Source organism: Trichosurus vulpecula, chromosome 5, assembly GCF_011100635.1.
Source record: "Trichosurus vulpecula isolate mTriVul1 chromosome 5, mTriVul1.pri, whole genome shotgun sequence".
NCBI classification, from domain to species: Eukaryota; Metazoa; Chordata; class Mammalia; order Diprotodontia; family Phalangeridae; genus Trichosurus; species Trichosurus vulpecula.
Window position 1 is genome coordinate 10,921,514 of NC_050577.1, and position 72,089 is coordinate 10,993,602.

A 72,089-nucleotide genomic window follows, 5' to 3' on the forward strand; every position below is an offset into this window, starting at 1 on the left:
AATGCTCCTCCATGCTTTTCAGTTCCATCTTGGTGGCCCAACAGATGCAACATTGGCCTTGGAGTCAGGAAAACCTGAGTTCTAATCCAACCCCAGATACTTACTGGTTGTGCAGCTTTGAGCAAAACCCTTAACTTATGTCGGCCTCAGTTTCCGCATCTGTAAAATTGGTGTGATAATAATAGTACCTACCTCCCAGGGTTGTTGTGAGGATTAAATGAGATAATATTTGTCAAGTGCTTTACAAACCTCGAAGTTCTAGTCACCACCATCATCACTATCTCACTATGGACTCCACCTAGCTTTGGGGGATTAGGAAAATGGCACAGGGAAGTAAGTTGTTCTGGAAGGATTTCCACAAAAGAGCTATATATGGTTTTGTGGCAGAGATGGTAGCATATTTTAGGAATGTCCTTTTTAACTTTTGTTTTTGCTAACATAGCCCTTCTCTGTGCATTACATATTGTAAATAGCTAATAGACTATTTTCATCTAACACTTTTTTTAAAAAAAATCTTTCAAAAACTTTTTAAAAACTCACCATAAAACAGTGGATACAATAAATATTATGTCTGTTATGAGATCATTAGTATTAGGACAGGAATCACGGGATTAATGAAAAATTTGAGAAGAAACTGAGTAGGTATCAATATCATTGTAACCAGTGGCTGGGCTGGGGCACAACCTCATTGACTTTGAATTTCTGCTACTGGCACCTTCATCTGGTTGAAGCAGTGTCTAGTCCTCTGAGAAATTCAAATAAAAATCAGTTCTGAGATGTCATGTTTATACCTTCTGTTTATACTTTCGTGCCTCCAGGGATTTGGGTTATAGGGAAACTCTTTAAAAGAAAAAAAATGGACCTAGATTAATCTTTTCCCCTAGATATTTCTCTGTTCCAAATGGCTTGCTTTCAAAAGTAAGTTGTGATTTGTTTTTCAGGTCCAGTTTCCCTCCAATCATTGGGGAATCTGTTCCATGGTAACTGACTACATCCTTAGCCCTTTGTGCCAGAGCGTCTGGTTGACCTAGAATCACCAGTAATACCTTATCAGCTAAAAGCGCATGTTGACTGATACACTATTGAAAGCACCTTAATATCAACGTAAGGACATCGTTCAGCAAACATGGAGTCCCCTCTTTGTGTAAAGTACTGTGTGAGGGCCCTGAAAACAAATCAAGTTTGGATAAGTACAAAGTCCCTTCCCTTGTGAGGCTCACAGATCAGTGCAGGGCTAAGAAACACCCAGAGATGACCACAATGCTCAATATAACACAAGTATGTTGGAGGAGTGCAAAATAAAGCACCCTGTGAGGTGGGAAGACTTGTTCCTGAGAGGGAGGGGAGCATTCAAAGGAGACTTTCTGTAGGAAATGACGTTTGGGAAGAAGCTAATCAGACAGGGCAGTAGATTTGCAGTCAGAAAGATCTGATTCCAAATTCTCCTTTAGACACTTACTAGCCATGTGACCCTGAACAATGTCACTTAACTCCTTCATGCCTTTGATTCCTCATATATAAAATATGGAAGGATTGGACAAGATGGTCTCTAAGGCCCCGGTCTAACTCTTGATATATGATTCTATAAATTGGGCTTTAAAGGCCATGAAAGAATCCCGGGTGTAAAGGAATAAGGGCATCGGAAATGGTGGGGAAAACAAAACAAAACATAAGGTGGGGAAGCATGAGGCACTTCAGGTGACACAAAGCAGACTGTATATAAGTAGTTAACCAATCAGTGCATTAACAGGCATCTGCTCCATGCTAGGCATTGTTCTGAGCACTGAAGACAGAAAGGAAAAGCAGAAACAGTCCCTACCTTTCAAGAAGCTGACATTCTAATAGGAAGAGACAGCACACATACTCTGTGCCAAGAAGTGGACCACATGCTGGAGATAAAAATAAAAATTCGATATGATCTGGGCTCTCAAGGAACTCACACACCGATTGGAGGAGACACCATATAAAGGAAGGCTCATATTCAGATTCAAGCTACGGCAGATGGAAAGGGTGGCTTTATGCAGGGAAGCAGCAGGGTAGATTTCAAGACCATTGGATGGTCCCCGAACAAGAGGATAATGAATCCAAGGGTGAGAATAGAGTGGGGTTTTGGCATCCCTCCAGAGATGTGAAGTTAGCATCCAGCTGAGTTTCAGTATTCTGTGTCTGGTGGGAGCTGTGCGAGACAGTTGGTTAATAAAGGGGAAAGTTCATGGCTACCTTCATTAATCGAAGGAGTCATTGGTGGACTGGGACATCAAGAGGGGAAGGTATATTGGTACACACAAAATAAATAGATGGTAACTTTGGAGGCCAGGCTACAGGGGATAAGCATAGCCTTCTTATGGAAGGTGTTTGATCAGTACCAAGATGACATGAATGGTCTTCATCATTAGTATGAAAGTAGCAGTAATTTTCTGATCATTTCCCTCTCTTGTCAGATCTTTTTCAGTTGGATCTTCTCTGTTCTTTTTAACCAAAAAATCCTCTGAAATACATCTGAAATGCACAATCACCTCTGATGGCAAAGGGGTCCTTTGTTTTGCTTATGTAAGAACTAAAGGCACACAAAGACAAAAAGCATGCTGGGAAAGGTGGTACAACTGTGTGGTATTTTAAAGCAACAAAAAAATCTGCTCTCAACATAGCATCAGTCAGAGACAAAATAATTACTGAATAACCCAATTATTATCCAGTTTCCGCCTTAATTTAACTCAGCAATTATCCGTGCTTACGCATTCCTTTTATCACTTAAAGGTTTAAGTCACAATGAAACTACCAAAATAAGTATCTGTAGAAAGCATTTCTTCCTGTTGATTCTTTGGGTGCCCTCTTCTCTTCTCCCCGTGGCCTCAAATGCTCAAATTCTTCTGGTTTCAGAGAGATTTAATGCCCATGAGAAGAGATCATATATGCCTAGTGTACACCATCGGACTGTTGAATAAATGGCTATTTTGCTCTTTCTTCTTTAGGAAGTCACTGGAGTGTGAAATAGCTTCTGATAGTGTTTGTACTATTGAAATGTGGCAGTCATGTTTGAATCCCCAAACTCCCAACAACCAGGGAACTATCAGAGAAGACTCATGAAGATTGTTTACCCAGCACTCTCTCTCTCTGTCTCTCTCTCTCTCTCTCTCTCTCTCTCTCTCTCTCTCTCTCTCTCTCTCTCTCCCCCACCCTTTCCCTCTCCTCTGTTTTCTTTCTGTCTCTGTCTCTCTGTCTCTGTCTGTCTCTCTCTCTCCCCCCCACCCTTTCCCTCTCCTCTCTCTGTTTTCTTTCCCTCTCCTCTCTCTGTTTTCTTTCTGTCTCTGTCTCTCTCCCCCACCCCCCACTCCCTTTCTCTCTCCTCTCTCTGTTTTCTTTCTGTCTCTCTTTCTCTCTCTGTCTCTTTCTCTCCCTCTGCCTCTTGGACTCAATTCTCAAAGACAGTGAGTGTGTTATGGTGGAAAGAGCCCCGAGTTCCAGGTCAGCATACCTGGGTTCCAACTCTAAGCCTGACTTCAAAGTTACCTTGTACCAGTCATATAATTTCTCTGGGCTTTGGTTACCCCAAAAGAAGGGTTACTGCTGTGTCCGATTCTCCCTCACAACAGAAATTCCTTATGACAGTCCATTAGTCATTGCCTCCAATTTCAGTGACTGTGGGTATTTACCCTACCCATTTCTTTTTGCACCATGCCAACCTCCATATTCCTTCTTAAACAGCCCTCACTTGGCATCACGTCACACCTCTCTTGCTCAGCCTCACACTGAATGATGTGGGATATGACTTGTTGGAGGTTTAAGATAAAGACTGGGAAATGAGCTTCTCTATTACATGAGCTGCTGCTGTAGGTTCTAGATTTTCCACACATCACGTATAGTTAAGCACCTTCTATGTGTCAGACAATGTGCTACATGCTGGGAATAGAAAGACAACAATCAACCCATCCTTCTCTTGATATAAGCTTCTTGAAGGCATGTTGTATATACGATATAAGCTTCTTGAGGGTAGGGGCTGTTTGTTTCACTTTTGTCTCTGTGTCTCTAGGGCCTAGCACAGTGGGGTGTGTCAGTGCTCAAAGAGGACCAGCGCCTCTGGTTTGAGGGCTGCCCATCCGCCTTCGGTGTCCACCTATCACCCAACTCTCACCTGTGGCTCCAAGAAGCCATACCCTGGGCAGTGGCCACACCCCAGCAAGCTGTCTCTGCAGACAAACTAAACCAGGCTAAGGGGAACCGACAGGTCACAAACCCATCATTGAGGTGGGGGGGTCTCCACCCCAAGCATGTGAAGACTTCCCCTGGCAGGTTGGGTGGAGGAGAACAACTTGTTCCAACAGCCATGAAGGCGGCTTTGTGAAGCAGGCCCTGTGATTTCTTAGAGCTTGGTCAGACACCAAAGACCCAAGGTGCACTGCATCCAGACATCGCCAGTCATCTTCACTTTTGTTCTGCTCCCAGACTTCAGGGACTCTTGAAGAGAGAGTGAGGCTGATGATTTTTTGTAACTCTGCCTCACTTAAATCCAATTCACTAGAAAGTCAATATATCTCCCTGTGATGTTACTGGGCCTTTTGGAAAAGGAAGGAGAAACAACAGTAGTACCCAGCACAGTGCCCGCTCCACAGTGGGCACTTGAAAATACTGATTACTGAATCAGTTATAAAGGGCTTCAAATGTTAAATAGGGGAGTTCAGGTTTTATTCCAGAGGACATGAGAGGGGCAGGATTGCTGATATGGAAACCCCTAAATGTGGGTTACACTGGATAAAGAAATGTGGATAGTGCCTGGGCATTCAATCCTGGGAATTATGTCTGTGAAGGACATTGTTCAGATTGTTTGGCTCTGACTCTAGCTTGCCCTCAGGTTTTAACCCAGATCTCAAGGTTGCCTGAGAATTTACATTCCAAAGGTATGAACTCACTTGGTACCATTTCTTCCTGAGGGTTTTTTTCCTTCACATACACACACACACTCAACTATTTGGATAGGTGTGACATTGTTAGCAAGTTTCACAGGAGAGAGAAGGAAATGTAAGATACCTGTTATTTATTTAACTAAAGGTAAGATCTCCAAGATGAGAAGTCTGGTCAAAAGTGGAATATTCTTTAAGTTTACTAATTAAGAAGTAAAAGGAAACCTTGTTTACTCTTGTAATTTTATCAGTTTTTTCTTCAGGCATAAACATTGTAAACTAAGAAATCTTTTTTCGAGAATTCATGACTCCCTGTCAACCCCTTTTCAAAGCTGCCCCTGGGTTAAGCTGGGTACCAAATTAAGTGGTACTGATTCACAGAAAAGGAAACCTTTATGAATAAATAAAGGTTGGAATATATAACTGACAAAGCAGCAGGATGCAGCAAACTCCTGACTTATTCTTGTTAATGTCAGTTAATAAGTGAGAAATAACTGTAGATGCAATGCTTTTTCTGACAGTAGATATTCAATATCTTGATTTCCAAAGAGAATCTAGCAAGTTCAGGGGGGTGAATTTCACCAAAGAAAGCAATTTTTTGCTTGGCCAGCTTGTCACCGAAGGCTGGGCAGATGCTGTCTACTACATTGACAAGTTCTTCCATCTGAGATTGGCTGGGATGCCCACCATTAAATGCACCACCATGTTAAATGGCCTTTTAATAACTGGTCCCCAAGGAAGAGTTGTCATGGCAGCATTAGACAATTTGGCTGAGGAAAGGAAGACTGAGATATCAACAGGAAAATGAGAGGTCATTTGGCATTGCGGGTAGAGAGTCGGCCTTGGAGTCCCAGAGCTGCGCCTCACACATGCCAGCTGTGGGCTCCTGAGCAAGTGACCTGCTCCCTCATCACCCAGGCACCTCTCAAACACCACAGAGCTTTGATTGACTGATTTCTCCTGCAGCTCCTTACACCCATGAAATCCCAGTCCTGGTTCATGAAACAGGCAAAGCTGATCATTGGTAGGGGCTTTAATAAGCCAAGACATCTTCAGGCCTTCTCTTGGCCTCCACCCACATTCACCAACCATCCCGTGTTGTTAAGGGGGCTGAAGTGAGATAATATAAACGATGTACTTCAAAGACCTTAGGCACTCTATATGGGGTGCTCCAAACTGCAGTGGAGGACTTTGAACTCGGGTGGCCTTTCATCTACAGCGCTCTGAGGATGTTTGATGCACTATTTTTTTAGTTTAATGCCCTACAAAGTATATCAGCAAGCATTCCCACTTCACAAAAGGAGAATGTGGGTCACAGCACATTAGAGGCATCTGCTCTTTTGCTGCCAGAATCTGTTTGTCTTAAGCTCCCTGAGGGCAAGGTAGTTTTTCCGCTTTCCTGTTCCAGGCACCCAGTGAAAGAATGCTCACTGAGCAAAGGAATTCTGGTTTATTTTGCTAGACACTCATCCATCAGGGGATGGAAGGGACCCAGGAGTTCTTCCAGTTCCCACTCCCCCTTTCTATGGAGGAGGAAGCTGGAGTCAGAGTTGAAGCCCTTGCTGAAGGCCACGCAGAGAGCTAGTTCATGGCTTTTTCTTCATACCATGCTCAGAAAGCATTTATAGTATTAGGTAACTCCCAAGTGCCAGACTCTGTGCTAGCTGGGGCTGGAGTGACAAAGACAAGTCAAACAGTCCCTGCCCTCAAGGAGCTTTATTCTATGAGGATTGGAGGCTGTAGAAGTAACCACAAACTATATAGTTAATGCATAGTAGCTTCTAGAGCAGGGGTTCCAGCAACAGGGGAGAGCAGAGAAGGCCTCCTTTTGGGTCTAAACCTCAGAGAAGCTAGGGACTCAGAATCAGAGGTGAGGAGTGAGTGCACCTCAGATGTTGGGGTTGGCCTAGTTAAAGCAAGGAAACAAGAGATGGGCTGGCTCACGCGAGGGTCTTCAAGCTAAAGACATGGAGGACAGTTAGTTTAAAGAAGGGACTCCTTGGGCAGAGACCTGCTAATGTTTCTTCAAGTAGAGGATGGACCTTCACAGAGGAGAGGAATCAGCCTTGTTCTGAGAAGGCCCAGAGGGCAGACCCAGGAGCTGCTCATGGGAGGAAGTTAGAGAGGCAGGGTTGAGGCACAAGCCAACTTTCTAGCTAGGAGAACATAAAAAAATGGAGGGGGCTGCTCAGGAGGAAATGGACTCCCCTTCCCTGTGGGCTTTGGAGCAAAGACAGGAGGACCCCAGGTCAGATGGTGTGCACAGAATATTCTTACCTAGTTATGGCCTCTGAGGTTCATTTCCCGTCTGAGAGTTAATGAGTCTATTCTTGGGATTTTGTGACTCTGGAATTTTTTTTTAATACTTCAGCAAACTGCTTTGAGATTTAGAAACATTTCTTATACCACTTCATCTGAAATCTCCGTGATCTGTGGTTAGTGGTATAAGAATGATTGGGGGTGGGGGGTGGGGGAGTACTCTAGCAAAGATTATAGGCAGAGCTACATTGCTGGCCAATATCTGTATAGTGGCAAAAATCTATTTGCAATTCAAGGCCTCTTTATCTGTAAGATACTGAGGTTGAAAGCAGAAAACTAAAAGCTTCTACAGGAAAGGAAGACTTTCAGTGTGTAACCTTTGAATGAAGGTCAATTTGGAGTTTTTAAAAAAGGAACTTTTGTAGAGAAGAATAGAGACAGTGTTTTCTAATGGAACCCTGCCAGGCTGGTGTGGGTAGTCTTGGTTCCAGAATGATAAACTACCCTTTTATCTTTAGTGGGAGTTTTTAAATATTCATTTTTTTTAAAAAAGGTAGTAAACATTTTGTCCAGATAATGGCAAATGTATTCAAAGATTTCAGTTTTGACACATTATTTTCAACCTTGTATTAGGTCTATCTGGCACACGACATCTAACTGACAATATAATCTTCTAATTTGATGCTCTAATGAAATTAGCTTGGCTTCCTTGACGAAAGACAGACTAGCAATGGTTAGGAAGTCAATTTAGATGATGTTGCAATAGAGCTTTCAACAAATTATAATTTCACCTCTCTTGGTCTTCAAAGCGATGGCACTGGCTTGGATCCTAGGAATGTGGGATGGGTTAAGCTAATTAATAATTTGAAAGTCATTTGGAAATACCAAGTGGGAAGAGTTGTTATTATAAGCTCCTTGGAAGTTTGGCTATAGGAAGCCCCAGTTTTTAATCATTAGCTTGGAATAATTATAGGAGCACCTACCCCAGGAATCATTCCCATACTGCACTTGGCTGGTTTTGAGGTGCCCTGGTGTTATGACACTTTGCCCAGTTTCCATCTCTTATTGCAATGATTCTCATCCAAAGAAAATGGTGAAATTCCATGCTTGGCATTATTTAGCTCCCACATGGCAGATACAGGGGCAGGTTAGACTGCCTTCTCAGAGCAGGTGGGGCTCTTAGATAGGCCTTCCTGTGACTGGGAGGCAACCCATCCTCTACACAGCTGCCAAAATAACCCTACTAAATAAAGCACAGCCTGACCAGTCACTGGCCTCCTCGAAATCCTACTGGGGCTTCCTGTGGGCCATATAGTAGAAGGCCAACTCTTCATCTTGGCATTTAGAGTCCTGGACAATCTGGCCCTTCCCTGCCTTCCCATCATTCCCTTTCACACACTCCCTATTTCAGATCTAGCCATGCCCTGACTCAGCATTCCATTTCCCCCATCCATGCTTTTGTCCAGCCTGTCCTTTACACCTGGTGTGCAGTCTCATCTCTGCCCCTTAGTGTCCTGCCAAGGCCAGGGCACTGACTGGGAGTCAGGAAGACCTGGCTGGAACACTAGCTGTCAGCTGTCACTTACTGAATGGATACTTAGCTTCCCTCAGAATCAGTTTCCTTATCTGTAAAATCCAAGCTATTGTCACTTCTCTTATGGGTTGTGGTTACCGGGAGGGGGCACTGACATGAGATAATAGAGAGAAAACATTTTTCAAGCCCTAAAGCTCTTTCTAAATGTCAGCTCTTATTACTGTCTAATATATTGGACTGTTGGCTTCCTTCTAGGCTCATCTCAAATTACACTTCCTGCAGGAAGCCCTCCTTGATTTCCCCTAGGTCTTAGGACTCCCTCCTCAAATCGTCCTGTATTTATCCCTCTCTTTTCCAGTTGTGTTGTTGTTGTTTAGTCATTTCAGTCAAGTCCAGCTCTCTGTGATCCCATTGGGGGTTTTCTTGGAAAATACTGGAGTGGTTTGCCATTTCCTTTCCCAGATCATTTTACAGATGAGGAAACTGAGGCAAACAGCGTTAAGTAACATAGGCAGCAAGTATGCCTTGATTTTGTCTTTGTATCCCCAACATCTATCAAAAGCCCTTGCATGCAGCAGGTGTTTAATAACTGGTGGCTGAACTGAAATTCATGTGGCTCATTTCACCCTGTAAAGTTTGGCTAAACATGGAACATTCTGCTTCCTGTGACTCAGGACATTTCAGTGCCATTCACAGGTGCTCAGGAATCTTTTCTTTCTGTCACCCTCTTCACCCTTAACATCACAACTCCAACAAGCTACACGAAGCTAATTCTATAGAATACTATAAGTACTCAGTCCTAGGTAGGAGCAGAGGGAGAGGGGGAAGATATCTCAATAACCAGCATTTATGGAACACTTGTCAAAGTTTTCAAAGGGCTTTCCTTATGTAATCTCATTTGAGCCTCCCAAGAGCCCTCCAAAGTAGGCTTTACAGGTGTTGTTGTCCTCATTTTACTGGTGAAGAAATTGAGTCTCAGACACCATGCCTGGTGTCATGGGGCTAGTTATCATCAAAGTCAAGATTTGGTCAGATTTGCAGAAGGCTCAAGGCTGAGAGGAAGAGTTAACATACAATCTAAAACCATCTTGACAACCTAGGACAGTGGCCCGAATCTTCTAGGTTGGAGTGAGGTCTGCATAAGTGCCAAGATTTGTACTTGAGTGTGAACCAGCTGACTGGCCACCAAGCCCAGTCCACATGAGCATATGCAGAAGGCCACTGGGGCAATTTCTCACAGGGAAGAGGATAGAGAGCCTACCTCTGGAAGAATCATTATGATAAAGAATTGAAATGTCTTGGGAAGGCTTTGGAGCCCATGTCAGCATCCTGGCACCACTCCCCAAGTGATAAGGACAAACGTGTTTGATTGGCTGAGGATCCATTCAAAAGGCACCAGCCTTGGCCTCTTTGTCTATCGAGAGGCCATGATTTAAGAGGAGAGCCCTTGGGCTCTCTCCCTCTGAGACCCACATGTGGCTGGTGAATCCTGGCCATGATTCTTTGTCTCTGTCTGTTCTTTTAAGTGGAGAGTAATCTGAAGGCAAGGGCAGATTTGAGTTTCAAAAGGTCAGGAGAACAAGCCCCCGAGGTCCAGGAATCCAGGAGTTAAGCCTATGCCAGATTTTATAGCCAGCCCAGAGGAGGGAGAGAGAGAGAGAGACAGAGACAGAGAGAGGGAGAGAGAGAGAGACAGAGACAGAGAGAGAGAGAGAGAGAGAGAGACAGAGACAGAGAGACAGAGACAGAGAGACAGAGACAGAGACAGAGAGAGATGTCCTGATGTTGAGTACCCAGCCGGGAACTGAGATTGTGACTTGCTGAGGAGCAATGCTATATAGTAGCTGCATACAGTGTGAGCCCACTCTACCCAGAGACTGAAGTGGGCTAGGGAAGAGTGTGTCCCCGAGGTGTTGGGGTGACACATGTTTTTGTTATATCTTTAAATATTCTTTAGAAAAATTAGTGTTCATTGGTTGAATGAAATGTTTCTAGTCACTGGTGGTTAACAGGGAGGGGACTGCATCAGAATGGTGGCTTGAGCCAACAAAATTAAAGACAGACCCTCAATCCCTCAAGAGTATCGTAAAATTATTCTGACAGGGAGATGTAGCCATCTTTGCCCTGGGAGATTGAGGCTGGAGAGTATTTGCCATAGGCTCAAAAAGTCGGCATCACAAGCGTAAGATGAAGGAAGTATGGAGGGAGAGCAGTCGTTATGGACAAGATCTGGGGTATTAGGGGACTGAAGGCTCACTGAGTCATCAGTGTGATGGACCACACGCAAAAAAGCTCATGTCTTCTCAGGCTGCAGGAATAGGGAGGTGAGGATCAGATCTCATCTGGAGTGCTGTGTTCATTTCTGAGCACCAGAGTTTAAGAAAGACATTGATACACTCACCCAGAGGGGAAGCAGGGTGGTGATGTTTGAATGTTGGCCAAAGGAGCCCTAGACGGTTACTCTGGAGAGGAGAAAACCAAGGGGACACATCATATTTGTTTGTCTGCAAGTAGGGAGGAGCAAGCAGATGCATTCTATTGGGACCTAGAGGGCAAAACCAGGAGCAGTGGATGGAAATCAAATATTGAGTCACATTTAGGCTTGGCATCAGGGAAAACTTCCAAATGATCAGATTTGTCCCAAAGTGATTGGGCTGCTCTGAGAGGCAAGGGCTTCCCCTCCTTGGAAGTTCCTAAGCAGAGAGTGGATGACCACCTGTCAATAAAGCTACAGTGGAGATTCCTTTGAGGTACAATTTAGACTTGGTTCCTTCATCTGTGAAATTAGGACAATAAATTTAATTACTATGCAAACTTGGAAGTTTGAAGTCAACCTTATCTATTATTTTCAGCTAGTCTTAACCGTCGCTTTTACAAATTAGGAGTCAGATTCAGAGAACTAATGACCCTGAGTCGTAAGGGCTTAAGGAGCAGAGTCCCGATTTGGACGACCCAGGTCTTCCAGCTCCAGGGTCAATGCTTTCTTTACTACATCATCTCCCTACTTACTACTTGAGGTGAGCCTTTGCCCCTGAACTCTCTATCCATTGAATCTGCCAGGATGCCTGAAGTTCTCATATTATTCACATTTTGAAGGGCACTGCTAACATGTACATATTTTCTTTGTTACCCATTAAGGCATAATAGCCTTTCTAATTAGTTTATTGGATAGCTGGCAAGCTACTTTTAAAGCCCCAGGGACAGGGAGCAACCAGACAGGTAAGTAATTAGAAATGTGCCTTCTTAGTCATCTGTGGCTATAGGGTCATTATCTGTGGTCACAGAGTTTTCTTCTAGCAGTTTGGAACCAGGGAGGGGTATTATAGCAACCCCTTCTCCAGCTTCACTGATGCTACTGCTTGAACCCTAGGACTCTGGAAAAGAAGCCACAATAAGTCCTGGAGTTGGATCAAGGGACAGCTTTCTGTTTTTGGTAGAGTTGGACCTCTTTCATTTAGAACTGACTCCTCTCTCCTTAAAGGGCAGCATCTCCATTGACTCTCAGATCTGGATCAGAGCTTGGAATGCAGATCTCTCTAAGGCTGTCTCCGGCCCTTGAGGGACTTTGAGGCACTGGCTACCAGGACTTTAGAAAGAGGGAGGTTAATTACCTATGGCCTGACTAGACCAGAAGCTGTGGGCAGGACTTAAAGGAGGCCCAGGTCTTCTGAGTAAACCCTTGTCTCTTCATCTCCTTCCTGGAGCTCAGTATGTCACAATTCTGCTCTTCCTTGTTTTACATCTTTTCCTGTGGCTACATGGCAGGCTCCTTTGACTTGAGGAATGGCATCAGTGAGTGACCTATTTCCATCCTCCTAGTCAGAATGCTTGTCTGTCCATCTCCTTAGTGTTACTATTAAGAATCAAATCCTCATTTAAAAAAAACAAAACACCAGATCTGTGATTTCTTAGGGTAGGGAGCTCCTTAAGGGAAATTTTATTACCAAGACAGGTTGGCCCCTTCTCTCCAACCTCTTAGAAAGGCAAGGTGGGGTAATGGGTAGAGAGCCAGCCTCAGAGACAGGCTAGACCTGGGTTCAAGTCTTTCCTCTCTCTCATCCTAGCTGCATGATCCTGGGCAAATTGCTTAACTTCCCAGTGACCTAGGCAATTAAATCTCTGACTTGAATTTACAGAAGTGATTTTTGATGGATATGTAGATTTTTACAGAGATTGTCACGTCCCTGAAATTCTAAGTGCACCACTAGCAAAAAAGGTGGGCCAAGAAGAAGGGTTCAGGACCCTCAGAATCTATCGTGCCTCTTTCATGTTTTGCTTTTCGTTGGCCCCGATTGAATGTATTTGCGGACTCCCATATAAGTATTGATGCAAATGTGTAACAATGATTCACCTTGCAATCCATCAATCAACGAGCATTTAGCAGGAGCCTGCCATGTGCCAGGCATTGCTGCTTCATAGCTGAGTCATGTGCCTTTTGTGGCCTCAACATTCTCAGCTACAAAATGAAGACAACGGCTTAGATAGTCTCTGGAAATGCTTCCAGTTCTAAGCTAATGGTTCTACAATCCTAAGTCTATATGAAATATATGTTGTTGTTGAGTCATTTCAGTCATGTACAACTCTCCATGACCCCATTTGGAGTTTTCTTGGCAGAGATACTAAAGTCGTTTACCATTTCCTTCTCCAGTATAAGATCTATGCAAAATTGTAAAAAGCAATGTTAAAAAGAGAGACTCCCACCCCTGGGATACTTCATACCATTCATCAGTCAGTCTAAAAGAGGAAGCTCTGAGTTGATCTCTGAGCAGAAACAAGCAATACCAATGTTGATGCAGTCTGTGATGTGACTATGGTGGCGCACAGTGAATGTACCATAAAGCCAAGGTGCCTGATGCATCTAGCACTCATTTGGAAATCCCCCATGTCCATGGCGGGAAAAGGGGTGGAAACAAGAGCTGACCGAGGTGCTGACGTCCTCCATGGGGGAACTAAGGAGCCGTAGAGTGTAGGAGTAATGGGAAGAATAAAGTGTTTGGTGCACAGGCATGCAGAGCCCTGGGTCTGGGTTTTTCCCTATACCCTTGGGGGAGTGTTATCACTGGCATCTGCCCTGAAGGAGAGAAGGAAAAACTAATTGTGCTCTTATGCTCAGCCAAAGTCTGATTCAAGTCTGTGCTTTTGGTGCAAATTTCAAATGAAGAAAGGCAAATGAAAGTTTAATTTATGAACCAGAAAGGGTATTAAGGAGTTAAGGAGGGTTTGGCGGAGGAGCTTCACCTTTAATACTGAGTCTGAAGAAGAAGTGTCTCCCCCTGCCATGAAGGAGGACTGAAGTTACAAGAAAGAGGAAATGGACTTGTTTGCTGGTCCCTAGAGGACAATGGCTATAAGTTGCAAAGAGACAACCTTAGGCTTGATGGGAGGAAAATATGAATGGTCTGCCTTGGTGGAGGGAGCCACATCATCGAAGATCAGAATAATTGTTTCCATATAGATTACAGAGAAGATTTTTGTTCAGGCTTGAGTTGTACTAGGTAGCCTCTGAGATTCCTTTGGGCTCTGGGATTCTGAAATCCTGTGAAAGCTTTATGAGTGTGATATCATCCTAGAAGTGTCAGATTTCAGCTAAGGTGGGGAGATGGGAGGAAGAGGTGAAAAACAGGATTAGGCTAAAAATAAGTTTTCCCTCAGAGGAATGAGTGGAATGCAGATTCCACTGAGCCTAGTGGGAAAGACAATAATGGGAGAAAGTGAGAGGAGTGTGAAGGGTCTTGGTGGATCTAAGGCTTCAGGAAGAGGCTTTATGATGAGAGAATCACAGAATTTGGGAGGGGGTAGAGGCCTCATCAGCCTCTAGTCTGAGCCATATAAATATGGAAGTTGAGTCAATCATTCATCCTGTCTCATTTAGCTCTTGTACCTTAATCAGGTGAGGACATCTCCACTGAATCACTCAATTAATTCCTTCACCTCACTTAAATGAACTAGGTGTGAACAAGGCCTGAAAATCACTATTGAGTCAATTGTCAAACCAGGGCATTAGGCTAGATGTGAGAAGTTCTTGAAAGTCAGTGGATGAAAGAGAGTGGTACTCCACAGGAAGTACATTGGTATTGACCAAGGAGTCTTCTAGAAAATATCAGACCAGTTCAGAAGCTGAGATTTGAGGGTTTGGCAGCTCAGTGGTGGGAGCCATTCTGGCCAAGCCTCTAAGAAAGAATCACTTGGGCAGGAGATGAGTCAGCCTCTATCTTCTTTCCCCTAACCCTGCCCCTTGGTCAGAGAAAGATCTTATGAACTTCAGAGGTTTGGAAGATTCTGGACTTCCCATTGGTATACTCACCTACTGGTGTCCTCAAAAGAGCTGGTTCAGTGTCTGAATAGAGGGCTAAGGATAAAGTAGAGACACTGAAGAAAGGCTGCCTCGAGACTCTTCAAGTAGCCTAGCATCAAGCTAGAATGTTCCAAGGGGGAACTTTATGGATACTTCATGAAGGGGATGATAAACTTTGTCACATGTCTTCTCTATGTTTGAGTCAACTTTCGCCTGGATTCTACATGTACTGATGGGAGATGGTGTTGCAGACTTTGGGGACAATGTTTCATATGAACTATATTTACTATACCACCTTAGTAAATATTTCTTTTTAAAAACTAACTCTCAGTCTGACTAATTTATCTCAACTGATCATCACAGGGAAAACATACCAGTAGGGTCATGTGAGCTATAGCATTAGGACACCCATCCACCTCCCTACCCCCTGACTCCTGATGGATATCTGTGGAACCCTGAGGGGAGATGTCATTATCATTCTCTGGGTACCTGACCTTTCAGTGGCAGTGGGGCTGGGGAGGATGAGTTCTAGAGCACAAGAAAGGAATCCTCACTCTAACAGAACCAACAAGTGTTCATGCTGAGTGAAGAGAACAGGGAGAAGATATCAGTGAGTTTAAGGGACTGAGTCAGGTAGCTGCAAGAAGCAAGGAGGAGACAGATGCCTATTTCTTCTGGAGTAGAAGAAACTAATGATGGATGAACCGAGTATGTGGACAGAATGGGAGAGGAAGGGTAAGGACATAAGCATCCTGGACTCACAGACATTCAGAGCTGGGCATCACCTTAAAGAGGCAGAGGAGAAGAGAGAATCTTGGACTTAGAGTTAGATCTGGCTTTAAATCCTTGCTCAGCTGCACACTTAGCCATGAGACCAAGAGCAAAATTAAGTCACCTATCTACTCCTCAGTTTCTTTATCTGTAAAATGGGGACTGCCTGTCCTATAGAAGTCCTGTAACTGAAGTGCTTTGTAAACTTCCCAGGGCTTTAAAATGGGAGATGTCTCCTTGACTTTCATTTTAGAAATGAGTAAACTGAGGCTTAAGGAAGTGAGATAAGTTGTCAAGACTGCCAATGGCAGAATAGGGATTAGGACAGGACTCAGATATGCCACCCCTTCAAGAAGCTTGTGAAAGAGGCATAGGAACATGCAATTAAAATGATAACAGTAACAACAGTAATAAGAGCTTACTTATGCTGGGCTTGGATGCTTCCAAAGCATTTTCCATAGATTGTCTCAGCATATTCTCACAACCACCCTGTGAGGGAGGTCTATTACTATCCCCATTTTGAGGGTGACAATCAGAGAGGTTAAGGCACTTGCCCAGGGCAACACAGCTAGTAAGTGTCTAAGATGGGATTTGAACACAAATCTGTCCCTAAGCCAATACATCCCCAATCGATATAACAACAACTATACTTTAATAATGAATGCTGACCTTCATATGGCACTTTAAAGTCTGTAAAGCGTCATGCATACATCATGTCCTTTAATATCACAATAACCCTTTGAGATAATTCCCATGATTATTATTGTTCCCATTTTTCAGAGGAATAAATTAAGTCTCAGAGAAGTAAAGTCATTTATCTAGGATCATACAGCTTTAAGTGTCAGATATAGACACATAGTATACCCAGAAACAGGAGACTGAGAGCACAGAGAGGGGCCATTGAGGGCTGACCTCAGAGTGGGCTTGATGGGTCTAATCCTTCGGAGCCTGTGATTCCTGCTCTCGTAAGGTTCATGCATGCATCATACTTCTGGCTCCATCATGAAGCTCTCTGATAACCACAGGGATTCTGACAAGGTGTGATCTGAGAAATGAAAATCCCAGAAGGTGCAAGATGATTTTTTCTCCAGGCTATGAGACATTCAATTGTCACATTTAGATCTGAAAGGCATATTATGATTACTGACAGGGATCCCAAGGGCAGTGGAAAATTCTTACTGTCCTTTCAAGGCCCTGTCACCATGATTCAAGGAGAAAGCTGGATAAGTTATGCATGGAACAGTGGAGAGTTCTGCATCAGAGAAACCAAGCTTGGGGATGGAAGGAAACCCAAATATTTGGCCGATTGTTTCAGGAGCAGGTGAAGCTTTCTGGGGCAGTCCAAGCATTCCAAGTGAAAACAGAACACTGAAAAGAATGAGCAACAAGAGACATTTCCCCCAATACTCGTTTTCAGAAAGCGGAAGCACCTCCAGATTCCAGCATCACAGACTTAGTGGGCTTCTTGCTCCACTACATTAGTTTACAAATGAGAGAACGGAGGTCCAGGGAGAGAGGAAATGACTTGCAAAAAGTCACAGAGGCTGTAGATGGTGGAGCTAGAATTCGAACTCTGGTCCTTGGCTCCCAAATCCTTCCCTCTTTCCCCCAGGGAAAAGTTTTTCCCACGATGCCTTTCTGTGACGTTGTTTATCACAGAACTGATTAATGCTATTGCCATCCAGTCATTTTCACATTATATGATAAACTGAACCCAAGCCTAACTCTAGGTGGCAGCTTATTCCATCCCTTCTCTGTGTTCACATAAAAAAAAAAACAGTAGGTTCATTCAATATTTCCCCTGAAAATGTAATTTTGTATTTTTTTTTTTTACAGAAAGACAAGTAATTGGGAATCAGTGGCTGATTATAAATAAATGCCACAAAGAAAGGTTTGATTTTTAGAAATGGACAGATTCCTTAAAACAAATGTTTCCAAGAAATCTTATAGATTTTTTTCTAAGTGTCTAGGGGAATGGTCCTAGGGCCTGTGTCTGGCCTCATGCTGTGCTTAACACTTTAAACCATGACTTGCTGAAGAGCCTAGTGGCTTATCAGATCTGCAGATGGCATAAAGCTGGGAGGAGCAGCTGACACATTGGATGAATGGGCCACTGAGTCAAGGTCCAAAAAGATCATGTTGAGAGAAGGCTAGGGAGGTAGGTGGAGATAAAATCAATTTTTGTTCATTGAAAAAAAAACTTCATTATAAACCTCTCTTTCTCTCTCCTCTCTTTCTCTTCTCTTCTGTTCTCTTCTCTTCTCTCCTCTTTCTCTCTCACAGATACACACACAGACACATACACACAGATACAGAGATACAGACAGACACGCAGACACAGACACATACAGATACACACACACACACACATACACACACACACACACACTTTAAGCTTTCTTAAAGTGGAATGGACTGCCTTGGGGCTTAGTGATTTTGCCCTAATTGAAGATCTTCAGTCGAGGCTGAACTAGCCTTTGCCAGGTAGGTAGCAGAGGGATTTGCATTCACTTGTGCACTGTACTTGATGACCTCCAAGGTCCCTCTCAACTCTATTCTTCTTTAAGTGGACATGAGGAAAGGACAAATATATGGAAGAACCATGACAAATTGAACAAACTATTTGGTGGTGGTGGGGCGGGGAGTTGATTCAAGAACCATCTTTATGGTTCTATATTAAAGTTCGGTTTCCACTATAAACAGTAGAATGTGTTTTGTGAATTTTTTCCCCCACAAATCTATTCATTTTCAGATATTATCAAAGATTTTCAAGGAGCTGTAAACTCTCAGGGTGGAGGTGGGAGATAAATTTCAGGTTGTCAGGTTGATAAAAGGGTCTTTTAAAAGAGTTTCTCTTTTGCCTTTCTTTGCTCATCATTGGTGGGGTTATCAGAGGGCTGAGTTTAGTTAGTAGGCCTATGTGCCTGACACCCAGGCTTCTGATGATCAAAAGTAATAAAATATTACTGCAAGACAGCCTTTAAAAATGTCCAAGTGCCTTAAACAAACAAGAGATCCAGAGTAACTCATGAGACGCCCACCCCAGCCCTATTTTATCCTTTTCTATAATGGTTCATAGACTATTCAAAAATGAGAGAGAGAGAGAGAGAGAGACACAGAGAGAGAGAGACAGAGACAGAGAGCGGGGAGAGAGACAGATAGAGACAGAGATAGAGAGACAGAGACAGAGACAGACAGACAGAGACAGAGAGAGAGAGAGAGAGAGAGAGAGAGAGACAGAGACAGAGACAGAGACACACACACACACACACACACACACACACACAAACAGAGAGACAGAGAAGGAAGGAAGGAAGGAAAACTAGAGTTTACTCTAGAGTGATGGAAAGAAGCAAAGGTCCTCACCTAGGATGCAGAGATTGGCCAGTGCATCAGTTTCACAAGCTTCTCTTCCCTGTGCATTCCTCCTCCACTTCTGGCTTTCCCTTCCCTTCTCTTCCTTAGCCCTCTCCTATGTAGGAAAGGTGTAGAGGAAACAGCCATATGGCCTGGGGGCAGAGGATGAGCATATTAGTCATTGGAGTGTGAAAATGAACAATTTTCCAAATTAAATGTGTCTAATTGTTTATAAAAATGAATACAAAATTATACTTGGGGAAACTTGGAAGGGCTCACGTCTCTTTCTTTGCACCATATACGGGTAATAGATGAATGTGTGTGGAGAGAGAATGAGCGAGCTATACTTCCTAACGTGTCTCCACCATCTGCGGCCCTGCTTTATTGGCTGGGATCCTTCTGAATGTATTTACATATAAAACAAAGGTGCCAACCCTAATGATGGCATGCAGTCATTCATTCTGTGAAAATCGGATTTCTAGAACATTCCCATAGATTGCCTGAAATAGCCCAATGGTCTCCATACTACGCCCTAATCACCAATCAATCAGGAAGCATTGAAGTGCCCCCTCTATTCTGGGCACTGCACTAGGTACTACAAACATAAAGAATGAAACAATCTCTATCTTCTAGGAGTTTATGTTCTGTGTTTGCCCCCAAAGCCTGCAAAAAGACAACATTTGCAAAGGATGATCTCTAGCTGAGGTGACTCGGTTCACATTAAGATAGCCCTGAATGGTTTCCTCAGAAGAACTTTGTGAAGTGAGGAGTCCAAAATCTAAACCCTCATTTTACAGGGAAGGAGACTGAGACACAATCAATCAATTTAACCAGCATTTATTGACTGTCTTGTATATGCTGCATATACAAAGACAAGAATGATGCAATTCTTATCCCCAAAGAGTTTACATTTGACTCATTACAAGTGCACAGCTTGGGGGGGCAGTGCTGGGGACTTGTGTGTGTGGTGGGGGGCAGTACAAAGGCATGCAGATGGGATATTGGGTGTCTTGTAGGAGAATCGGTAGGAAAGGCCAGTTTGACTAGGGTGTGGAGTATGGGAAGTGAATTATTTAAAGCTAGAAAAGTTGGAGCCGGGTTGGGAAGAGCTCAAAAAGCCAAAATGAAGAACATATTTTCATCCTAGAGGCAGTAGGGAACCATGTGAGTTTGTGATTAGGAGAGTAGCATGGTCAGACCTGGGCTTAAAGAAAATTGCTTTGGCCATTTGTGGGGAGGGAAGAGATGACCAATTAGACTCTTGCAACAATCCAGGTCAGAATCAAGGTGGTGGCTCAGGGAGCAGTGAGATCTGGATGGATACAGAAGATCTTGTAGGTCTTGGTTCTTCCTCCATAAACGGAAGGACTCAGATGAGATGATCTCTAAAGTCAGTCCAATTATCAGTTAACAAGCACAACTTCAAGCATCAACTACATACCAGGCCCTGGACACCCTTGAGGAACTTACATTCTATCAAGGGGAGACAATATGTATGTTTATAATAAGGTCTCTTCCAGCTTTAAAAGTATATGGCTTTTTTTTCTTAAACAGAATTGATTTTGAGGATTGAATAGTTAGATTGAATAATAGTACAATGGTTGGCACATAATCATATACAGATATAATTATCATTATTATTATTGCTAACTTATTTTAATAATAATAAATTAGGAAAATGACATGGGAGTAGATAACTCCAGGCTGGTAGCTTTGATAGGTTTCCTGGTCTCATCAGGGTGATCCTCCATCTTAGGACCTCATCTACCAAGGCAAGGATATTCCTTTTGTGGCCGTTCAGTCATTCCTCCCCAGAGACCCCATCCAGTGGCCTGGAGGCCTTCCTGTGGTTCTTTGAATAGCTCAGAGATACCAGTGTAGCACTTTTTAAAATGGTAGATAAAAAGGTAGAAGTCTTAGTACCTGTACATGAATATACATAAGAGACTGGGCCAGGTGCCATAAATACATATGCATATGGATACATACATATACATACATACATATATACATATATGTGTGTATATGCATACATATATGTGTGTATATATATATACTTTTAATCATCCAAGATTCACCTTTTCAAGTTCCTACCCCAATCCCCCCAATTGAGAACACGAGAAAAACAAAACCTGTTATAAACATGTACAGTCAATTAAAACAAATATCCACATTGTTCATGTACAAAAAAAGTCTCATTTTGCATTCTGAGTATTACACCTTTTTACCAGGAGGTGGTTACCATGTTTTATCCTTAGTCTTCTAGATTCCTGGTTGGTCATTACCCTGATAAGAGTTCTTTACAATAGTATTACATCACATTTCTATACGATAAGTTGTTCAGCCATTCCCCACTTTATGGGCACCCTCTCAGATTCTCATCTTTGCCATCTCAAAAGGAGCTATGAATATTTTTATACGCCCTTAGAATTTGTTTGCTTTGGATTCCTCAACCCCCCCTTTAATCTACCCTCCCTCTAGTCCCTCCTCCCTCCTTTTCCCCTTTCCCTCCCATTTTCTTGCTGTGTTAAATGTATTTTTGTACCTGTGTGTACGTGTGTGTGTGCACAAGCACATGTGTGTGTGTGTGTATTCTTCTTTCTTCTATTGACCACTGAAGATGAGAGTGAGGTTCAAGTGTCAGCTGCCCCTACCTCAGATTCTTCCTCCTTGTTTGTATAGATATCTACTTGTGCATCCTGATCATATGAGATCATTTCCCCTAAATTACTTTTCCTTCCTCTTTTGTATATTCCTCTTCCTCTTTCTTTCCATTCCTTTCCTAACATCATCAAGATATAACAGACCCACTCCCAAGCCTTGTCTAATTGGACTTAATCTATGAACCCTGATGATGATAGGTTTCAGTGGGGACTTGTATGTTGTCTCCCCATATTTCAATGCAAGCAGTTTATCCCTGTTTAGTTCTTTATCATAGTTTGTACATGTTTACCTTTATATAATTCTCTTTACTCCTATGTTTGACCTTCAGAGTTTCTACATAGCTGTGGTCTTATTTTTTAATTAGGAATTCTGGGAAGTCCTTTATTTTATTAAAGGTCTGTTTTGCCCCCTATAGGATTATATTCAGTTTTGATAGGTAAGTAGTTCTTGGCTGAAAGTCCATATTGTTAGCCTTCTGGAATGCCTTTTACAGTAGTGGCAACTACTCAATTGTGTGTGATCCTGATTGTGGCCCCTCAGTACCTTAATGCTTTCTATCTGGCTGCTTGCAGTATTTTTTCTTCGACCTGGCAGCTCTGAATTTTGGACATGATGTTCCTGGAAGTTTTAATTTTGGAATTAATAACTGGCAGATACTTTCTATTTCCACTTTATCCTCTGGTACTGAGGTCTGGGCAATTTTCTTTTAAGATTTCTTGAAATGTGATGTGTAGGCTCTCTCTCTCTTTTTTGTCATGGTGTTCAGATAGTCCAATGATTTTTAATTTTTTTCTCCTTGATCTGTTTTCTAGGTCAGTTGTTTTTACTATGAGATAATTTACATTTTCTTCCATTTTTTCAGGCTTTTGATCTTGTTTTAATATTTCTTTGTGCCTCATGAAGTCATTGGCTTCTACTGCGTCCATTCAAATTTTCAAGGAGTTTGTTACTTGGACAAGGTTTTGTGCCTCTTGTGCCAAGCTGTTATTTCTCTTTCCAATTTTATCTTCCATAATTCTCATTTGTTTTCCAATTTTTCCCCAAGTGTTCTTATTGCATTTATTTAAAAAAATTAAATTTTTAAAAACCCTTCATCTCTTCCAGGAATTCTAGTTGAGTTTGTGCCCAAACTGTGTTTTTCTCTGAGTTTTTGCTTGTAAATGTTCAAGAATTATTCTTTTCTTTTGTATTTGTGTCTTGAACAACTCTTATTATAGTAGGGGGTTTTGTTTGTTTGTTTTTGGTTTATCCATCCTTCCCTTCTATTTCTTAACATTGGACTTGATATTAGATCTGGACTATACCACACTTTTAGAAGGAAGGTCTGTGCTAGTCATATTGCTACTTCCTGTAATATTGAATGTTGGGTCATTTCAGGACCTTGGGGATGGGCTGTGAACTTGCAAGCTTTTAGTGCTCCCAAAGGGGTAAGATGCCAATTCTTTGCATTTCTACAATAAATAGTGAGTTAGAGCATTTTTCATATGGCTGTATATAACTTTGATTACTTCATCTGAAAACTGTTCATATCTTTTGATCATTTATCAATTGGGGAATGGCTTTTATTTTTATAAATTTGACTCAGTTCTCTGTATGTTTGAGAAATGAGGCATTTATCAGAGAAACTTGCTTCAATTTTTTTTCACAATTACTGTTGCTAACTGTATTTCTCTCTGTCCTACCATCCCATTTATTCTATTCTCTTTCTCCTTTCACCCTGTTCCTCCTCAAAAGTGTTTTGCTTCTGACTACCTCCTCTCCCAATCTGCCCTCCCTTCTATCACTCCCCCTTCTCTTATCTCCTTCCCCTCCTACTTTTCTGCAGGGTAAGATAGAGTTCTATACCCAATTGAGTGTGTATGTTATTCCATCTTTAAGCCAATTCTGATTGAGCCAATTTCTCGCTCCCCTTTATCTCCCATGTCTTCCCCTCTACTGTAAAAGCTTTTTCTTGCCTCTTTTATGTGAGATAATTTACTTTATTCTACCTCTCCTTTTCCATTACTCCCAATACATTCCCCTCTCATCCCTTAATTTTATTTTTTTGACATCATACCTTCATATTCAACTCACATTTGTGCCCTCTGTCTATATAAAGATACTCATTCTTAATGTCCCCTTTGCCATGCCAGTCATCCCTTCTCTGTTCCATTTGTCTGTCTGTTGTTTCACAGGCACTCACACGACCAGGCATATTGGTCATAGGTCTACTTTTATATGTACAAATCCTTCTCCTTGATGATATCAAAAGCAATGGGACTGTCCATTACAATGAAGAGTTGGTACATATCCTTTTCTTGAAGTATGACAACTTGTCTCTCCTCTGCCACTGAGAGCAAAAAAGATTTGAGTGGGACTTCAGTCCTCACCTCCTGGTGGCTTTAGAGTAGAAAAAAGCCATACTCTTTGCAAACAATGTGGCACAGTGGAACAAACACTGTATTTGGAGACAGACAACCTGGCTTCAAATTCTAGCCCAGCATTTAATACATCCTCTACTTTTGCAACATTTCTTTTCCCTGGGCTTCAATTTCCTCCTTCCAAATGAAGAAGTTGTAGTAGTTGATCTCTAAAGTCTTTTCCAGCTCTGGAACCCAAGGTTTAATGCTCTCAAAAACACTTCAAATTGCAAATAGGCCAGAGGACAGCAAAGTGAAATTTTGCTTCCTAGTTAGTTTTCTCTGTATCTGGGCAGCTGACTTTGTGTTTCCAGGATTGCTATCATGTTTTCCTTGGATTCTTAGAACAGTTTCTTTGCCACATCGGCATGTGTTTGCTGAGTGGGTGGGGGCTCCTGGTGGACTAGTATCAGGGAAGAAGCCTTGGAGTGGATGGGAAGGGAACTATGGAGAACAGCTCGGCTCTGAGAGTCATTTCCTTACTTGGTACCTCAGCTTTCTGATCAGGAGAATGAAAGTGTTGGGGTAGAGATTCTTGTTGGTTTAGCAAGGGTGTCAGGGCACTGCCTTCTCAACAACCACTACACACCCCTAGATTCTGGGACCATTAACTGTCCCACCCACTGAACTAGGAACTAGCTTTGCTTAGTAGCTGCTTAGTTCCTATAATTTTTTGGAGTGGTAAGGTGTGTGTGTGTGTGTGTGTGTGTGTGTGTGTGTGTGTGTGTGTGTGAGAGAGAGAGAGAGAGAGAGAGAGAGAGAGAGAGAGAGAGAGACAGACAGAGACAGAGACAGACACAGAGAGAGACAGAGAGAGGCAGAGACAGAGATCTTAATTTTGTTTAATTGGTATTGGGAACTCCCAGGGTAGAGGTTCATTCCATTGATGTAGACTGGACAGTCATCTATAGCTTATCTTCTTAAAGAGTTGCCTAGGGGGTTCTGTTCCAAAAATTCATTTGTAAATCAATTGTTTATACTTGAGATATATTAAAAATGATGTCTTCTTTTTTAGAATGTAAGATTCTTGAGAACAGGAACTGTTTTCTCCAGCACAGTGCCCTACATATGTGCCCCCATTTCAATATGGTAAGCACTTAATATACTTTAGTTATTTTATCAGATGGGAAATGGTTAATTTATTGGGAAGTGTTCATTGATGTGTTACTAGGAAATATCATCCTCTGTGTAAATGGCTGATGGCATTTTTAGAAATATTCTGACATTCTTGCTTTTAGTTCTGTGCATATCCCTGTGTTAGCCCATGTGTGAAGGCTAATTACTAGTGTACAACCATTAGATGTGAATTTTCAAGGATATCCTTAGGGCACATTAAGAAACTGGAAATGCCCAAAGTGAGGCAGCTGGCAGATTCCTGACTTGCCTTAGTGGTAATTTCATTCTTTAGTAGGTGGAGGAAGTGCTTCAGAACTGTGGGGAAAGGGAAACTTTGATTTTGAACTTGTTTGTGACCAACAAGGGGAAGTTGAATGCTGGTAAAGAAAATATAGGTGCCTTCAGTGGAAGTGATCAAGCGACTACTCATGCAGTCTGTCCTGTGCATGTCTTAGAGCATCATGGAGGAGCATATTTCAAAGAATTCAAAGAAAGGATACATAGATGGCCACCCAAAATGGCTGTCATGGGAATTTAAAATTTGGACCCACCCATTTGGCCATCTTCACTGTTGCCTTAGTACAAACACCTTTCTTTTATCTGGGACCAACACTCAAAGCATTGACTGGCTCTGTGACCCAATACCGGTCATCCCATGCTCTGGGGTTCTTGGCCATACCAGGTAGCCCTTGGCCACATGGACTCCAGACCAAGCTGACTATCTACAGCCTCTACTTTTTCTGGAGCCCTGATAGGGGAAGAGGGCCTTGACTCTATTTCTAGTAAATTAGTTGCTCCAGCAAGCTCATAAGTAAATGACTAAAACTATTTTAATTCTTTGCATTACCCTCCCCAGGATGACTGGGGAGGAGGAAGTTGACTCAGTGGTTGTGGGCCTGTCACAAACCCACTCCTGTCACCTCTTTGGATTTCTCATGTCCTCTGCTCTAGATTCATTTGCACACACCCCTCTCTTCTCCCCATCTTTGCCCTCTCCACTCTCCTCACACATGGGCTCTCATTCCCCATGCAGAGGCAGATAGGCAAATGGATAGAGAGATAAACAGAAAGGACATTTATTCATGACTTACTGTGTGCTGAGTATTGGAGATAGAAATAGAAAAGTGAGAACTAGTCTTCTAATAGGGGAGCTTGAAAATGAGTGGTCTTACAAGCGGTGGGTCCTGGCAAGAGAAGGGAAAAGTCGATTATCAGAGCTGAGGGTCCAGGTCACCAGTGAGGAGGATGTTGTATCCAATGGATACAACACAGTGTGGGTCAAGAAGTGACTGGAAGCTCAGAAGGAGGCTATATCAACATAACCTGTCCATATCAGATGGAGCTCTTTGATCACTGTTCCCATAATAGCAGAATTGTGTGTGGGACAGCAACTAGGATCCAGTAAGTGTTTAATTTTCCTGGCTATCTGCACAGGCTAGGAGCTCCTTCCTTCATAAGCACCCCTACTAAACTCACTGTCCCAGTCCTCCTAAATCGATTTTCATTCTAGGAACAAATCTTCTCCCTTTCCTCTAGCATATCCCATAGTATAACACAGTATCACAAATACCCCAAGATGACATTCGTATCCTCGCTTACTCCATGAATTATTAGCATTTGGGAATGAATTGGAATGTTCCTTTAGATATGGGGGGTCCAGAGGGTGGTCTTTGGGAACTACCAGCAGTTCAGGGTCTTTTTTTCTTTCAGAAACACAACTCTCACCCGCTTCAGAATCTGTCATGATCTTTGTGACTAGCCTGGGAAATATCAGCTGCATGAAGACAGACTTAGGGGACCATCAGGTAGTCATTAATGGGTCTGTGTTGTCTGGGAAGTAGATCTGCCATATTGGGCCCCAGAAATCTGTCTTTGGATTTGTACTATTCAACATTTTATTAGTGACTTGGGAAAAGGCATAAGCAGCACACTTGTCAAATTTGCAGACAATGTAGAGACTAAGTGATTCAGAGGAAGTAACTGATGGGAGAACAGCTTTACAGGGTCCTTTAATACAGAAGGATGTAGGCCTGTGTGACCTACTGCTAAGGGATGCAGGCAAATTGGAGGATTCCCCCTCTGGATGATTTAGGACAGAAATAAGGGAGGCTCAGCAAGTCTGTTCAGAAATTCCAGATGGATCGTAGCGTTAAAGACAGAAGATACATTAGGGGCCTTTAAGTCCACACCGCTCATTTTACAGGTGAGGAAATTGAGGCAGATTGAGGTGAGATGACTTGTCTCAGGTCACTCTACTGGTTAATAGAGGACACAGGACTGGAAGCCAGTTTTCGTCACACCTGCTTCAGTGTTCATTTTCTTCTGTTTTCCATTATGTGTACAAAGATCAGTTAATTCCATGTTAGGCAATTTCTTTCTCCCTTAAATCCTCAGCCACTTACATCAGAATCTCTCTCTTCTCCCCTCCCCTCTCCTCTTCTCTCCCCTCCTCTTCTCTCCTCTCCTCTCCTCTCCTCCCCTCTCCTCTCCTCTCCTCTCCTCTTTTCTTCCTCTCCTCTCCTCTTCCTCTCCTCTCCTCTCCTCTCCTCTCCTCTCTCTCTCTCCTCTCTCTCCTCTCTTCTCTTCTCTTCTCTTCTCTTCTCTTCTCTTCTCTTCTCCTCTCTTCTCTTCTCTCTCTCCCTCTCCCTCTCTGTCTGTCCATCTCTCTCCTTTCTCTCTCTCTCCCCCTCATTCCCTCTCTGTTTCTCCTCTCTCCTTCTGCCTCTTCTCTCTCTTCCTCTATGTCTTTTTTCTCTGTCTCTCTGTTCTCTGTCTGTCTCTGTCTTCTTTCTCTCTCTCTCCTTCCTGTCTCTCCCTCCCAACCCTTCTCTCCCTCTCCATCTCTTTTTCTGTCTTTCTCCTCTCTCTCTTTCCATCTCACTGTCTCTCTGTCTGTCTCTGTGTGTCTGTCTCTCTTACCAACCCAAAGAGTGATCTGGTTACAGCTGAAAAGCATGAATATAGGCTGGAAGCCCATCTGTATCACAAGAAAAAAAGGTCACAAGATTTGAAGTTAGATCAGTCATGAGAGCAAACCAACACTATTTACCACCAAAGGCTTTAGGTGTCCTCGAGGTTCTATCAGCAAGGTCCACAAAAGTGTAACGATGTCCCTCCCCTGCTCAATAAACTCCAGTGGCTCCCCATTACCTCTAGGTTCAAGCACCAGCTACTCTGGCTCTAGGAGCCTTTTACCAGCTGACTGCAGTCTCCCTTTCCAGCCTTCTTACACACCACTCCCTTTCATGAACTTTTGTCCAACCAAAGTGGCCTGTTTGCTATGCTGCACACACAACATTCTGTGCTTGGAATGTAGATTTTGCTCACCTCCAACCCTCAGAGCCCCTAGTTTCTTCCTCACTGCCCTGGATACTCTGTGTTTATGTCCAGCTCTCTGCCTTTGCTCAGCCTGTTAGCCATTAATTAGGTTCAATTCCGCAAACATGGATTAGGCATCTTGTAGATGCCAGGCCATGAGCTCAGTGCTAGGGGCCTCCATTGTCCTGGGCAGGGATGAGGAAGGATATATCTTGTACGTGAGTTAATATAAAATATATTCCAAGTCATACAAAATGATCTAAGAGGAAGATTGCTGAACATCCAGAGGGAGCATGGGGGGTCTGGTGCAAGAGGAGGCCCCAGAGCTGTCCTTTGAGAAGGAGCCATAAGGAGACTTGGGGTACAGCTGAGGCAAAGGGCCAGGGGCAGAACCTGGCTTGTTGTATATGGAATCAGCCAGAGTCCCAGGCTGGTAGAGGAACTCAAGTTTCCTCTCTCTGATGACCTTCAGCCAATCAGCAAGTGCTGTCTCAGGTGCCTCTTTCAAGGCTCATGTCCTGCCTCCATTATGAAGCCTGCCTTGACCATGTCGGGCTTCAGGGACACATTTCTACACATAGGATTAGAAAGGTTAGCCTGTTGTTCTTTCATTATTGCATAATGCTTGACCTCTCACCTAGGCAGTAAGCTCTGTGATGGCAAGATCATATCTTATGGTAGCCCAATGAGTTGTTTGGATAAAACTTTGGGGACTCAGTCCAAAGCAAAGATTTTTTATTGCCTTTGCCAACACGTGAGGCACAGAGTTGAGTCATGGGACTGTGCCAGCTGCAAGGCTACTTCCTCTGTCAAGGATGAGTAAGAATGGGCTTGTTTTTTCTTTCACATCTCATCCTTCCCTTTGGGGACCCACTGGAGCCCTTACTGAGAACTGCTTTCCCTGTCATCATTGAAGGATTCTGGGTAAATCAGCAATGTCTTTCCATTTAGCACAGATGACATCCAGGGGAAGGGGAAGAGGGGAGGATTGACCTTGGGTCTGTGTTCACCTTTGTGGATACAATAGCTGAAAGTCTTGGCAACCTCTCTTCGGGAAATCTGGGAGTCAAAGAGCAATGAAAGGGGCAGTAAAGATCATGGAATCCTAGTATCACCAATTTAGAGTTGGGAGAGGCCTTTGGGGGTCATCAAGCCTAATTACCCACTCATTTCATGGATGAAAAATCAATCAGAGGGTTATAGATTTAAAGTTGAAAGGGCCAGAGGTCATTAAGTCTAACTATCCCTTCATGACAGATGAGGAAACTAAGGCCTAGAGAGTTTAAGTGACTAGCTCTGTGTGACTCTAGGCAAGTCACTTACCCTCTGTTTGCCTCAGTTTCCTTTTCAGTAAAATGGGGAAAACAATAGCACCTACCTCCCAGGATTGTTGTGAGTCTCAATGAGATTATATTTGTAAAACACTCAGACCAGTGCCTGGCATGTAGTAGGCACTTAATCAATGCTTGTTTCCTTCTTTCCTTCCTTGATTGTCTGGGGTTACATAGCTAGTAAGTATCTGAAGCAGGATTTGTACTCAGGTCTTCCTGACTCCAAATTCTGGGTTCCATCCATTGCGAAATGCAGCTAGCTGGTCAGACTGAATTCTAGAGAGGTTAAATGACTTGTGCAAGGTCACACAGGTTTGTTGGACTAGGATTTGAACTCAAGTCTTCTGTTTCCCAACCATTACGTTGTAGTGTGTCTAAGAAGAAAATGATTAGAGAATTAGTGAACAAATGAGCAAGAAACTTGAAAATATTCCTGCAATGCATCTGATGTAAGTCTCCCCCACCCCACACCTAATAAATCTGATTTATTTCTGTGACTAGAAAGAGAGTTTTAATTTATGAACACATGATTTGGAAGGCTAATTAGTTATGCTGTGCCAAGCTGCCCTTCCATGATGCATTTCTGTCGGCAGAATTAATCACCCCAGAGCAGATGCACTGGGGAAAGCCAAGGTTAAAATGAAGAAATGATAGTAAAAGAATGAATGAGAGCCCAGACTGATAACCTGGAGAACTCCAGGACTTATCATTCTGTGAGAGTCTCTGTGGGTTTGTGCACACCGACTTCCCGTTTAGCTAGCTTGTCTGCAATGGTTCAGATCTCTTCTTTGCATTAATTTTTATCTGCCTCTGGAGGTAATAGAACTGTGATAAGAACCAATTAGTTTTGCACCTTCAAGAAGCATGGCCAAATGTGACTTCGAAAACACAAAGGAAAAATGGATTGCTTGTCTCCATGTCAGGACAAGGCAATTCCATCCTTGTAGGACCAGAGTCCCAGGAGGTCAGCTCCATCAACTAAAGGGCAGCAGCTGATATTCCCAGTGGTTCTGTGTGTGCTGAAATGAACACTGGCCCTCCATCGTAACATTACCCAGTAATCGAACGCAAACTTTCCACCCCGAATGATGGCTATCGAAAGATTACTTTACAAGGCCGTGCCCATCAAGGGGACAGGATGACAGTGCTGGGGGCAGTGGGGTTCTGTGGTTTGGGGTCATGTGGAAAATGGGTCCAAGGCCTGGTAGCTGTAAAAGCCGAAACATTCTTGGGCTCCATTGCATCACAGTTTTTCACAGTTGCCTCAATGTGTCCAGGAAACTCAGCATGTTGCAAAAGCAGGGATGTGGCAAAAAAAAAAAACAAAAACAAAAACAAAAAACAAAAAGCAAAGCTGAGCCACTGATGTGTGGTTGGACTTGGCCAAGAAGAAAAGTTCCAAGTACTTCCTTTGTGTTTCACTGGACTCGATTAGGACCCGTTTAGCATGGCCCAAGGGGGCACCCATCCATCACTGAATGCTGGTGTGACCATCCTAGAGCAAAGCCATTTGTGAGGAGGACAAGTCAGTTTTCTCTCTCTCTGTTAGAATAACGATCATAGCTCACATTTCACTCTTGGATGGAAAGCAGACTTGGAGCCAAGAAGACATCCCCTTCCCTTTGGGCTGTGTAGCTTACAGTGCTCCAGGCAACTCCTATAGATCATACAGCACAGATCAAGGACTAATCGGCTTGAGAGACAGATTTCCCTCACTATTGCGAAAAGTCCCAGGTCTCACAAACACAAAGCAAGCAACAAACAAAAAAACCCAGTTCCTTTTTCAGCCTTTTAACATTTGCAAAGTTCATTGCAATATGTCGTCTCCCTTGCTCCTCAGAACAATTCTATCATCGAAGTGCTATAATTATTCTCATTTTACAAATGAGGAAACTGAGGTCTGAAAGGGAAAGTGATTTTTCTCAGAGTCACACAGGTGTCAGAGGCAGGATTTAGGATCCTCATGTCTTCCTGACCCCATGTCCCCTAGGTCATGTTGCTTCATGAACACAACATTTATCTTTAGTCACTGGAAAGGAAATATGAATAACTTGTGTCCTTCATGCTCCCCCCTCCCCTCCACCTCCTACAAGGTGAGATCCCATCCAGGCTTGCTAGGTGCAAATTGCTGCTAAAAACAGAGGGTCTATTTTTCCATTCCCTTCCCCCTTTCCTGCCTTTTCCCACTACTCAGAGTCTATGAAGGTGCTAGGCAAGAAGAGCCGGTAGTGGGACCTCTTTCCCTTCCTCTTTCCCCCTCTTTCCACTCTCTCTTTAGACCCCAAGGGAGACTAGGCATCCTAAGCCACCAACATTCACCCTTCCCATTGTCCTTCTTCCATACCCCAGGAAGAACAACATGGCTCTTAATACCCCTAGGAAGGAAGGAAAAAAACAAAGAAACAACCATTTATTAAGAGCCTACTATGTGCCAGGCACTGCACTTTACAAATATTATCTCATTTTATCCTCACCACAACCACGGGGGGGTAGATTCTATTATAATCCCCATTTTATAGTTTCAGAAACTGAGGCAGACAGCAATTAAGTGACTAAAAGTCCAGAGTCCAGAATCACATAGTTACTATGCATCTGAGGATAGATTTGAATTTTAGGGAAGACCTAAAGATTTGGGTAAAGAATATAAGGGAGGGACTTTTAGAAGAGTGGAGAGATTGAACTAAAATTTCTCAACTTCAGGTTCAGAGCTCTATCTACAGCACCACTAACTGCCCTGGAAACTACAATCCTGCTGCTAAGATCCACCTGAGAGACCACCAGTCTTTGCCATCTACCGTATTGCTGTGCCTACCAGACCCCCAGCACCTCCATGTGACCTTCCAATTCATTTTATGAACATCTTGGCCTCATTACTCTTTCTGTAGAAGATCTCTAAATCTCAGCTCATTGAGATCAGGGTCTGTGAAGTAGGGGCTATTGTCCTACACATTTTACAGAGGAGGAGACTGAGGCTCAGATTAGTTAAATGACTAAGATCTGTAGCTAGTGAGTGTTAGAGGGAAATAAGTTCATCAGCATACCACAGGCAGCTTGCTAGGCTTCAGCATACAATGACAAGGACAAACCAAGCCAACAACCTTCAATCCCTGCCCTTCAGAATCTTGCATTCTATTAGGAGACATACTCTGTGGACAGAAAAGTAAACCTGGGGTAATGTGAGGAAAGAGAGAGCATGAATGGCTAGGAGGACTGGAAACATCCTTTGGGGGGACCTGACCTGAGAGACAAAGGAAGTGAGGGAGTCTTAGAGGTGGAGGTGAGCAGTGGGTGCATTCTAGGCAAATCGGAAGAGGCTGCCTGCTCCGTGGCACTGAGATAAGAGATGGGAAGCCAAGTATGTAGCATGGCTACTTGTCGAGTTTGGCTGCAACACAGAGTGTTGGAAAGGAGGGAATGTGAAAGAAAGCTGGAAAGAGAGGCTGCAGCCAGATTTTGGAAAGCCTTAAATGCCAGGCTCCATAAGGGGTTTAAAAATGAATTGGTATAAAACGGTTGTTGGAAAACACTTGCCTCAAGGAAACATGGTCTCTTATTTTCTTCCTGCTTTCTTTTCACAAAAGTTCTATTTATTGTATGAACATTTTATGTTAGTTTTTAAAAAAGAATGCTCAAGAAAAATGCTACGTAACCAAGCAAGCAAGATCTGAGAAATGAGATGATTTCTTGTTCAGAACTTTTCATTTTGAGTCTGAAACTTGACTTGATTCCTATTTTGTTTGAATAATGAGTTATTCCAACCTTATCCTTAATGGATGAGAGTGAGTGTATGTTCAGTTCAGCTGAATGCCCCAAGCACTGATTAAGAACCTACTGGGGTGCATAGTGGCTAGAGGGCTGGCCTTGGAGTCAGAAAAACTTGGATTCCAGCCACATCTTGGGCAAGCCTTAGCTCTGTGACTTTGGGTAAGTACCTGCCCTTGGGGGATTTTTTTCCTATTTATCCCATTTACAAGTGGTTTGTATAGTGTAGTCTGCTTTCAGTCTATCCCTTTAAATTGTGAACCCCTCTAGGGCAGGGACTGGCTTTCGCCTGTCTTTATCTATAACCCTAGCACCTAGCACAGTGCTTGGCACATAGTAGGTACTTAATAAATGCATATTGATTGACCGACAATCTCAGTGCCTCAGACTACCAAGACTGTCAAAGATGACTTGCTGGCAGTTTCCTACCTGATGGAATCATGGGTCTTACCACCCCCCAAAATGTTAGGACACCTCATCTCTCATCTCTTTGTCTTTATACCAACCACCCCTTCTCATTTCTACCTCTTAGAATCCCTGCTTTCATTTAAGGCTCAGCTCAAATGCTATTTTCTTATGAAACTTTTCCTAACTCTTTCTAACACCTTCTCAGTCATCTTCAACTCTCCACCTTCAATAACACAAATTTCCTTGTCTGTGTGGCTCATAAGCTCTGGACTCTCTCTTTCCCAATTCTCACTTACACTAGCAGGTTAGGTCCCCAGAGTTCAGACAGCTACAATTTCCTCAAGGTCCTAGACAATGGTGTGCTGGTCAGTGCTTAACAACATATCTCTGAAAAACAAATGACAAAAAATATTACCAATGTCCAATCTGCATTCTTACTATTTTCTCCATCATTTTCTTAAGCCCAGACACAATAAGTCAAGCCCTGATTTGTAGCATCTACCAGCTTCTAAGATGTAAATGCCTACACTGAAAATTTAACAATCGGTTCTCACCAACCAGTTTGAGCTGACTCCAGAACCACTCTGGTTCTGGGTAAATCTGAGAGAATGGAGGCATCTTTCTAAAAGCTATTACTCTCAAATACCCACCCAGTGTATTCCTCAAAATATCAAGTGCCAGTTACTATCTCCCCAATACCATTTAACCAGTATTTACTATTTCAATATGACAGAGTGATCTGTCCTCAACATCGATTCACCATTTCACATTAACCAACAAAGGGATGGTTATTGAAAAGATACACCAAGAAACAAAGAATAGTAAATCCCCACTTTTATCTCCGCCCTTGGTCCCTGGGTAGAATGAACTCAATCTGTAAGTGGTGATTACTAAGCATCCCTCTCTCCCCAAGTTAGAAGCAGTTAGTAGCACAGAGGATGAGAATGCTGGGACTGGAGACAGGAAATTTTGAGTTCAAATCTTGCTTCAGAGCCTTACTAGCTGGATGACTCTAGGAGAATCACTTAACTGCTGTTTGCCTCAGTTTCCTCAACTGTAAAGTGAGGATTATCATAGCATTTACTTTATAACGTTGTTGTCAGGGTCAAACAAGATACTATTTGTTTAAAAAGTGCTTAGCACAATAGGTAGGTGCTATATAAATACTCATTTTCTTCCCAAGTTCACCTATGGGTTACATAGTTATTGGGCAAGTCACTCCCTCCCTTGAAGGATATGGTGTCTGGACAGCTGGGTTCATTCACCTCTGGGCTGAATCAGTCAGTCACTCTTGGCTCCTAACCAGGTGTGCTTGCTGCAGCTCCAGGTAGGCTCTGCTATATCACTGGGTCTCCGGTGATTCTTTCACCTTTTGGAAATGCACAAGGTATTAGTCTAGTCTTTCCTTCATTGAAAATTTCTGAGATTCAGACCTCACATGATGGTGGAATTTCCATCCTACGGGGAATCCTGGGACTTTCAAGTAGATATATTGAGTCAAGAACATGGTGCAGGTTTTTGATACTAATGTGTAATGGGACCTGGCTAAGGGCTTTCCATCTGGATTCAGAAGATTCTGACACCCTTTGTTTCTAGCTGGGCAGCAAGGGGTTGGATGCATGTCTCCACTGTATGTTCCTGCCCATATTTGCAGGAGGAATAAAAAGGCCATTATGTGTTCCCTGCCCATGCCAGTTATTTCCTGATAGAGACAGCCAATGGGGAAAAAATAGTACTAGGTGTGGCCTTGCTCAGTGAAACTGAGTGCTAGTTTGTCCAAAGGTAATTTCACAAGGTGCAGAGGACTTGGTTTGTTCCAATTGTGTTGTTCTGATTTCATCTTGAATATTTTGGCATCAGCCCAGCCCTATGGTCAGGTTAAGGTGCTGGAAACACAATTATTGCATCTACTTTTAAAAGGGTGGAGTGGCATCCCAGAAAAAAACACCAGGAGTCAGAGAATCTGCTGTCAGATTCCAGGTCTGTCACATCCCACCTGTGTGACTTTGGACACGTCCCAGTCTTCATTGTGTGTGACCCTGGGTAAGGCACTGGCCTTCTCTAGGCTTCAGTATCCTCCTCTGTAAAATAAGGAGGTTGGAAGAGATGTGCTCTGGCATCCTGGCTAGCTCAAAATCTGTCAAGAATCAATCACTAAGTGGCTGCTGTGCCAAGCACTGTCCCGGGCACTGGGGAGAAGGACAAAGTGGAACACAATTCCTATTCTCAAGCAGCTCTTGTTTTAATGGGGCGCACAGCAAGTGAAGAATAAACATTAAATGGATGAATATATATGTACACACTCATAGATCATATCTGATCTATACCTACAAAACAGTCAGATGCAAGGTGGTTAGGGGAGGGCACCAGCCCTCCCCTCTCTGGGACTCAACTTCTACATCTGTAAAATGGGGCTAGGAGTTGGACTCGAGGGCCTCTGCACTTCCTTCTAGTTCTAGAATCATGATCATTAGGCCATTTCCCCCACACTGAGCATTAGTTTCCTCCTACATAAAATAAGGGGGTTGAGCTGGATGACATCAAAGGTCACTGTGGTCTTAGTACTTTTCAGTTTTAAACCTGGCCAAATCTGCCTGGCTATCTCTGTGCCCAGTGCCTGGAAAAAAAGGTTTGTTCAGCCATTTCAGTTGTGTCTGGTTCTTTGTGATCCCACTTGGGATTTTCTTGGCAGAGATACTGGAGCACTTTTCCATTTTCTTCTCTAGCTCACTTTACGGATGAGGAACAGAGGCAAACAGAGTTAAGCGACTTACCCGGGATCACACAGCTCATAAGTGTCTGAGGCAGGACTTGAACTCAGGTCTTCCCTGGTGCTTTGTCTCCTGCAGTGCCACCTAGGTGCCCTGGAATATGGAAGATGCCTAATAAATGCTAGTTGATTGACTGACCTCACAATCCTACCTGAGATCTAGATCACTAACTCTGGACTTGGACAGCTCCATGTTTTCCCCTGGGATTTAGAAGCCTCCATTCTTCCCAGGCATCCTTGCCCAGAAAACAACCTTTACTTAAGCTAAGAAAGAATTTATTTAGTTTGTTATAATAGGCTCTGGAAAGAGGCATGAGAAGGGCAAATAATGGATTGAAGGACACAAGCACCCAATGAACTGCTACCTACTTCGGCTGATCTGATGTAGATACCAGGTGAATTGAGGAGATGATACAATGGGAGAGCTACAGGGACAGGGGACAGGATTCCAGCTTTGCCCCTTGCTGCCCTAGCTCCTATCACTTCATCTCTCTGCTTTTCCCCAGTTTCCTCATCTGTAAGACGGCAAGGTTGGGCTAAATGACCTTTAAAGCAACCAACGTTAGAAGGAAAGCAGAAAACTGGAGGAGCAACGTACAGCCAGTGTCTGTGACAAAGGCCTCAGTACTCAAATATATAGGGAACTTCTACATTTAACTTAGTTCTCTCTATATTTAGGCAAGTCACTTAACCTCAATTGCCTGGCCCTCCCCCATCCAAAAAACCAAGCAAACAAAAAGGAATACTTGTGCTGTCCTTATGACTTACTTCAAAATCCAAATCCAGGCACAAAGACCAAAGCAATGATTAAATTTCTCAAAACTTTTGAGAGCTGCTGGACTTTCCAGCACTTAGTCCAGTGCTGTACACATAGTAGGTCCTTAATGTTTGCTGCGTTGAATAGACTTTGTGGTAATTCATTATTTCTACACATTTTGGTTTATATGAGGGTACAGGCAAAGGAGCATCTATGAGTTAACATTCACCTACTGAGGAACTGCTTTTCTTCCTTCCTTCCTTCCTTCCTTCCTTCCTTCCTTCCTTCCTTCCTTCCATTCCTTTCTTTCTTCCTTCCTTCCTTCCTTCCTTCCTTCCTTCCTTCCTTCCTTCCTTCCTTTCTTTCTTTCTTTCTTTCTTTCTTTCTTTCTTTCTTTCTTTCTTTCTTTCTTTCTTTCTTTCTTTCTTTCTTTCTTTTCTAAAGACTGGGTCTCCCTGTCTCATCCTGGCTTGAAGTACAGAGGCAGTTCCACTCTCATAGACCTGGAGGCTTAGAACTATTTTTTTCTGACTTGACTGGTTTGTCCCCCCTCCCTCTCCCCTTTGGGCAGCCCAGTGCCCTTCCTGTCTCCTCTTCTGAGGGCTGGCTATATAAATGCCCAACTTAGTGCTGACACCCAATTGACTTGGCCCACAGTAGCTCAGAACTCCTGAACTCGAGACACATGAGGCTTGACCTCCCTGACAGCAGGGACTCTAAGCATGTGCCACCATGCCTGACTTGTCAGCCATCTCCAAAGAATGCAATTTTGATGACCAAGATATTCTGGAATGTTGCTCATGAAGAAGGGCAGCATAGCATAGTAGATCGAGTATTGGTTTGGTGTCAAGAGGACCTAAGTTCAAATCCAGCCCCAGACACTTACTAGCTATGGGTCCCTGGGCAAGTCACTCAACCTTGTCCACCTTACTTTTCTCATCTAGGGATAATAGTAGCACCTATCTCACGGGGTGGTTGTGAGGACCAAAGGAAATAATATTTGTAAAGGGCTCTACAATCCTCAAGGCACTCTCTAAATGCTAGCCATTATTTCAAACTTGTTTACCAAAATGTGGAATCTACCATAATAAGCTGTGACCAATATTTTCTTTATCAACACCAGCCTTGTATGCTACACTTTTAAAATGATTGAATAATTTTGAAAAATGTTCTCTTGTTCAGGAAGGCTTTTGTAATTAATTAGAATTCAACTCAAGAAACTTGTAATTAATTGCCTATGATATGCTAGGCACTGTGCTGTGCCCTGGGGATACAAAGATAGAAAGTAAAGTTTTTGCCTTTAAGAATTGTATAGTCTACTATGAGAAGGATGGAGAGATGGTTCCCCTTGGCACATGCATCCTACCAGAATGAGCACCCTCCTAAATGGGTCTGCTACTAGACTTCCATTTGACAATAGTGATAGCGAACATTTATGTAGCGCTTACTGCATGCCAGGATCTGGCTGAGCACTTTACAATTATGATCTCATTCCATCATCACAACTGCTCTCAGGCAGATGCTCTTATTATCCCCATTTTATAGGAGAGCAAACTGAGGCAAACACAGCTAGTGGCATCTGAAGCCACTCAGGTCTGCCTGACTCCAGGCTCAGTGCTCTATCCACTGAGCCACCCAGCTGAAGAGGTACCAAGGCCACCGAGGTGGTACATGCCTGTAATCCCTGCTCCTAGAGAGGCTGAGGCTTGTGGGTGACTTTAACTCCAGAGTTCTGAGCTGCAGAAGGGCTAAAGCTGCCCTGATGTCCCCACTCAGTCCAACACCAATATGAGGCATCCCTTGGAGTTGGGGGGGATCATGAGGCTGTCTAAGAGGGAGTGAATCAGATCTGTTCTTCACTCCTCTCTAGACTTTGTTCCTGGCCCCAGAGATAGTCTCTGTAAAGCACAGTAACCTTCTCACCCTGGAAACTCACTTTATCCTTGGACTTCTCACCTTGGGAGCACCCTCTGCTGCTGCAGTCTTTCCCTCTGATTGACTGGTTGCTGCCAGAACCTCCATTTTAAGGAGGACACCCAGGCCAGCCGTGCCTTCCTTCCCCTCCAGGCTTCACTGCTGACCCTCCTCCAGGACTTTGGCCACAATGCCCCTTTGCCAGGATCCTTCACCCCTCACACTGCCCCTCTGCTTGTATGTGTTCTCTTTCACCATTAGACTGCAAGCTCCTTGAGGGCAGGGACCGTCTTTCTCTCTGCATATGTTTGTATTCCCAGCACAGTTCCTGGCACATAAGTGACTAACGAATGCTTATCGATTCGCCATGACAAGAAGTCGGAAATTGAACAGGCCAGTGTTTTTGTGCCAATTGATGGTGAGGCTGGTTCCATGAGCAGCCCCTGCATTTTGAGTCATGGTGACATGGGGAGACCCGGTCTAAAAGAAAAGAGGCACCCTAGTTTAATGAAATAAGGCTCTGACTTTGGAGTCAATAGTCTTGGATTTAAATGTCCAGTCACAGCTGAGTGGCTGTGGGCAGGTCATTTAACCTGTTTCCTCACCTATAAAATGGGAATCGTAGTGGAGAGAGAGAGAGCTGGTCTTAGATTGAGTCAGCAGGTTTGGATCTGGGGGTCTGCTCTGCCCACTTATTGATGGTCCAGGGATACTGGGCAAATCACTGAACCTGCCTGAGCCTCCACTCCCATTCTTACACTGGGTACAATAACAGTGCCTCCCTCACAGGGCTATTGTGTGAATCAAATGACCTATGAATGCCCTATGAAAACTTGCAAGTGCTCTGTACATTTGGGTTCTGAAAGTTATCATTTGTGCTCTTGACTTCTCAAGGTCATTAGAAGAAAAGGACTTTGTAATAGGAATAACCATAATAGCTTAAATCTGTGTATATATTGTGTAGAGAATATTACTATAATATGGTATGTATTATCTATAACAGTATCTAATATTATATATTATGTAAGTCTAATATGTTCTATACTATAAAACTTCAAAGCACTACACATTTATAGGCATGACGTACAAGACTTTGAAGTTTCTGAGTTGTAAGGTGTCTTACAAATCGGATTCATTCACTCATTAACCAATAAGCATTTATGAGTGACTACTTTGCCAGGCCTTCTTCCGACTGGATATTTCTGTCTATGTATGAGTGCATGGAGCAGAATCAAGACCCAAGACAAGAGAGCAGGCAGCGAGCACCTAGGAGTGAGGCTGAGACAGGCAGGCGGCCGTTAGACAGAAATTTGGGTCTTAATTGGATCCCACTGGTGACTCAGTCCTTTCCCCAGGTGCTTTTGTTATGTGTCTCTTGTGTAATTTTGTCAATACCAGGGCTGTTTGCCTTAGACCTCCTCGGAAGCAGGGGTGGGTACAGTGTTAAAACAGGTGCAGAAGGTGGTTAGAGGGTGGGAGGGCATGGGCCACCCTCCAGCAATGGCTGCCTGGAAGGGATTGATTCTAAGTCAAGCTCAAATTGTTGAAGGTTCAGCGCAAAGGAAAATGTCTAAGTGTGGAATCTTCCCAAAGCTTGAATGGATTGGCCACACAACAATCTAATAGCATCCTTTTTATGTGGAGGAAACATTAAAAATCATCCCCCAATGTATGTGTAACCCTACCCCTCTCTGAACTGGTTAAAGGATTATATTGATATGGATCTTGAAGTGCCTGAGGGGGCTTGTCAGCCCTGTTTGTATTTTGCAGAGGATGCTGGTGGGAGCCTCAGTGAGAAGGAATAAGGGGAGGGCTCCCCCTGCCTACCCCGCCTTCTTTGATGGAGGAGGGGAGCCCTCTGCTGGTGAGCTGTCAGCAGCCAGACAGAGGGTTACTGGCCATCTGGGAGCATCGTCATCGCGGCTATAGGAGCGTGCAACTAAAGGCATGCTGGAAGATGACAAGGGGGAACACATCCTCAGGCTACAATGACAAGATCTTGCCACTGTCCTGGGCTGGGGAGGCAGCACTTCCTTCAGAAAGGCCAACTTAGGGCCTTAGGCGTCCATGCCTAGAGATCTGGTGAAACGAGCATCTAAAGGACCATTCCAGAAACGCAGGTCTGACCATGTCTGTCCCCTGCTTAAGAAACTCTTGTGGCTCCCTGCTGCCTTGGGGATAAAATGTAAACTTCTGCTTGGGATCGAAGCCCTTTCACAATCTTCAGCCTACCTTCCAGACTTACTTGTTCATCCAGACTTACAGACTTAGTTCACCTGCATTCATACTCCATAGACTATATTGTATTGTACTATTCAATTTCTACTCCCCATACATGACATTTTACCTTCCCCTCTCCACACTTTTGCCCAGACTCTGTCCCTTGAGCCTGGAGTGCCCTCTCTAGTTCTCTTCAAAGCTCAGGACAGTGCCCTGATACCTCCTAGGTTTTCCCCAACCCCTCTTGCCCCCCCCTGCCAAGTTACTAAGGCCCTTCCTCTAATATTACTTTGTATTTACTTTGCATATGTTTTTATATGGCCTTGTCTTGAAGCCTATACTTTGTATTTACCTATATGTATGCATAGAGTTACTCTCTATAGCGCTTAAGGTCTTGGAGGGCAGGGACTGACTGTTTTGGGTTTTGTCTGTGTCTAGCACTATGCCTGGCACTTAGTAAATGCTTAGTAACGAATGCATTATTTTAATGAATGAATGAATCTGGAGGACAGGCAGAAGGGCCAGACTGTAGTTCAGAAAAAATATGGTGAGTCACCAGTGGGGTAGAAGGGTCTGAACTCATGAGGCTAGTGGTCAATGGACACTGTGGTCTCTTGAGGGACAGTGATGCCACATTTGCCATAGCCTGAATGTCTCAAATGATACTAGTAACCATCTGGCCCAGCTGTGCATTAGGCCTGGATCCCTTCCTGAGAGAGGTGACCCTGAGAAAGGCAGGGGAACCCAAAAGCCTGGTCAAAGAGAAGCCATCTAGAGACTTCAGTGCCCAGGACCCTGGCCCGCATGTATAAACTATAGAGGTCCCTGTCACTTTGTTCAGTGGTATAGACAGCAAGAAGTCCAGCAGCAAGACATTTTCTCTGACTAAGTGAGAGAATGTTTACCTAGGGTTGGGGAGCTACAGAGTGTGGACAGACCAAAGCCTTGATTGCCTCTAGGCCTCAGAACATCATTTCACCAAGAGGTAAGTGTGAGATGGAGAAGTCATTTCCAAGGCAGCCATCTTGGAGCACAGAATCACTGCAGCAGGGGGGACTTCTATGAGGCGGGCTGGGTCCCAGGCCATTGAAGTATTTGGGGGGATTTAGGAAGCAAGTAGTGTTTTTTTTTGGAGGGGGGAAGGCAGGGCAATTGGGGTTAAGTGACTTGCCAAAGGTCACACAGCTACTAAGTGTGTCAAGTGTCTGAGGTCAAATTTGAAGTCAGGTCCTCCCAACTCCAGGGCCGGTGCTCTACTCACTGTGCCATCTAGCTGCCCCAGCAAGTGGTGTTAAAAGGGGACTGATCTGTAGCTTTTTAGACCACCTCCTGGAGAGGAGACCCACAGGGGACAGGCAGGGTCACCATGGGATGGAGGGAGTGGCAGTGGCTGCTGAACCTCAGGCATAGAATCCTAGATCTGAATCTGCAAGGTACCTCGGGGAGACCCTCTGTTTTACAGATGAGGAAACTGAGGACCGGTGAGGTAAACTGACTTGTCCAAAGTCACACAGATAGTAAGCTTTAGGGGCAGGATTTGAACCCCAGGTTCTTCCACTCAAGAGACAGTACTTTTCCCACAGCACCCAAGTGCTACCATGTAGTTCCATGATCATCTCAGTCATTGAGGAGGAAGGAGGTGGGGTGGAGGGAAACTCCATGACGATAATATTGCTCCTTGGCCTTAATTTCCCCTAGATATAGCTCTCCTGCTATATTCTTCCTTCAGATTCTGTGGGGGATGACTGGCATCTCAGCTCTCCCACAGGAGCAGCATGCTTCCCCCAGACCCACAGAGGGGCTAGTGCCATCACCTCTAAGACTAGACTACCAGTCAAAATTACCTCCCCGTGCTGAGAGTATTACATGTGCTATAACAACGTGCTCCTGAGAGGAGCAGCCTGGGACAGCCCACCTTACCGAAGCAGTCCCCAAACAGTCAGAGTCAGGAATGTTAAGGAGAGAGGCAGGGAATCTCACTGAGGCACACCTAACTGGTTTTCCACATCTGATGTCACAGGCAGGGAGACTCCAGTTAGCAAAGTCACATGAGTTCCAGAAAAGTCCAGAAAAAGGTTAGAGCATCAGGAAGAAGGAGAGAATATGTCTAGAGCAAAGGCCCAAAAAACCCTAGAGATTCTGCTGGATTACTGGAGTTGGTCTGACCATAGCAACTAGCAGTAATCTAGCTCTTGAAAGTTTGCAAAGTCTTTTCTAAAAGGTTTGTGAGCCCTTTAATCCTCACAATCACCCCGGGAGGTAAGTGCTATGATTATCAGCTCCATTTTACAGATGAGAAAATCAAGATAATTAAAGGGGAAGTGGCTTGCCCAGTGTCACACAATTAAGTGTCTTACAAGGGATTTGAACTCAGGTCTCTGACCACTCAACAGCCCTTAGCTTTCCATTAGCATGGAAAGCAGGTGTGGTGGTGGAGTTAATTAGGTGGGACAATTTATAGAGTCATAGATTATAGAGCTAGAGCTAGAAAGGACCTTTGAGATCATCTTGTCCAATTCCACCACGTTGCAGAGGAGGGCACTGAACCCCAGAGTAGTTCCTAAGATGCTTCAGAGCTGGGATCTGATCCCAGATTTCCTGACTAAATCAACATGCATTCACCATGTAATCTCCACAAGAGTATCAATCCACCAATCAATCAATGAATCAATAAACATTTATTAAGTACTGACTATATGTCAAGCACTGTGCCTGGCACTAGCGATATTAAAATAAAAACAAAACAGTACCTGCCTCTATACAGCAGCTAGGTGGCATAGCACTGGCCCTGGGGTCTGGAAGACCTGAGTATAGATCCAGCCTCAGACAATTACTAGCTGTATGACCCTGGGCAAGTCACTCGAACCTATTTGCCTCAGTTTTTTCATCTGTAAAATGAGCTGGAGTAGGAAATGGCAAACCACTGCAGTATCTTTGCCAAGAAAACCCCATAGGGGTTCATGGAGAGTCAGACATGACTGAAAGGACTCAACAATAACCTGCCCCTAAGAAGCTTACATTCTACCAGGAGAGATGACACAGACATGTAGTAGTGCATGCAAAATAGGTATGAGCTGATTGGTAAGGGCACTAGCCTCCCTCCTCTTTTGGAGGGGAGGGGATCAGGAGAGGCTCCATGTAGAAGGTGGTGAGCTGAAGCTTGAAGGAAATGAAAGATTCTAAGAGGTGGAGGTGAGGAGGGGGTCTGTAGGGGCAGACTTGGCAAAGTCAAAGTCACAGAAACTGGAAAGGAAGTTCTGGGTTTAAAGAACAGTCTGAAAGCCAGGTCAGGCTCTAAGTAGGTGCTGTCCAGGTTGCCATGAGCCTGGACAGTCAGCCTCTACTTCAACTGCTCTTCAGGACAATGCAACCTCTTTAAAACTGGCCCATGGACCAGAATCTTTGGTCTTTCAAAATTCTGTTTCAATGGCTAGAGCTTTGGGGAAAGGGGCCAGTGACTGCTCCGGGTAACCTTGTTTACAAGAGAAAACTCTGGCAGGCAGAGCTTTGTAAAAGGAGGTTTAGCTGGTAGATTTTATTTTTCCATCACATGCACTCCTCTTTTGAGTTGTCCCCTCTCCCTTTCTGAGGATTTTATACCAAAGAATTTTAAAGAGCAGAAGGAAAAAAAATCAGCAAAATTAATTAAACACTGAAAAAATATTATCATATGCGGTGTTGCAGATCTGTGGAGTTCCAACTCTGCCAAGTAGTGGAGAGGGCGCTCTTCTTCCTTCCATTATGGTCAAGCTTGTTCTTTATAACTTCATGATATTTATTAAGTATCTACCATGGAGCACTCGCTGTGCTAATGTCTTTAGTCATTCCCAGCTTAGTGAGCATCTACTATGCTACCAGCTCTTTGTGATCTCTCAGGTGCCTCTGCAGCAGTATTCAGTTCAAACTTGGCTTCCCAAGAGAAGGAGTGAAAAAGGAAGGTGCAGGAGTTGGCAGTGGCACCCCTCAAAGTACCAAAGGCCTGCAGAACAGGATGGGAGTGGTCCTTACCGTTATCCCGTCCTTCAGGGAAAGAGGAAAAAGGAAAAGCCATGAAAAGAGAGATGGGAGCACAGATCTCTGTAGATAGGGCTTGAAGTTGTATGTAACAGCCAGACTTAGGGAGAAGATGCAATCATGTGATTTTGGAGATGTTGACAACCACGAGAGATGTCAACAAATGGAAGAAGACTATTCTTGATTTCTCTGGAGTGGGCCATTTGGCTCTATATGGATCTAAGAAAGCTGAATCTCAAATCCCTTCCTTGCTAATAAAGGGAAGGGTGAGGGGAGAGAAGACTTAAGAGATGCTTTTAATTTGGATTTTACAGCAGTGGTCAGCACCATGGACAGGGCTAGGGGTGACGCTGAGAGCTTTGAGGTGCTATAACAAGAAACAAAACAAAACCAAACTAAAAATAACCCTAGCTACTGACCTCAAGAATCTTGCATTCTACTTAAGGGTAGAGAGACAACATTGACACAGATAACAGAGAGCAGAGACTGAGTGAAAGAGAGAGACACACACAGAGACAGACAGAGAGACAGAGAGAGATAGAGACACAGAAAGACAGACAGACAGAGACAGACAGACAGATGGAGACAGAGACACAGAGAGACAGAGACAGAAAGACAGAGAGACATAGGCAGAGAAAGAGAGAGAGAGAGACAGAGAAAGACAGACAAAGACAGACAGAGACAAAGAGTGAGAAAGACAGAGACAGACAGATACAGACAAAGAAAGAGACAGAGACAGATACAGACAAAGAGATAGACAGAGAGAAAAAGAGACAGAGAGAGAGAGAGAGAGAGAGAGAGAGAGAGAGAGAGAGAGAGAGAGAGAATAGCAAGGAATGTTTAGGGGGCCAGGAATGGCAAGAGTACTCCAATGGAGGGTGTATGAGGGGTTCAAGAAAGGAGGTGACACCACACCCAAGCCTTGAATAAATAAGAATGACCTGTTATTGCAACTTCCCAAATTCCAAAAGACCCAGCTTTGGGGGCAGAAGTGTAGAGAGGGAAGGATTACAGAACAAAAACAGTTAAAAAGAAGGAAGAAGTCACTAGATACCAAATAATTAAATCTGAATAAAATAGATTATTCTAAGCCATTCTAACCCAGCAGTAATCTTCTCTGCTTCCTGCAGACTACATATAAGCAACTGTCAACTGACTATCTCTGAAAAACAACATTAGGATTTGGGAGGCATCTTAATAAATAGTAACTAAAGCTGCCCTGAGAAGAACATCATTAATCATGCCATCTGATAAAAGGCACTGTCAGGTTCACATTTAGAAACTCACATATTGGGCTGAGACCAAATTCCAGTAAGCAGTTATTTATGTGCATTTGAAATCAAGAAAAGTAGGATATCTTTGTTTGATAAAAATCTCAAACTGATGCTGACATGCATAGATCTTCCCAAATTTTCATATATCTAAAATCTCTTTGTTTGTCCTCTGATGCCTACTGGGAGATTTTCACTATATTGGAGCATTCAGGTCATGCTTGGTGTTTTGTCTTCCAGTGTCTCATCTCACCTTGTATTCTGCTGTAGGTTATCTTTTGACTCAATAATCCAATGCAACAAACATTTATGGAGTGCCTCCTGTGTGCAGGACACTCTGCTCATTGCTGGGGGTGAGACAAGGTTGAGCTAAGACATAGATTACTGTTCTTAAGGAACCATCATTCTCCTGGAGGGTAGGACACAAAGACAGATAGCTACAATAAAAGATAAGTGCATTAAAAAGAGGCAAAACAAAATCCCAGGATCATAGATTTGGAACTTTAAGGAAGTTTAGAGATCATCTAGTCCAAGTCCTTCATTTTACAGCTGAGGAAGCAGAGAAAGGTTAAGTGACATTTTCAGATTCATAAAGCTAGAAAGGGTCAGAAGATAGAATGTGAGCCTTTATGGCTCCAAATCTAGCACACCAGCCAGTATTCTATACTGCCCCAAGTCCTAGATGAGATCTGAGGGAGTCATGTCATTAGGAGACCGAAGGATCAGGGAAGGTTTCAGAGATGGTATGCCATTTATTTGACAGAGAAAGAGAGGAAGGGATGGTGTTCCAGGCAGAGTAAATAGCCCAAGTAAAGACAAGGTATTGAAACATAAAAGCATTGTGTTCAGAGAGCCGAGAATAGCCTAGAACAATCAAGGCTTCTCCAACTTTTTCCATTCATGACCCCTTTTCAAGTTTTGGCAGCCTTTGTTGGCATTGTGTGGCTTGAGGGCATGCACAGTGAAAAGTGTGCATGCTTTGTGTCAAGAACCAGAGGCTCAGTGAAGTTGCGCATGCGACATGGGCAAGTGCTGCTCAGAACCTCCTCGGATTCATTGCACGTTTGATTTTAAATGAAGTTTTGATTGCTGCACATTCAGAAACCTTTCACTGTTGCCACATTTTTTCACAACTTCATGGGTTCATGTTTAAGAAATGCTGGTCTAGATTGGTTGGAGAGGACCAATATGAGATAAACCTGGGAAGGGGCTTAGGCCAGAATATGGAGGGTCTTAAAAGCCAAGAAGAAAAGACACTATTAAAGAGGCAATAAGGATTCACTCAAGATTTTTGAGCAGAAGAATGACTTGATGAGATCTGTCTGAAAGAAAGATTGTTCTAGCAGTCATATGTAGAAGAATGAATGGGAATGAGGAGACGGTGGGGATAGGAAGAGCTTTTAGGAGTCTATTGCAATTGTCTAAATAGGAGGTGATGAGTATCTGAACCTGGGTGGTGGTCATGGAAGCAGAAAGAAGGGAAAGATGAAAGAAATATTGTGGAGGCAGAATCAACAAAAATGAAAAAAAATCTTCCTGCAGTGGTATGAAGATGGAGTGGAATGAGGACAAAACAAAAGTGGGAGGATGTGTCAGGAGGCACCAGTCCAGGCAGGTGATAATGAGGCCTCAGACTATAGAGACAGAAGTGGTACTAGGGAGAAGGAGGTAGATTCAGGATCTATCAAAGAGGCTGAAATGATGGCATCTAGGACTTTCCCACCGTGTTTCATCTGCCTTCTCCTTCTGCCTCATCACTCCACCCACCTTCTACTATTGGAGAATTAATCCTGGAATGTCTACTTTGGGCAAAAATCCAGACTTTCATTCTCTGGACTCTACACTCTGTGCCCAAGTAGGCACCCCTTCCTTATCCTTTTTAGTTCCCTTTTATATGTAATTTTCCCCCATTAGAATGTAAAATCCTTGAGAGAGTAGGTTGCTTTTCTTTTGCTCGTATTTGTATCCTCAATGCTTGGCACAGTGTCTTTTACATAGTATGAGCTCAATAAATAATTGTTCACTTGATTTGATAGTTGGATGGATATAAGACATGAGGGAAGTTGAATAGTAGAAGACAGCAGATAGGTTACAAATGGGGACAGGGAGGACCAGGCAGGGCTAGAGGGTAAGACACTCAGATTGGTTTTAGACATGCTGAGTTTTAGGGGCTGGTGAGACCTTCTAGTAGAGATTCCTAGATGGTAGTCAGAAACGTGGACTCAACAGTGGAACTGGAGATGTTGGAGTCATCTACATAGAGTGAATGAAATGACAAAGAGAGAAAGAGTGTATATAAAGACGATCTACATTAAGGGATTGGGAGGGGGCAGTTATGAGCCTGCGAAAGAGAAAGAGGAGGAAATAGAAGAGATCTAGAAGAAAACCAGAGTGCTAAGGAAGAAGAGAATATTGAAAACAGGCTGATTGCCGGTGTCTGAGCCTCAGTGTCTGGAGCTGTCAACAAGTCAAGGCAGATGATGACTGAACATACTAAAGGCCATTGGTGATTAGGTCATAGGACCACAGATTTAGAGCTAAAGGAAGCTAAAGGCCATCTAATATCTCCCATTCCCCTTCATTTTACACTCAGTCAGTCAATTAGCATCTATTAAGTGCCTTCTACGAACCAGACACTATGCTAAGCTGGTAAGGCATATGACAAGGGAATTTAAATGACTGACCTAGGGCCATTCAGGCAGTCAGTGGCAGATCTGCGATTCAAACTTTGTCTCCAAATCCTAGGATTTTGCATGTAGTTAATTAATTGCACTGGACATCTCCTCTACTAAGGCTCTCCTCTGAAGCCTCATCGTGGCTGGTAGGTGGTCAAAGGCTATTCCAGACAGTCCTAGGCCTGACCAGTGCTATCAGGCTGGAGAATCTGTGCCTACTGACCAGGTGTTATCTCAGGACTGGCCAAGCTATTTTTGGAGAGATTGATAACCATACGCTAGCAACTAGATAATGATTTTTGGTCATAGCAACTAAGGAACTAGCTATTAAAGGGAGCTAAGGATTCTATCATTGTCAGTGGAGGAAGTAGATGTTCTCATACGATGAAATCACAGGTATTAGGAAGTATTAAAATAAGCTTAGTGTCTGGCATATAGAAGATCTCCTGCTAGACTCTCTGAGGATAAGAATATGTATCATGTGAGATACCTTGATAGATCTAACAGTAGAGATAACTTGTTTGATGACCCTCTGATTTTAACACCAAGACATAAAGCAGAATGAGATGTTCCCCAAAGGTGTTTATCTCTGTCATAGAGGATGCCCTTGCAGGGTTCAAGGTAAAAAGGGATTTCCTATAGGTGATGAAGTCCTCCACTTGCTCCTCTTTGAGAAGCATTTGAGAGTCTTTCAAATGAGATCTCTGATTACTCAAAGGGCTTTGGGCTACCTGTACATATAGGAAACCTCACATGTATTGAAAATGTCTGTTTTTCGGACTAGGATTATTAGATGGACAACCTATAAAGATGTTCCATCAGTACACATATTTTGAACCAAAGCTGTTCATGGAAAATGAGCTGGGTCCAGAGTTGAACTGAAACAGGAAGGAGAGCTAGATAGCAATAACAAAACATTGGGGAAGTCATGCCAATTTTAATAACCCCTAAACCTCTCCCTGAAACAAAAGTTCACACTTAGAAGTGGCTTTATGGGTACAAATGCTAAAGTAAAACAGTTTTCAAAGAATTCAAGTCCAGAGTCTCCCAAAGGGCAATATAGAATTGCACAGTATGCATGAGTAGGCAGCAAATCATTAATAAAGAAGTTGGCATAAGTGAATCAGTGTAGAGGATGCCATCAGAGTGATGTATGTCTAGAAAAGAAAGTGGGATGGTCATGGGGTGAGAACAATGAATGATTAATTAATGGACAGGCTGTAAATTCCGTGGGTATTAGCACAATGTCAAGAGCTCTAGAGATGGATAGATAGATAGATAGATAGACAGACAGACAGGTAGATAGATAGATAGATAGATAGATAGATAGATAGATAGATAGATAGCATATGTTTCAGGCACTGTGCTAAATGCAAAGGAAAGAAATAGAAGCAAATAATATGGTCCCTGCCCCTAAGGAGCTAATGTTTTAATAAAGGAAGACTCCACATAGAAAGGGGAACTGGAGAGCAGGGTGGGGGCAAGGGTATACTATATTTATAGCAGAATCACTTAGAGGTGACTGAAAAGTGAGTTGGATGCCTGAATCTTGGCAAGGTGAGATGAAACCTCATCTATCAGGAAACAGGGTGGTCACAAAGTCCAAGTGTCTAGTGGGAAGGAGGTGAAGATGAAGGTATCAATGGAGGTAACATGGCTTGAATTTCCCAGAAGATCATCCTACCATGTTGGGTGGATTCCAACTCCCTAATAAGGTTTTTAAGGATAACTTGGAAAAGAATCTATATTGAGAAGCATACATCATAAGAGTATTGGCTGAAGGAACTGGGATGTTTAATCTAGAGAAGTGAAGACTTGTAATTGGGGGCAGGGGCGCGATAGTTATCTTTAAGTATTTGAGCTGTTGTCATGTAGAGGATACATTCCACTTTTTCTGTTTGGCCTCACAGAGAAAAACAAGGAGAAATGGAAAGAAGCTGGAAAGAGGCACATTTTGGATTGATTCCAGAAGAAATTCCAAAAAATTCAAATTGTCTAGAAGTGGAAGAGTCTGCCCCAGGAGGAAGTCAATTCTTTGTCATTGGAGGTTTTCAAACAAAGGTCAAATGACCACTTGTGAGATACAATATGTATGAGGTTCATCAGTGTCATGTGTTACACAAGATGACCTCAGATATCTAACTCTCCAGTTCTCTTTCTATGACTTGGTCACTCTGTGGTCACTTGCATGGAGTGTGATATGCACCATTGGAAAGACTCCCTACCTCCCAACCCTATTGATGAGATCAAAGATCCATCAAAGTGTCAGAGTATGTCTCTCAAAGAACTTGCAGTCTAGTGGGGGAGACAAGATGTGAACATATAAAAAGATAACTAACAGTGTAAGGCAGTACATAAATATACATGGTAATTGATCTAGGTAATGAGTCATTAAAGACAGGGACCATTGAAAGCAAGGGATATTAGAGGTGGATCTTGGGGTGAAGGATGGGTAGGATTCGGCTAGGCAGAAGAAAAAGGAATTGGCATTTCAAGAAGGGAATAGTGCATTAAGAACAACTTTAAGTGAATAAGTCATTTTAACTATTATAAATATCCAAATTAACTATAAAGGACATATGAAGAAAGATTCTATCTGCATCCAGAGAGAGAATTGATAAATGCAAGTATGTATAGAATAAACATATGTATAGAATAAATAGATGTGTATACGTATATATTTGTGTGTATGTTTATATGTATGTGTACATGTATATCTATATATGTATATATGTATATGTATGTGTATATATACATATGTGTGTATACACACATATGTACATATATACATGCACACACTATATATATATACACACACACACACACACACACACATACACACCTATTTGTGTCTACTGGTGGCTTCTTCTGGAGCAGGGAGGGGGGAAGGGAAGACAAAAGGGAAGATAAAATAGGCAATTTACGTGATAATTTTGTTGCATGTTTGAAAGGAACAGCAAGTTGGGCATAGTAGATTTGCAGTTTATTGTACTATGTTATGGAAATGCTTGTTTTATTCAACAAATTAAAAATAAAATAATTTTTCAAAAAAGAAACAGTGGGGGAGAATGACATAAAGGTAGGTATGTATAAAACATGTACAGGGAACAGCAAGTATATTAGTACAGTTAGAGCAGAAGTTTCATGTTACAGAGGGGAATCCATGAAGTTGCTAATGTCCTTGGCAAGGCTAACACCCCAACTTCTGCCCTTGATCCCACCCTTCCCTATCTTCTCTGGTCATGCTCTACAATCATCCCCAACCCATTTCTCTTATTCCAAAACCTCCCTCTACTTGCATATTGTCCGATGCCAATAAGCAATATTAGGTCTGCCTTCTCTTTTTTCATAGTATTTTAACAGGTTTACCACATCTTCAACCAATCCTTATATGACAGTATCTTCATTTTGCTCATAATCCTGTTTTCCCTCTTTTGACCAGTTTGAATGTAAGACACAGAACAGAGCCTAAAATCACAATGTTCTAGGGACCTCAGGGTTTTTTTCATACTATCCATACATATATCAAAGGAATCTCCTTTATACCAGACCCAATAAGTAGTCACCCAGTCTCTGCTTGGAGACCTCCAAGGATTCACCATTTATCCAGGCAGCCCATCCCACTGTTGGACAGCTTTAATTGTTAGGCAGGTATTTTTTATATGAAGTCTAAAGTCAGCTCTTTGAACCTTCCGTTCATTGCCCTAGTTCTGACCTTTGATGCCAAACAGAAGATATCTGATTATTTTTTGATAGAACAGTTCTTTGGATATTTTAACACAGCTCATGCCCCTCTCCTCCTCCCAATCCCCGAGTCTTCCCTTTTCTAGACCAAGCATTCCCATTTTCTCATATGACATGGACTCAAAGTCATTTACCATCCTGGCTGTCCTCCTCTGGACACTCCTCATTTGATCAAGGTCCTCCTGAAATGATGCTGCCCAGAAATGAATACAATACATGAGATGAAATCTGGCTAGAGCAGAGAGCAGCAGGACGGTTACCTTCCTTATTCAGATGTTCTGGTGTATGCCTCCACTAATGCAACTTATGAGAGCATTAGCTTTTTGAGCTGCTGTCATGTCATTTTGAACTTAAAACCCCAAGATCTTTGTCAATGAATCTATTGCCTTGCTGCATGGCCTTCTCTTGTACTTGGGAAGTGCATTTTTGGACCCAAGTATTCAATTTCATCTTATTCAATTTAACCCATTATTTTAGACTGTCAAGATTTTTATGGATCCTAACCCCATCATTATAAGTGTTACCCATTCCTCCCAGTTTCTTGCCATGTGTGGATATGATGACAGACATAACGTCTTTGGCTTCCTTCCTTCCTTCCTTCCTTTCTACCTTCCTTCCTTCCTTCCTTCCTTCCTTCCTTCCTTCCTTCCTTCCTTCCTTCCTTCCTTCCTTTCTTCCTTCCTTCTTCCAACATCAGTTCCCTGGGACATTCCACTATAAACTTCCTGTCAAATTGTATCAGCTTATTAATTACTGTGCTGTGATTTTGGTCATTCAATTAGTTTCAAACTGACCTGTCTGATTATTATCAGCCTGCATCTTTCCATCTTGTCCTGAAGAAAACTTTTGCCCAATGTTTTGCCAAGACCTAAATATATTATACCTACGTCATTGCCATGGCCTGCCAGGTTAGAAACCCTGTAAACAAAGGCAGTTAGCTTAGTCTGGCATGGTATCTTCTTCATGAAACCACGCTGCCTCTTTGTGATCTCTACCTCACTTTCCATATTCTTACAGCACATCCTTTTAAAAATAATATGTTTGAGAAATTTGTCTGGTATTCATCAAAGTCAAGCTCATTGGTCTATAGTTCCAATTATATGAAAATTGACTTGCATTTGTCCTCTTCTAGTCTTGCTATACCTCTCACCTTCTCTGAGATCTTCAAACAATCACCAATAGCAGCTTAATAGAAATTCTTCCAATGTTCACAAGGACATACTTCACATGGAATTTTGAACTCATGAAGGCCAGCACCATGCTGAATGACTTCTTATCTTGGGATTCTACTCCATGACGTCCAGTTTAGATTTATTTTTCTGCATCCAAAGTTCATTCTCTTTGGCAGAGAAAGCAAACATGAAATGAGAGGTGAGTATTCTTTTCCTTGTGTATGAAGTGTATTTTTTAGACCTATATTCTAGTTATGAGTTTTATTCCTCCGAGCTTCAGTAATACGTAGGAAGCTTAATTTTCTTCCTTTTTTGGACCCTCATTCGCTATGTTTACTACTCACATTTTGTGCCTCTGCACACAGACATCTGAAGCCATACCTTTTATTGATGGATTTCTTCATGCTGGATGATATCTCTCACAAATGGCTAGTTTTTCTTCCTAGTTTCATTCTTCCTATGCTGCACTTAACATATTCTCCATGGTCCCAGTCTTAGAAGATCAATGATAATCATTTTCTTCCACTCTCTTCCTTTTAAATTTACAGCTATCTTGATTAAAATCACAAGATTAATGGCAAATAGGTTGAATTGAATTGCAAATGAAGAAATTTGTACACAGAGAGTTTACATGACTTATCCAAAGTTTCACAGCCAGATCATGACCATATCATGGTCCCGTTTCCTATGCTGTGCACACTCTATAGTTCTAGCCTTGCTGTAGTGTGGGAGGCAATATGTAGGTAGTGCCAGCCTTCATTCTCTGCAAGTTGAATCTTATTAGGACAAACTTTGAGAGATAGTAGTTTCTCTTTTTCTGTGGAATATTCTTTGAGATAAGCTATTGCTTATGAAATATCCATTGGCTATTGATTTGATCATAGGACCAATGGATTTAGAGCTCAAGGCAACCTTAGAGATTATTTTAGTTAATTCTCCTTATTTTACTGATGAGTAAGTGGAGGATTAGAGAGTCTAAGAAATGACTGGTCCACTGTCACACAACTATGAAGTAAGAGGCAGGAAAACATTTTCAACATGTGCCACCTCTTCCTCTTTCCTTTGGCCGGTATCCCAACGAGTACTGTACTCACTGGCACTGCTTTACTGCAAAAGTTCTCTGGGGAAGCAACTTGAATATCTGTCTCAAGTATAGAATGACTCCCATACTTTCCAGTTGATTCTTTCACCCTTTCAGATTCTAGCCCCAGTAGTCACAAGGCAACATTGGCTTGGTGCTCTGAAGAAAAGAAACCCTGTCACTTGGTTCTGAAAGGAGAAAAGAAAATGGTTGTTTTTTAAGCGAAATAACTGCTTTCCCTAAACATGTGCACAGTTGATCAAATGCGGGCTGTTTAGGTGGCAATTACCACTCTTTGATAGGCTGTCAGCTCCTGTCACAACACCCGTTGCAGACAGGGACAGATTTAGATGTCCTTCATGACAGCTCCGTGTGGGCTGTGAGTGGCTGGCAGTTACATTTCAATCACAGAGAGCGTCTGTTTCTTTCTTGGGGCTCAGGCTGGTTCATTAGGCGGAGTTTCTTTGTGCCTTTCATCTCGATTCTGTCACTGGCAGGGGCCTCAGCTCCACTGATGAACATCTCCCTGCCTCCCATTTTCCTTTATGCATAACAGTCATTTACGAGACTCTTGAAAGAACAGTAACTCATGGAGTGTCCTGTGGGGAAGGATGCTTTTGAATGGGCCTCATGATTGTCTGTGGTGATTACAGTTGTGGGCTGGCTGCGGATGTCTGGTGAGATGACTCTTGGAAACATGTCATCTTACACATGGATGCACAGCTGGCAAGGAAGTAAATCGTGTTGAGGGAAACAAAGATGAGAATGAGAAGACAAACTAGGATGTGGAAACAAACCATAATTCTATGTTTTGTGTGAGACTCATGAGCACACTTTAGGAAAAAAAGACTTGGCAATTTCGTTGACTTTTGGCCCCTTATCGCAAAGATCTTTATCGATAAGAAATAGGGACATTTTAGGATGGCAGGGAAAGGATTTGGGAGAATTCCTGGGGAGAAAGTTCCTCCTACTAGTGCAGGTCCTCACCCTTTCTGCAGTGTAGTGCCTTAGGGAATTATCAGGAGCGCTGAGAGGCGAAGTGACTTACCCAGGGTCACACAGCCACTGTGTGTCAGAGGCTGGATTTGAAATGAGATCTTGCAGGCTTTGAGGCTTCTCTCTAGTCTCCACACCCCAAAGATAATGCCCACATAACACTTGACATTCTCACTGAGTCTCCTGAAGTCCCTGTGAGATTGAGTGCGCACTGGGCAGTTGCCATTTTACAGTCTCAGAGGGCCTTGTCCAAGGCCACCCAGACAGTGGGAGAACCAGGACTTGAATCCAGGTTGTTTGACTCTATGTCCAATGCTCTTTCTGTGAGGTTTAAGATGCCTCTTTTGATTCGTTGACTCCTTCCCTGCTATGACAGCCTACGCCATATACAACAAGGTTATGAAATACGTTCCAAACATTCCAAACCATCCCGAGGTTATGAAATAATTCCAAAGGCGATGGCTATGTTAATGTTGATGTGAGGCATTTGGCGGTCATTTGATGGCCCTTTTTTGGTGGTAGACAATAAAGAATAATCTAAGGAGATCCCAGACGAGAAGTGTATTTATGGGACTGTAGAAATGAGCCACTGAAGTATAGAGCCATCATTTGAATGGCTTTCCAGTCAGTGTCCTGCCAATAAACCCACACTGCTATGAATCATTGAGTACGATGATCTCAGAAGAAGTGGAATCATAAACCACTCAAATGGCAATGGAAAGATGTGCTATGAGATTGTGAAGTGGACGTACATGGGGACAGAATGTGGCGTACATTTTCAGTTGCCACAACTTTATTGGATGTTTTTATTTCACTGGTTTTCTTTGTTTCAAGGAAAGGTTCAATTCCAGTGTAGTGGTGGTGATGGTGGTGGTATATGATGGGTGAGCAGGGTGTAGCCATGATAGAACAATAAAAGGCATTGATAGAGTGTATTGAAAAAAGAAAGATGCCTGTTGGAGTCAATTACCAAAAGGTTCCTTGAGTTTGAACCAGGGCATGAAAGATGTGATCCGGGCACATGGCCCTGAATGGAAGTAGTAGAGTTCCATAGTGAAGATATGAAATAATCGGTGGAAAATTCACCTGGTAACAGACTGATAAACAGACACCCCAGAGACTTGAAAAGATCACGGGGAGATGGGTTGAGATCTGCACCATTAGAAAAACCAACTACCACCAATCATGAAACCCTTTAAGTATTCAAACTGGATTTGAAAGAAGCCCTCAAACTAAAGAAATCATGGGTCTTTCAAAATACCATTGTAAATCTCATGAGGGTAATGTTTTCTTAAGACATATTATATAGCAAGGAAAAAGATAGAGTCCTAGTAAAGCTCAAGGCTACCTCCATCACCATTATTTTCTCACCATTGGAACTTTGGACTCCATTCCTGGGAAGGTGGCTTATGTTAGGCAAGTTCTTGTCTTATCTTGCTTGCACCCAAGATTCTCAGCCACTTTCCAGCCACTATTTTCAAACCATGGTATCTGCATGCCATTTATAATCCTCCCCCTACCTTTCATTTCTCTGGATCAGTAATGAGCAGCATTGAGATCAAGGACTGTCTTTTGCCTTTCTTTGTATCTACAAAGCTTTTCAGAGAGCCTGACACATAGTAGGTGCTTAATAAATACTTGTTGATGTGGCTTGTTGACTTTGATTATAGACCTTTTGTCACTCAGCTATTACTGGCTTAACAAAGATATTTATGTTTCACTTACATAAAAAGTGTGATTTCAAACCTGTCTCAGTATTTGATGCAGGAGCATGAACTTTATCCATTCTTAAGATGCAAAAGAAGAAATGGCCCTATTGAAGACTAGAAAGATTCAATGAAGATCTTCCTAAAATTTACTAGGAAGTATTCCCATATTGTCTTTTGCTCATTTGATCCATCAATCTGTAAGATTGGGGGTATTCTGGGTAGAAGGTTTGCCAGACTACCATAGTTCTTACAGCAAAGATCATAGGATCACATGTTTAAAGCTGGAAGGAACTTGAGGCAACCTAGTTGTACTTCTTCATTTTACAAATGAAGAAACTGAGGTCTAGAGAGACAAAATGACTTCTCCAAGGTCATGAAGGTAAGAGAGGCAAAATCTGAATCCCAGTTCTCTGGCTCGAGAGCTAATATTCTTTTGAATGTACCACATTGCCTCTAATGATCAAGTGTTTTGCAAACCTTAAAGCATTATATAAATGCTTTGTCATCATCATTAATAATAATTTTTTATACTCATGGCACTGAAGAAACTGTTCCCAGCTCTTGCATGACTCCCTGGTATCCTTGGGGAGTCATTTCTATCCTCTTTTTAAGGGATGTGACAAGGTCCATCATGGAAGTCCTTAGTGGCTCTTGGAAGTTCTTGCTCAGGAAACACAACATAGTCTGACCTCCATTCAGTGATGAGGTAATATTGCCTATCCACAGCCATGTTGACTACCTGAAGACCCAAGCCCACTTGTCCCATACCACCTCCCATTTCAAAGGGATAGTACCATAGCAGACCAGTGCCCTTCATGTAGGATGACTTTTGAATATTAAAATCCTTTTTGGGAATCACATTCTGTCAAAGGGTTCTTTTGTCCTGATTCTTACTTACCTCCGCTATTCTATTGGACATACCATGTACTCAATAAATATTTGTTGGTTTGATTTGATATTATCTTGGGGAAAGATAACTACATTTGTTCCATTAAAAAACAAAACAAAAGTAAAACTCATTCAAATATTGTGTACATTTTTCCAAATAAGGGCAGCTAGGTGGTGCAGTGGATAGAGTTCTGAAATTGGAGTCAAGAAGAGGTCTCTTTCTGAGTTCAAATCTGGCCTCAGATAGTTGCTAATTATTTGACCCTGGGCAAATCCTTTAACCCTGTTTGCCTCAGTTTCCTCATTTGTAAAATGAACTGGAGAAGGAAATGGCAAACCACTCCAGTATCTATGCCAAGAAAACCCCAAATGGGGTCTCAGAGAGTGAGACGCATCTGAAATGACTGAACAACAGCAAAAGCCTTTTCAAGAAGCAGTCTGATCGGGGCCAGGCTACAGAAATTATATATTGATCAGGGAGGAAAAAGGAGGTAGGAATGAATTGGAAAGAGGTATAGAAAAGTGTCCAGGGTAACGCTTTCCTGATTAGGAAAGTGCTTTATAAACTTTGTGTGCTTTGTATACTTTGCATACACTGTGCATACTTTTGTTTGTGGCTTTTGTATTCTCTGTCTCTCCATCTCCATCTGTGTCTGTCTTGTCTCTCTGTCTCTCCTTCTCTCACTGATTATTCTAGCCTGAGCTGCTATGCTCCAGAGAGCCTGTAGCCTTGGGGTCTGTGCCCCACAATTTAGTATTTAATCATGTACCAAAACATCTCAAACAGGAAGACACCTCAGAATGCAAGCTAGTCCAACCCCCTTACCTCACGGCTAAGGAAACTGGGACCTAGAAAGCTGAAGTGACTTGGAATTATAGAATATATAGAATTAGAGTTGGAAGGCTTGAAGAGACATCTAGTCCAAGCCTTTCATTTTGCAAATGAAGAAATTGAGGTCTGGAGAAGTCAAGTGACTTACCTAATAGAGTTATCCAGCTAGTAGTGACAGGGCCAGAATCTGAAACAAGGTCCACTAAGACTTTCTCCCCTGGGGTATCCAGGTATATCTAAGGGACTAAGTTTTGCTCCTGATCCCCTCCCTTCCAACTATTGGTTAGGTAGGGTAGTTAAGCTGTTCTCAGCCACTCAATGTCTCCACAGAGGACATGACCACTCTAGTGTTGAGCTTCTCAGGATTTAGTTGGGCCAATCATCAATACACCAGTCCTTTGGGATCCCCTGGCCCACATTGGAGGCCTTCAAGCTGGAAAAGAAAGCCAGAGTTGACCCTCTCATGTAAGAACTTTGACCACCCAAGTTGCCCCCACCCAAACCCTGATGAGGCAGCATCAGAGGAAGGCTCTGGATGCTGTCTAGGATGGAAGTTTTCTCCCACAAAATGGCCTTTCTCTCCTTTACTCACTCACTGCCTCCCAGCACAGAGACAGAAAACATGGTTGAAGATTGTTGTTGCCGTTAGCGATATCCTTCATCGCCAGTCACTCTGTGTGTAAATAAATTCTGTTTCATGTCCCTATATGTTAATTTCCTTCTTATCAATTCACTTCATGAGCTCAGGCTTCAAATAAACGACAATGAGAAACAAGAAACAGCTTATTAACATCAATCTGTTTGCCTCCTCAAAGACTCTGATGGAGACAGAAGAAAAAGGTATTTTAAGCATGGCTGAAAGAAGCCGGCACAGATCAGTCACAATCCATAAAAAACTAATGCCCAGCTGCATTACAGCCTCACTAGCCCCAGAGCCATCCAGGATCTCTCTGGGACTCAGGAAAGTGGTTATTGTATCTTTCTGGGTGGGCAAAGGAAGGTAGGAGCGCTCAACCTCTTCCTTTCAAGAAAGGCATAATCTTGAGAAAGTCACTTTGTTTCTCTGGGGCTCAGTTTCCCCATTGGTAAAATGGAGGGTTTAGACTTGACTTCAGAAGTTGCTTCCTGACCTAGATCTATGACACCAGGAGCAATACTAATGAAATCTGCAAAGGGCTTTTCTTACAGTAATACTGGAAGGTATTCATCCATTCATTCACAAACACTTATTAAGCACATACTTTGTACAAGGCACAATACAGGTAAGTCAAACATGTGTCATCATCTTCCACATTTTACAGATGAGGAACATGTCACAAGTCATAGGACTTTCCCACAGTCATACAGTAGGCAGTAGAGATGTGCTTTAAAACCACACCTGCTGGATCCAAACCCAGTTTTCTTTTTGTCAAAATACAAAATCACAGAATTTAGGAGTTAGAAGTGACCTTAACAGCTACTTCACCTAACTCAGAATGGCAAAACAATCTCTACTACAATCTATTTGGCAAGTTACCATTCATTCTCTCTTTGAAAACCTCTTGCATGAAACAGTCTGCCACCTCTGGGCAGCCCACTTTGCCCACCTTGGAAAGCTCCAATGGTTAGGCCATTTCCCTATTGTGGATGCTGGGGTTGGAGAGAGGATAGGGAAGGAAATTGGAATGGAAGTTCATGAAAATGTGAAGTTGGACTTCTGTGGTGGCAACAGAAGCTGTCCCACATGTCCTCTTTGAGTCTCAGTTTCCTTATTTGTAAAATACCTGCAGAATCTACTTTACCCAATTGTTTTAAAGTTCAAATGTGACAGTGTATATAAAGTATTTTACAAACCTTACTTTGCCACGTAAAATGTGAGCTATCATCATCATATATTATTGCATAGTCTCTGTGTACTCCTAGTTCGAGAGGGGCAGGTCCCAGTTTGGGGTGATTGATATCAGAGGGTTGCTAAGAGAGGGATGAGGTTTGTCAGCAAACTTCAGGCTTTACTACTGTAAACCAGGGGTCTCAATTTGCTTTTTTTTATACTTACCTGAACCCTCTGAGATGCCCACTGGACGCTGGAAGTCCCCTTTACTGAATAGTGAGTGTTTCATTGTATGGCTTGGCCAGCTCCTTCCCCATTCAGATTCTCCCTTCTCCAATTCATTCTCAATAAGACTGACAAATGATTTTCCTTAAACACAAACAGACCATGTCACTTTATGACGAAAACTCCATTGGTTCCTTATTGACTCCAGATACCAAGTCACTCACCAAGGATTTTGGAAATGTCTACTGTGTACCAGGCACTGTGTGGTACAGACCAGTCCCTGCTCTCAAGGAGCTCATAAGCTTCTATGTTGGCATTGAAAGTCTTTCCTAAGCTTTCCAGTCTTCTAGCCCATGGCTGTCCATGCATATTACTAACCAAAGAGGCCATTTTACTGTTCCAGAAGCAGGGTACTCCACCTAGTTTCTTTTAAAGATCAGGATAAGAAGAACCTTCTAGATGAGGACTTTTCTGATGCCCCTTTCCTCTCAGATCACCTTCTATCTACTTTGCAAATGACCACATAAGCATATGTCACTTTCTCCAGCAAAGCTGTACACTTGTTGAAGGTCAAGGCTCTTTTCACCTTTGTTTTTGTATCCCAAGCATGCAGCACAATGTCTGGCGTAGAGAAGACACTTAATATTCAATCGATTGTCTGATGTAAGTAATATAGTTGATAGAGCACTGGACCTGGAATCCAGAAGTCCTGGGTTCAAGTTTTACTTTTAATATTTAGTAGCTACGTATCCATGAACAAGTCATTTCCTCTCTCCCTATGAGCCTCAGTTTCCCCATCTGCAACAGGGAAAATAATACCTGCTATACTTTCCTTTCAGGCTTCCTATGAGGCTCAATTGAATATGCCGAGTAAATGTCAGTTACTAATATTTTTTACTGGTGGAAGTGTGATGATGATGCCTTGTTCTGCTGTGTCAACATTGCTACAGGCCTGGATTTATGTCTTTTCCTGCTCTCTTTAGACTACGAGTAAGCACATAATCCCAGATTTCCTTGCAGTAGTTGCTACAGAAAGCGTAGGATACCTTGCCAGGCTAATTTCTACTGGATACTCCTGCTGTGCTGAGCTCTTCGTGGTTCCCCAAATCTACCATCAACATTGGCAATTACCATGATTGCTCACTCAGGGCCTGAGTCTACTACTACTAAGGTAATGGATGGTGGTATTGGTGTTCCTGCCATATTTGCTCTGAGTCACTGCCTCCCTGGCACCCTTCACTAGGGAGAGTAACCTGGGAATCAGCTCAGTTGGAACCATTTGGATGAGCAATGGAGCATGAGCTAGAGTTGGAAGGGACCTTAGAGGTCATCCACTCCGACTCATTTTAGACATGAGGAAACTGAGGTCCAGAGAGGTGTGAGGATTTTCCCCTAATCACACAGGCAATCAGGGACAATCAGGATTTGAACTTAGGTCTTCTGATTCCTTCTGCAATGAAAGGCTAGATCTATTCAAATCATTCTTCATTGATCCTTTCCCCAATTTTGTTGCATGCTATGTTGGAATCCTGGAGTAGAATGAGCCTTAACCCTACACCGACACAGATACCTCTGCCTACTTCCTCACCACACAGTAATGATTCAAGACCAGACACCCAAGTGCTATTGCACTGGTCCTCCTAGCCTATTGAAGGAAACTCAAAAGATATGACACTTGGTCTTCTGCTGTACTGACATGCCAAACCACTCTTTGCTCATATCCCTATTTCTGCTGATCAATGCTCTGGCCTTGACTTCACATGGCTCTTGGCTAGCTATCTGGGTTCATTGACTTTTGGTTTCACCTTGGCCAATAGTCTCACTACCCTTTTGCCTGGGACCTGATTTCCCTCCCTCAGCAGGTTCTCTCCTTCAAGCGCCCCTAATCATCATCATGTGTTGAAGGAGGTATTGACTTGATAAATGAGGGGAAGGGAAGCAATTCCACGTATAAAAAGGAGTGAGAAGCCTTCTGGTAAGGTGACCGAGTGAGAGTGGCAGCAAGTCCAACTCTCCCTCCTCCTCACCTTACAACAGGATAGGAATGTGCCACAGAGAAGAATGGAAATAAATCTGCACAGAAAAACCAAGAGAGAGATTGAAGGAAATGAGCAAGTAAAGGCAAATCCCTAATAAGATGAAACAATATTATGTGGTCAGAAAATGTCAGGAAAAATCTCCAGGAAAGGAAAATAATTACATAATTAACATAAGCACAACCACAGGACAGAGAATGGAGTGGTCACAAAAACCCCTATAGTTTTTTGAAGGTCTATTCTGTTTTTTTTAGGTTAGAAGGCAGGGAAATTGGGGGTAAGTGACTTGCCCAAGGTCACACAGCTAGTAAGTGTGTCAGATGTCTGAGGCCAGATTTGAACTCAGGTCCTTCTGACTCCAGGGTCGGTGCTCTACTCACTGTACCACCTAGATGCCCCTTGAAGGCCTATTAATAGAATTGAAGGAAGAGAGGAGAGAAATTGGCTCTTATAAAACTTGAAAAAAAGAAGATAGAAGTTAGAAAATACAAATAAACTAGTGTACATCCTCTGAAAAAGGAAAAAGAACTAAGATTTCAAAGATACAGGAGGAATTATTAGAGCAAAATCAAAAGCAGCAAAATTGGGAGAATAATTAAGGTCTCTAGAATAAAAAAAGATAATTAGTCAACATGCACTTTTAAGTACATACTATCTCTCAGGCACTGTTCATCCAGGAAAACAGGGCTTGAAGAGAGCATCTAAGAATAATTAACCTTCCAAAAACATGATGAAACAAAAAGCATAAATATATTTCATAAAATCATGTTGTCTGGAAGTATTGGAACTAGAGAGCAAAGTTCAGATGGATAAAATCCAATGGACACTACTAGAAAAAAAATCTATGGTTTATCTTATGTAGGAATGCTCCAGAGTTCCCAGGATAAAAAAATATTTCCAGTAGACAGGACAATATATATATATATATATATGTATTATATATATATATATATAACATACAGAGACTATCCAGTCAAAATCTACTAAGACTACTCACAACTAAGAAAAATTGGCACACTCAAACAGTTTGCACACAATAATAACTTACCCTGTAAACTTTTATATAGTCCTACTCAAAAGCTGACTTTTAACAGAATGATTGTGGTCCAAACCTGAGTTTATAGAAAACCAGAAGGAGGTATAGTTTTGGAAATGTAAATACAATGGACAAAAAGATAATCCAATACTTAGACATTTGAGAAAGGAAATGATTTGTGGGGAAAAAGAACATTATTCCTTGGGAGACTCACTTTGTCAAAGGGTCACTAAGGAAACAGAGAAGCATATTTGTGTTTATTCCAGAAAGATGTGCTTTAGGAAGGAAAAAAGGATAAGGGGAGGGGAAATTAATATTTATTGAAATAAGGGCCCTGTAGGTGAAAGTCATTCAAGCTTAGAAGTGAGGGTGGAAAAGACATCTCATGAGCCACACACCTCATTCAGGCAAGGAAAGTAACACAAGTAGAATAAAGTAACTGAGATAAGACCCCTGCATCTAAGGAGAGGAGGATAAAGAAGAGACTGAGATCAGAGTGTCCCAAGCAATATAGAGAGCAACCACCCAGTGTTTCTTTCTTCCTTGGGGAATGGCTAAACAAATTGTGATATATGAATGTAATGGAATATTATTTTGCTATAAGAGGAGCTATAAGCTATATATATATATATATATATATATATATATATATATATATATATATATATATATATATATATATATATAAATAGGAGCTATAAGAGGAGCAGACAGACTTCATTATAACCTGGAATGACTTAATAAACTGATGCTGAGTGAGGGGAGCAGAACCAGGAGATCATTATATATGATTGCAGACAGTATCTATAAGGGTTAACTTTGATAGACTTGACTCTTATCAATGCAAGTTTCAAAGACAGCTCCAAAAAATTCATGATGGAAAAGCTATAAAAATCCAGAGAAAAAATTATGGAGTCTAAATGCAGATTGAGGCAAACTATTTGCTCTCTTTTTTCCCCTCTTTTTTGGTTTCGTTTCTTCTTCCTCATGATTTATTCCATTGGGTATAATTCTTCTTTACAACTGGACTATTCTGTAAATAAGTTCGATGTGAATGTATATGTAGAACCTACATTGGATTACATTCCATCTTGGGAGGGAGTGGGGAGGAGAGGGAGGGAGAGAAAATTTGGAACCCCAAAACCTGTGGAACTGAGTGTTGTAAAATAAAAATTAAAAAAATTATTTTAAAAAAAGAATAAGAAAGAAGTCACATAACAATATAATATTTAACAGAGGGGAATAAAGGAAGCTTAATAATCATAAGTGTGAATGTAAATGAAATGAGCCTGCTAATAAAACAGAAGAGGGAGAAATAGACTAGAAAGTATACTCCAAAATTTTCTGAATAAAATAAACACACTTGAAATATACAGAGTTAAAATGAAGAGTACAAGTAGAAATGATTATGCCTTAGCTGAATCCAAAACAACTCCCCCCCCAAAAAAAGGACTGGCAGTCAGGATCTCAGACTAACTAACAGCAAAAATAGAAATGGTCAAGAGAGATAAGTAAGGCAGCTGCATAATGCTTAAATGCATCATAGGTAGTGAAATAAAACCAATATTACATATCGATTGTAAAATTCCATTTAAGAAGAAAATGCATTAAATATTTGGGAATTAACTTACCAAGAAATATGAAAGACTTATATAGATACAAGTGCTCAACAGCTTTTACAGAAAGAAAAGGAGACCTAATAACTGGAGAGATAGATAGTGGGCATGACTGGTTACGTTAATAAGGCTATCCCAAAAGTCTTTGTGCAGTTTTCAACTAAGTTGAAAACAGTACTAAGACTTTTGGGTCTCCCTGCATAGTTAAGAAAAAACTCTATCAAACCAATGACTCTTTTGTAGATTTTGTTACTGTTCAGTCTTTTCAGTCGTACAGTTCTTCATCATCCCATTTGGAGTTTTCTTGGCAAAGACACTTGGAGGGGTTTGACATTTCCTTCTCCAGCTCATTTTAAGGATGAGGAAACTGACATAAACAGGGTTAAGTGACTTACCCAGGATCACATAGCTAATAAATACCTAAGGCCAGATTTGAACTCACGAAGATGAGTCTTCCTGACTCCATGTTCAGCACTCCATCCACTGTGCCACCTAGCTACTAGTTCTCTACTAGTCTTTTTCACATTAATCAATTTAGAGAATGGTTACCTCATAGAACTGAACAACAACAAGATTCATTTGGATGAATAAAAAGTCAAGAATATCGGGTAAAAAAAGTAGGGAAGAGGAAGGGATTAGTGCTAATCAATCAAAAACCATCCTAGAAAACAATCGTTTTGAAACCGTTGGGTATTGGATACCAATAGTTGAAATCAGTGGAATAGACAATATCAGTTAGACCTAGGAACAAAAGCACTCAAGTGTTCAACAAATCCAAGACCATGTATTGCCTGGGAAAGGTTTTTTATTAATTTAACTGGTGGGAAAACTAAAAAGCAGTATGGCAAAAGTGGGATTAGAATGGCATCCTGTACTATGTAACAGTAAATTCCAAATGAACAAACTATCTATATATGAAAAGTCACTTGTTAAGAAATCCCTGAGGATAGGGGAAGGAAATCAGAGCCAGACACAGGCTGGAAGAGATCTGAAAAAGAACAAAACAGACAATTTTAATGATACAAAATGAAGAAATTTTCACACAAATAAATCAATGCAGATAAAATAGAGAGAAATGATAGTGCTTGGGAAGACATCTTTGAAATAAATATCTCTGGTAAAAGTCTAACATTCAAAATCCATGGGGAATTTTACACAAACATGAGATTGAGTAGTTCCCCAAAAGAAAAGTGGCCAAAGGCTATGAACAGTTGTCAAAATAAAATATATGAACTTGGGGTATCCCCCTAAAAATGTCCAAAGTTTCTAATAATTAGAGAAATGGAAATCACAACAACCCTGAGGCATCACCTCATACCCACGCAAGCTAACACAGATGCTAAATGACAGGAGAATTCCTTGTTGGAGCAAATGCAAAAAGACAAGCTTACTTTTCCAGTGTTGATTTGGTTGTGAATTGCTTCAACCATTTTGGAATACAATTTGCAATTATACAGAAAAAAGTTGCTAGATTGCCCATTCCTGTTGTCCATGAGGTTTTATTATTCCAGCAACTTTTCAGAGGTTATTAACAGCAAGAGAGGAAGTGCATTTACAAAACCCTCCAGGGAAGCTTTATTTATGATAACAAAGAACAATGTGTGCACAATGATTACGACTTGTGACTCTGGTGGAATATCACTATGCTATGAGGAATGATGAATGGGAAGAATTTAGAGAAAACTTGTATGAATTGATCCCAGGAAAAAAGAGGAACCAAAAGAACAATATACACAATGATCCCAACAATGTCGCTAAAGACAACACAAAGAGGCAACAAAACTTCAGTGAGATAAAATGGGAAAGTAGTCATGGTGGAAGGCAGCCTCCCTCCTTCCTGTTAACGACTGAGTTACCATTTTAAGAGAAATGTACTTTGTTAAGAGGGTTGTTTGAGTGTTTTCTGGGAAGGATCGTTTGTTAAAACAAATTGTTATCAATAACTTTTTTTTTAAAGTACTAGAGCAGAGCTGTGGGACCCACCCACTATTAGAGGACAGAGGATAGATGATAATCCAAGGAAGGTCATCAAGAAGGAACAGACAAAGGAATAAAGAGAATGAGGAGAGAGCCCTGGCATGAATGCCAAGAGAAGAGAGGAGAAATTAACAGCGAGAAAGGCTGGAGAGTCATCAACAAAGATGAGGAATGAGAAATGACCCCTGGAGATGGCTCTTTTGGAGTAATGGAAACAGGGATGAAAATAGGATGTCCAGGGAAAACAGAGACCTATGCAAGAAGGATGAATGGGGCAACTTCAACACTGAGTCGTGGGAAAAGAATCTTTTGAGTCAGGATAGGAAAACACTACTGTCATGAGGCTTATCAGATGGCTGAACAGAGTCAGTCATGCTAATGTGCTGGTCATGCAGGTTAGACTGCAGTTAACTTAGAATAAGACTATTTACCCTTAATTCACTATTTCTATGCTTTTCTTTTAGTGTGCGTGTGTGGGGGGTCTCCACAAGTGGGCAAAAAAAATCTAGGAGAAAATGCGGTAGGAGTGTGAGAGAGGCAAACTCAGGGTAGTGGGAAGAAGAGGTAGCTCTTATGGCTGGGCCTTCCTTGCCTGGGAGATTCATTCATTCATAAATTCTTTCTTTGAAGTTGGCTGGGAAGCTAATTTATGTAAACAGAATCATATTTTCCCCATTGTCTTGCACTACCCAGTTGGAGATGTGTTTCCAAAAACTTTTGGTGCAAAGACATGCAAACATTCCTGAGGGTTTCTTTTTAAAGAAAACTGAGAAAGCAAAGGCACAGGCATATCACACTGTAGGATGTACTGAGGAGTCCAGTCTGGGTGGAGCATGTGGACAGACCCTGGAACACATGGATTTGGGGGGAAACACGGCTTGTGACTTGAATGCCAAGTGATACAAACACTGGAGAATGTGGACACTATGTTACTCAACTAGAAATGAGAGCAATAGTCTTTTTTAAAAAAAGTTTTTTGTTACATTTGTTTTCATAACACCCAGATTTCTCCATTTCCTTCCCCCTCCCAGAGAGCCATCTCTTATAATAAAGACTGAAGGAAAAAGAAAGAGGAAGAGAAAAAATAGCAAAACTGATGAATACATCAAACATTTTTGACATTATATGCAATTTAACATTATATTCCACACCTGTGAACCTCTCTCCCCTCCACAAGTCTACAAAGAAGTGTGTGTTAGGGTATGGTGTGTGTGTGTGTGTATGTGTGTGTGTGTGTGTGCGTGTGTGTGTGTGTGCGTGTGTGTGTGTGTGTGTGTGTATGTAGGCATCTTCTCACGCCTCTTTTTTAGAGCTCGGCTTTTTCTTTGAATTTTGATTATTTTCTGGCTACTGTTCTTTCTATTTACATTATTGTAGTCATTATGTGGATGGTTTTCCTGGCTTTGCTCACTTCACTTTTTGTCAGTTCCAGTAAGACTTTCCATGCTTCTCTGTAGTCATCATATTTCATATTTGTCTTTTCTTATGGCACAGCAATGCTCCCTTACATTCATGTATTACAATTTATTTAGCCATTCCCCAATCGATGGGCATCTACTTTGTTTCCCATTCTTTGGCACCACAAAAAGTGATGCTATACATATTCTGGTGTATATAAGGACTCTCTTTTTGTCAAAGAGAGAGGAATACTCAGTTTTAAAACTCTGTGTCCATAATTCCTTTACTGGAAAATATTAAAGGTCAGTATTTAATTTTCCTTGGGATCTTTTTGGCAATACCCTAAAGAAGCAGACAAGCTTGCTGGAGAGGGAGGGAAGAGAGGGAGAAGGAGAAGGAATGAGGAGAAAGGGACACGAGAAGGGAAAGAGAGGAGAGAGAAGAGGAGAAGGAAGAGCTAAGAGAGAGAAAGACAGAGACATTGAGATAGAAAGATAGAGACAGAAACAGAAATGGAGACAGATAGACAAAGAGAGACTGTCATTGATACAGAGATACAAGAAAGAAACATACACATACATAAACCTAATTAGTACTGGGAAGAACATGAAGTATTAGGAAATTTCCAGCTCTCTTAAAATTCATCAAGATGGTTTCTATGCACTGTGACCATAGGGCTTAAACCATGACTCTAAAGGTACAAGATACACAACATTTCTGAAAGGATGGAGAGAGATAACCAAACAGTCCCTGTTTTTGGACCAGTGGGGCCACCAAAGAAGATCAGAAGCACCACATGAATGGTTTCCAGGGAGAGGGCTGAGAGAGAAAGCAGAGCCATTCTGCTCTCTGCTTTCCAGTGCTTCAGGAGAAGGTAGAAAGACAGAGTCAAGACAACATCGGAAGGATAATTCCTTGTGCTCCTTTGGGCACTAGGAAGAAGTGAGAATGACTAAAGAGCCCTGAGAAGATGTGTGTCTCCAAGCACAACTAATATGTTTTGATGTGGTCAAGTCTTCCATGTTGCTTACTTAGGTGTTCTGAGAACTGGAGAAAATATGGCACCTTCTACATTTCAGGCTCTGAAGTTAAGAGGAGGCGACCTCTCTTTTCGAGGGCCAAGCCAGTTTTGAAGCAGGAATCTCTCTCTTAAAAACAAAAATCTGTAAAAATTAATCCAGTCCCATAACTCTTTGGGATCTACTTTCCTTGTGAATTTTTTTTTGTTGGGAGCCAGATATCAGAGGGATGAATTATTCTTCCCCCAGCCCATTCCAAACAATGAGAAGATAACTCATATGCTACCCAAATTAGTCTGTCTGTAGATTTATTACCAATCAAACTACCAAGGGCTTACTTTATAGAGCTAGAACCAGAAGGAAAGTGGGTACTCGTCAACTGGCAAATGGCTGAAGAAATTGTGATTTATGACACAATGGAATATTATTGAAGTGTAAGACATTGGGAATTCAGAGAAACTTGGGAATGCTTGTATCAATGGATGCAGAATGAAGTAAGTAAAATAAGGAATAGACTAAACTCTTTTAAAGGAGACCAGCATTGAGAGGCAACAGAACTGATGAATGCCGTGAGCGGTCATCCCTTCAAAGGACTGCTGGTGATCAGATTGGCCCATACAGATCAGAGTGCAAATGCTGAACCTGTCAGTACTGCCAGCTGCAGTCTAGAGTTCAGAATTCTGGTCTAGCACAAGGCATGAAGTGCAGAAGCTCATGATTATTTAGTATGAAGTGGGAAGAACAATATGCAAAAACTCTCATTAGGACCACATGATACACCAAGAGTGTTACTGAAAGTCAAGGATGGCAGACTCAC